At 38.3% G+C, this 72,089-nt stretch overlaps 1 long non-coding RNA gene across 2 annotated transcripts; it reads right to left on the bottom strand.

Moving 5' to 3' along the window:
• Positions 1 to 1,983: 1,983 nt before the first annotated feature.
• On the bottom strand, positions 1,984 to 37,619 carry LOC135295400 (uncharacterized). 2 transcript variants are annotated; one of them, XR_010357475.1, is made up of 4 exons: positions 37,106 to 37,619; positions 36,708 to 36,810; positions 5,432 to 5,604; positions 1,984 to 3,872 (listed from the first exon to the last, which is right to left on the bottom strand). It is a non-coding gene; the product is annotated as an uncharacterized LOC135295400 (long non-coding RNA). The 2 variants fall into 2 exon arrangements; XR_010357474.1 differs by lacking the exon at positions 37,106 to 37,619 and having other exon boundaries at positions 36,708 to 36,865.
• Between the last annotated feature and the right edge of the window lie 34,470 nt (positions 37,620 to 72,089).

The following is a 72,089-nucleotide window of genomic DNA, read 5'->3' on the forward strand; positions in this document are numbered from 1 at the left end:
TTAGGCACCAAGGTAAGCTCCAAAAATCCCACCTCTTGACTTTTCAAGTGTGTCATACAAAATGTTGCCATCTTCTCTCCGCTTGAAGAATGGGACTCATACAAGAGCAAATCTCTGAACAATAGCACTGTGACAGCCAGACACTCTCCTCCACAATGGCATGCCTTGACAAAAATCTCTGCTGACCCCCTTCAGCACAGCCAAACTTGCCTTGTCATGGTAGCCGTGTCAATGAAACACATATTCCAATGAATAAAACATTACGACGTACCTAGTCCATCCAGCTGCACTGGAGAGTACACATAAACTGCTTTTGTTGGAAATGATATTTGTAGCATGTGAAAAAACATTAAAGAAATTATTTTTCAGTGGATTTCTGCAATCTCTTCAGCTATTTACATCAGTTAGTCTTGTAATAGCAAGCTTTTACAATGAGATCAAAAGGCATTTTGCACACTAAATGTCCTATAGAAAAAAAATCCAACTTTAACAATATTTTTCCAGTTATCTTGTCTACAAAAAGCCTTCAATGACTGTGAAGGATGGTTTTCCCCCCTTTTCAGCAGGTTTTAGGCCTTGGGGAATTGGTATCCAAGTAGTTAAAACTACATCAGCACTAATAGCTATGAGCTCATCTTGTATAAGCACATTTTTAGTTAAACACCACAATCTTGGAAAAAAATGTTAGTGTGCTTAAACAGCCTGGCTCAGAATAGCTCACAATATGACGCATACCACAGGAAATAAAGTGGTATGAGGCACCTACAAAATATTTTTCAAACAAGTCATTGAAGCTGTAAGCCCCATGCCTCAGCTTTAGGAAGTCACTTATTAAGAATCAACACCAGCCGTGCCAAGCTAAGCTCTTGCTTTTGGTGATTTTCCAATTGAATATTCAGGGCCCTGTCTCGGTCTTGTTTTCAGGGAAGTACATGCCTGGAATGTTAGTGAGCTATTTGCTGGAAAAAATGCCCACAACAGGCCCAATGTTGATCACATTAATGCATTTGAGTGGGTATAGAGTGCAAATGATTGAAAGTGCTTCCAGATCTTGGTTGCCGGGGACAAAGCAGGCTCTGTTCTCTGATCTGATGGTCATTTTTTTCAACGGAGGATGTGGTGCAGGAAGAGGGAGCAGTGCCAATCTCTGTCTAATGGCTCCAAACAGGGCCTGGGCCTGGCTCTTTGGATGCTGATGAGTGGGAAATGAAACACAGATGGGTCAGATGGGTAAGGAGAGGGGGGATTACAGGTCAGGCCAAAGAGTTGGAATAAATTAAGTGCTTATGAGGTACAGAATGGCACATTGTTAGAGTAAACGGACAGGGAAAAAACATTTCGGCATTGTTAGGCACAGTGTGCAGAAAAAAACATCCCGTCTTCCCAGACCCCTTTCGCATATCACATCCTCTCTGGGATTACCGCCTGCTTGATATATGAATTGTTTTCTTTAACATGGGTACTGCAAGACTGTGGTGCTCTGCAGTACCTAAGAGGAGGTAATTTTCCAGTAAACATTTCAGTTGTCATTTACTGGGATGAATATTTTGGCTCATGCTCCTGATCATAACATAACCAGCTTCCTAACTCCCTAGAGATTTCCAACAAAAGGGGAGTGACCACATACACTTACTCTGGGGAAATTAGGTGACAGAAGGAGTATTTAATGTACTCTCAAAATGTTTAGTCCATGTTTGTGTTTATTGCTTTCAAATCTTTGCATCCGTATGAAAGAAATTGATTTTGGTTAGAGGAACATTTCTAAAGGATTCTGGTTAAGAAATAAAATTGAAGGATTTTCCTGGAAACATGCAACAGCAATTTCGCCTCTTATACAAAAGAAGTAAATCCCTCAGCACACTGATATAAAAAATGTTTTTATTAAATAATATGGACAGAGGTTCACTGCACTTATTTTTGGCATCTCTATTCCATACATAATCACCAAAAATGCAATGCCAAACTCTCAGACTCTCTGTTGACTTGTACAGATGTAGGGTTACAGATTTGAAAACCATCACATTAATAAAACTTGAAAGAGAAAACCATGCCCATTACTTTAAACTAAGTTTTCACCAGCCATTTTTCTTCACTCCTCAAGTCCATGTTCTTTCTTGACCTATGAGTATTTACCCCTCCTACAAAGATGATTAAGTAGGACAGGTAAAATAAATTCTAGTCCTTCCACACAGAATGGCTAGAAATCAGGTGACAGTCACCACAATGTGTTACACGTGTGTATTAAAATTGAGATCAAAGCTATAAAATGTTCATGCTAGTAACAGAATGGCTAAAAGAAGTCCTGAACAACATGCAGGGAACCTCTTAAGTTTTTTTAGGCACAGAAAACCGGTTATCTCTTGAGCAACACAAATGGCTGGGCTATGCATCTTCCCCTCTCCCATCAAATTTCACACCATGATCTACCTGAGGTGTGGCCTGTTGGGAACATCTCAGAATTTCCCAGCATCTCTTTTCTCTTCCTCCTTCCCAGATGATAGCACATACCTTTGTTCTGCCTGTGCTGGTGAGCAAGAGAGAAGACATGGATGGAGAGGGCAGCTGACATGCCAGAGCAGATACTGTGAAGTTCACAGCTTTTTCACAGGTGGAAGCACAGAGGGGAGGAAAAAATATTAGATTGTCTGGGGTCTTTGACTCTTAATCATCCATTGGTCACAAGAAAACTTGAGTGAACTTTGTATTTTTATGGCAATGCTTTACTGAATTTTGTTGAGGTTGATTGCAAGAGGTATTGTGAGTGGAGCATCAGGACATCTAAAGAAACAGATATACTGATGGTCAAGACTTTGCAGGAAATAATGCTTAAAAGAATTGGGGCCACAGAAATGGAAATGGAAATAAAAATACAAATAATGGAGGAAGAAAAAGAAGAAAAACAAGTTCACAAAAGTAAAAACAGAAACAGAGTAATAAGAAATGGTCTTCGTATAGCAAAAAACAGCAACAGTCTTCTGGGGGAAGAGAAAGGGAAGGAGGGGTATGGCAACATTCAGATGAGAAGCTTTCCTGAAAGGTAGCCTGCCAGAGGAACAAGGTAGATAATTTTTAAAAATTGCTTTCTGAATTTCCCTGCTCCTTCCTGATCAAGAGAGGGGGCTTAAATTTGGTAGGAAGAAGAACAGAGTAGGCACCAGACTAGTCTGAAAGGCTGGTATTTACACAGTCAGAAGTGAATCAGGAGAGCTCGGCTGGAATGCAGCATGCCTTGTGCTTCTATACAGTACCACACTGTCTGAGCTCTGCAGTGTTTCTCACAGCCAATGGGAACAATTTCTTTTTCTTTTGCTTACTGTTCTGAGCAAGTGGCAAGGCATATAGCAACACAATACGCAAACCAATGGATGTCTCTGTCTTTCAAATTTCAATCTTGATAACTATTTTTTAAATAACTGCAATTGGCCTTTTCTTCACCCAAACTCCCTAATTTAAAGCAGCATTTCCAGTGGTTTCAGTCCTAGATCAGACTGAAAGGGGATTCAATTTTAGAAAAAAATTGTAGGATGAAGGGACTACATCATATTTGCAAAGAATAAAATTGTGACAGTTAATTCAAAGTCTGAGCTACTGCAAATGCACTTTGCCATATTCCATCACTTCTTGAAATATTTAATAATAAGCTCCTGTACATAAGACCCTTATACAGTTTGCTTGCCTGACCTTGACCATCTGACATCCTCATGTCATCACCTAGTACAGGGTGAATGGCTTTGCTGAGCAACCCTGGTTGTGGTTATGCCCTGTTCCTACAGGACACATCCTTGGGCTTTCGTCCTCTTTCAAGGCAGAACAAGCAGAAGTGTCCATCTAGGTTGTCTCGCAGAAAGCACACTCAGAAATGTAAGTGTGGACTGTAAGCAATTAAAAATTACAGAAGTTAAATTATAATCAGAAGAACCCTAAGCCAGTGTAGACACAGGTACTGTAGTCTCAGAGAAGGTAAAATGTCCCCTTGAGATCCTATAAGAAGAAATTTTGGTAATGAGTACTCCCTCATCATAGCATAGCATTAGGTGCTAACCATCAGAATTACTACGAGGGGAAAGTGAGACCATTTTGTATGGCTGAAAAAACAGTCTGAGCATTGAAAAATAAGCACATTTCACCTTGTTTTGGTATCTCCAACCTGCCTGTTCTTCCAGCACATAAGGATTTTTCTAGGATGAAACATGACTGAATTCTTCCTCGCCTTTGAGGACAAAATTTTCCTTACCGAGCTGGAAAGTTCAGTGTAGAAGGAAACCCACATAAGAGCTAAATTTGTCTACTGTTCAGAAGCACCTCTTGGTTGAACAATAAATGATATTGTTTATTATTAGGCAAAATATTATATCTCATTGGAAAGCTGATGTTAATGTCACTCTCAGGGTTCTTTATAAAACCTTTCCAGCGGTTTCAAATGCTGTTAAGTAACCTAGACCTCAGAAATCAAAAAAGCTTTCCATCTTCCAGAGCAAATGTAGATTTTAGCTCTAATATTTATTCATGGTGAATTCATGACATTAAATAGCCAACCCCTAAATGACTCACTAAGATAATGAGAGGTATTAGGTACTTAGGGTGATGGAGCCACTTAGGTAATGAAGTGGAAGGACCTAGATGGAAAATAGAACTGATTCTCAAAACCAGCGGTTTGTGAGGAGTGTTTTTCTAAATAAGAAGGGTAACTCAGTATGTAAAAACAGCACTGGAAAGGGAATCTGGTCCAACTTACGCAAAAAGCCTCACTCTTCAGTATTTGCTAATTCTCAACCCTGCCTCCCTGGCCTTTACTTTTAGAACAAGGCTTCTTTAACTCCTGCTGATGCAATAACTAAAAGCAGGACTCAGCCTTCAATGTCTGGTGTTAAACTGGTGCTGTGCTGCTAATGTGCTCCATTGTATGGCACTGCAAAGAGTAAAGCCCTCATGCAGTAAGCACCCTTATGGGAAATTATTCCATTATCTGATACATGTCACAGAGGATTTCCTCCTATGTAAAACATTGACACAAATTGCTGAGCTAGAAGATTTATCCATTTGCTATGTCACGTTTTTCACAGGATTTTACCTTCTTTCATGCCGACATTACTGTACAAACCTATTTTTGTACAAAGAAAATTCATTTTTAAATATAAAAAATTCAGCATAGCATATTCTGTCAAGAAGTGTTTTTCCTAGAGTGGGAGTTTCTTGCAGCAGATTTGGCTGAATACAGTACATTATGACCTTTGGAATAAAATGAAAAGCCTGTGGGACAATACCAGAGTTTGGCAGGATACAGTTGTCGCTTTTCAGTTTTCACTTCAGCCACTGGCCAAACGCCACACCACAGCCTTGTTCTAACAGTGTAACTCACACCACAGCCATCACCATCCCATGTCCTGAATGCCTTGTACCAACCACCACCTACTCTGAAATAAAACATTACCTGTCATCTCTTGCTGCATATTCCGCACAGGATAGTAGTAGAGGTATTCTGAATGCACAAGTTGTAGATGCCTCTGAAATATTCATGTAGTTCCACTTTTACCTTCTGTGTCCAGGATTTCCACTCCCAGTTTGCCTTTAAATTTTTCAATATTGTTTTGCTGGATAGATTGCCTGTTACAGAAAACCATGAATAAAGGAATAAAAAAGTAATACTTTTAAGGGTTAATTTGACTTCTTTTACGTGTTCATCTGGGTAACTAGCAATTTATGAAAATATCACCCCAAAGTTCTGAATCTAGCATTCACTACAAAAGCACAAAACCTATCCCTAGAAATTCCTAATAATCTTTGATCTCAAAATTATACAATTATTCCACAGAATATACTCTGTCTCTGTTTGCTACTTTCCCCAAAAACATTTGGCTAATAACTTTCAGGGAATTCTGAGTTACTGTGGACGAAGTTTTGAGGATCTTACTCAGATTTTACTGAGATACAACTAAGATAATTTCCCTTGGAATGACAAGAGCTAGCCACCTTTTGTTAAACCAGAAGGAAAATAATGGGATTTTCCTGGAGTTATTAACTTATTTTACCCTTCCTCACTGTGGTACTTTAGGTACATAGAAGAGGTTAGCAGTTTTCAGATACATGTAGTTTTGATGAAAAGCACCCAGTAAGAAAGTTCAAAAAGTTGTTTTCAGAATCTCAGTCTTTCTGGAAGGGGAGTTTTCTTTACCTTCTGGTAGATGCATGGGTACCAGGAGCCCAGAGGGCTGCAGGCAGCTCATCAAGACCTGCAGCTTGAGAAAAGAGCAGCTGCCAGTTACTGACTTCAAGATTGCTAGGCATACTAGAAGATCCATTGGTTTCCTCACCAGACAAAATCTATCATCCAACTTGAGAAATGGCAGGAAAAAGGGATCAGGTAGGGGTTTGTTCTTCCAATGCCACATTCAGTACACATTCCAATGCCACATTTGGCCTTTTCTCACACTTTAATGAAGATGATATGTATAATCGTTGGCTTGCTGACATTTTCTAGCTTAAATTAATTCCAGAAAATTAATCAGTTGATGAATAACTAAAGGAAGTAGTGGATAGGACTCCAGCATCTGCTGATGTACAGATGTCACATGAGAAAGACACACAAAGAGATAAGGATTAAGATAATGAAGATTTAAAAAAAAGGTTTTTGTCTTAATATTGCAGAATAAAATTATGAACTCAAAACCTTTACATCTGGCAGAAGGGATTGATGGAAATCATTGGACAGATATCAACAGGGAGGAAGGTTGAAGCTCAAGGTACAAAATAAATGCAAATCAAATATACAATCAGATAACAAGGGATTTTTCTCCCTCTGATACATTTTCAGAAATGTTAATTATTAATATTGGAAAATAATAATGGGTTGTTACACCCTGGGTCTTTGACATTGCAGTACAAGAGGGATCAGGAGTCCATGAACGATTCTGTCAAGACTGATCATATTCTAAAATGCTGCAAAATTAATCATTGTTTCTCATATGGCCAAAAGAAGGGTAGCAGCAGTGATCCACATTGTGAGTTGTGTAGTACCAGTTTTCCACCAGCAAAGTTTCAGTAAAGTTCCGTTGCACTGGTATAAAACTTGTGCAAAGTGTTGAAAGCCATGCCTAATATATCTACCTCTCTTGCTTGAAAATCAATATTAGCAAGGTTTTCCAGACGTTGCAGTGCCTGTACAAGCTGCTTTTCTTGGACCACTCTTGAGCTGCACAGGATCACTGCAGAGGAGGAGGGGAGCGACTGTTCAGATCCGCCCCGAGGCCTGAACTCTGTTCCCCAGTCAGCACCATGCTCTGATTTATAACCTGATCCAGGAATCTTACCTACAATGCAGCTATATCAACACCTGCATCCTGGGAAAACAAATGCTTTTTAAGGTGAGATTGTTGGGTACAAATAAGCTGCAAAGCATAAAGCTGGCTCAGAGCCAGGCCCAACAAAGGGCGTTGGGCGCTGTAATGCTCAGTGTTGCTGGTTTCAGAATTAACTATTAAAGGGATCATTAAAATGACATGTAAAATCAGCCTGTTACTGTGAGGTGCTAAGTGCTTCCATTGAAATGCTTCAAGGGAGCTGAGCCTTCTCTGCATCTTATAATACTGGACCCATGTTTTCCAAAAATGTGATGAAATGATGCTTTTTTTTTTTTTTTTTTTTTACATCTTGACAAATCAATTTCCTGAATGAGTGCTGAGTTCACAGAAGGGGCAGCACATGTTGCATTCCATGAAAAAAAATTACTAACCATTTTTCTTCTTCTTTTTCAACTGAAGTGTATGGTGTGCTATGAACACCAAAAATTAATGTTCATTTATTTATCATAAAAAATAAGGAAATGAGGGTAAGCAGCAAAAAGCAAAATCTGGAAAGTGTGAAAGTATGTTCAGTATTCATTTCTTACTATAGAAATATATAGAAAGGTACTGTTTTTGTTTCACTCGATAATCTCAAAGGGACACCAAATAAATTGAGGGTGACTGAACTATTAAAATTGCTTATTTAATGGCTTCTCTCTTACTAGGGGAAAAACTTTTCAGTCTGTTTAGACTGAAACAATCTAGGTGGAAAAAATCTGGTTCTATAGATTTGCTTTGGCGCCAGTTATAAACCTCTCTGCCTCAGCTGCTTCATTTTGATCTTATTTAGCTACATTTCCATCAAGACGAACATGAAAACTTCAGTGGAGACTATGTCTAGATATAGGAGAGATTAAAAGGTAATTGTCTTCATGTGTAAAATTACTTCAGGCTCAATGGTTGTCTATGAGACAGGTATCTAACTATGTTTGGTTTCTACCATAATCCAAGTAGTGATCATACCTCTAAAATAGACATTCGCTTAAATATTTCTCTTCTTAGGGAAATACTTGGGTCTCCTTGTACAAACATGGAGAAAGGATCTGGAGAAGCCCTTTACAGAGATGCTAATGCAGGGTGGAAGGAAGGTTGCTGTGGGATGAGGAAAGACAAGGAGGAGACAAGCTGGATTTTTAGAATAGGGGAAGGTAATGAAAGGGACCCTAGGAAACAAGGGGCTGCTTTTCTAGTACCAAAAGTGGGGTTTTATTTCTGGCTGAATTGGTGCACAATTTTTCCCTGCATTTGGGGAATAGATGGCTCCTAGCTCCGGTTTCCTTATATAAATGTACTGTAATCTCAGCAGTTATTACATCTTGTACTTATTTTATGCTTAAAGAAAATAGATCAGTTGTTTCAGCGGATCCCAAACATGAATGCTAGACTTTCATTAGCCAAATAACATGGATTTTACTAGGTGCTTACTAATAAGATGACTGAGCAATTCCACTGAAAGATCAAACAAGACCAAATATTTAATATGCTTCTATTCATAAGCTGGTTTTCCCAATCTGCAAGAACAGAAAGTGAGTTTTTCATACTCCTACAATTACTATAATCACTGTTAGAGTTTATATTTTCAAGTACAGCCAGATTATCTCTTCATTTATAACTATTAATTTGAATACAATACATAGTGTCAAGTTTCCGAAGTGAATGGAATTGTAAACTTCAGGAACTTTCCCAACCAGGAACATAGGATAGAAATACATCAAGATCTGTGAAAGTTAATAAGGTTTAGCTTAGTAGGAAATATCTTTTTACCAGGAGGAGGTTTAAAATTGCTTCAGAAAAATAGAAGTGCAGGAGCCACTTCTCTTTTTAAAAATATTTCACAGTCAGTAGTCATGAAAAAGTTGATTTATTGCAGGATTCTATGCCTAAGTTTTAGGTGTTTAACTACAAGTGTGTTCTTACGTGCTTTTCCAAATAAACATGTATTTAAGCAAGTGCTTAAATTCAGAATTGAACTGGTGCCTTCAAGGTCTAAGCAGACACCCCTCAAGCCTGGATTTATCTACCTACTTTCAGCCACTTAGTGGAGACATACCTAAAATAGGAACCTTGTCATCCTACTCTCTGCTGGGAGATTTATTGACTATAGATGGAGTTTAGGACAAAGTAGCTTTCACAGTTAAATTCTTAGGTTCAGTGGGATGAATCCAGCTCAATCCTGAACTGAACTAATCTAAATAAATGATCGTTTTGCTTTCAAGCCACCTCATTAGGAAATGTGGGATAAGACTGAGTTTGCAGTACAACATGAAATCACCTAAAAAATATGAAAACAGCAGAAAGATTATGCAGTCACCAACAGTTAAGTATTTGCCTGGAAAATGAGAAAACAGGAATAAAAAATTCTACCTGAGGAGATTCAAAACTTCCTGCTTTTTGTTTTTCAGATTATGGTCTCAGCCACTGCAGTAAGGGCCATGGCAAGCCTGGATAAGACCACAACACATTCTTCCTCATGAAGCTATCTCATTGTTCAAAGAAAATCCAATGTTTCTAGGTCAAGGAGAAAATAAGGAGATCTCGTGTTATTGTGTTGTTCCATGATTACAACAGTCATCTATAAAGGAAGTTGTTTGTTCTCATCCTTGCTGGCCATGCTTATTATGGTTTTTAAAACCTAATGAGACTTTAATGGAATATTAGTTCATCTCTAGTAGAAATGAAAGTGCTGATGTCCTGACTTGTGCATTCATTGCAGTTGTTGCTCACATGTTGTACTTTTTGTTTTAATAGCAACATGTAACAAAAGGGCTTGTACCAAACTTAACTGACTTACAGTTGTACCTGACTTAACTACCTACATATAAAACTAGGAAACTAAAATTCCTGTAAGTAGTAAATGGAAATTTCATGTTTGACTTGTAACTTTAATGTTACATCCCTTATAAATCTGCTCACTGGTTATCATATGGGTATCACATGTTAAAAAAATAAGAATTTATCAGAATGCACCGTGTAAATGTTGGCATAGTGCAGCAGTCAGAACCTGTGTCAAACTTGTAGCTCTCTGGAAAACTGGAATATAGCTGGATCAAGTTGAACCAGACCACTCATTCTGTGTCTCTGCAATATGAGTGACAGTCAGACACTGAAAGACAATGGAATTCAGAAAACAATCTTTTTTTTGCAACAGATGGTTCTGAATGGTTTCCAGTCAGCTAAGGTAATTAGAAACCTAAGATTCACAGAAACATGTATCTCATCTAAGAGATGATGCAGGAGTAGGGAAAAACCAACAGCGCAATCTGTGACTGATCTGAGACTAAAAAGCTTGCAGTATTAGCTGGCAACTCCCTGATAGAAAACAGGTCTCAGGAACATGGAAGAAAGCGAGGAGGAATAAAAGAAGGATGATCTATATGATGAACCTAGAAATTATTATTAGCAAAACAGTTGGCATTTGACAGGCAACAAAAGCTTTAAATTAATAATGAAATTTCCCAAAGACACTTTAGGACATGTCAGGCAGTCTGACACTTTAGTGAAAGGTTTCAAACCATTGTAAGACAAGGAAGTAAGAAAAGGAAAATGCTGAATGAGCCAAAAAATCAACAGCTCATATACAAATGAAAGCTCCTCTTACCCTAAAAGAGACGATGATGTTTATTGCTCTGGGAGTAACAATAAAGAACTACTAGTAGGTATTCATTTGCTAGCCATTTGGATTAAAAAAGAGACAAATCTCTTATGTTTTAAGTTCTGAAGATTATCTATCTATCTATCTATCTATCTATCTATCTATCTATCTATCTATCTATCTATCTACCTATGTATCATATGTGACAACTTTCTCCTGCCTATGAGAGGAGACATATTTGGGAAGATGGATAATGCCAAATAGCTTTCAACAGGGTGCCCTAAGAAAAACAGAAGGTATTTGTTCACACTCAACAGTCCCTTTGAGAAATATTGTTTCTGCAGACTACCATTTGGGTTCTTTCCAGCCCCTGAGGGTTTGACTGCAAAATATAACATTTTTGTTGGTAGGGAGGATACAACAGACTATAAACATGATATTTAACTATAAGAAGAAAAAGCTGTATTGCATAACCAGAAGCTTTGAAAAACATGGATCGGCTGAGATAAACCTGAACAAGCAGAAATGTAGCCTCTATGTGAAGACAATAATATATGTGTGCAACAGTAAGTGGTAGGTCACATCAGAGTTGAGGTTTTCAATAAGCAGGCATGTTTTACTAGATGTGAAATTGATACAAAATTATTTGAAATTATGATTCATGTATACACTCTAACTGCCTAAACTACCTGGGAATGTTACAGTGCAAAATTATTCAGCACACATAAGAAACTGAAGCAAAGAAGCTCTGATCCTGAAATATCATGACATAAAGAGCAACATTAAATTCTTAATAGATGCTGCAAATGGGCTATTGACTTGGTCTTCATGTAACAGTGCAGCTGAAACTGGTAACCAGTGTTTTATAGCCATCATAGATTCTAATAAAGAACAAAGAGCAATTATTCATCTGCTCAAATCTTTGGCCTTGATCAGTGGTGTAAAAAATTTCTTACTTTTGCTCACGTGAATGTTCTAGTAGCTTAAACTGCCTGTAAGTTCTTCTCAAGGCTAGAAAGTGGATCAGAAATACCCCTCCTAAAGAGAATATGCTTTCAGTTAAAAATGGCTGATTTGCACAATAATCTGGCCATCACCAGCACCCTTTCTAGAGGACTCAGCAGAAGAACTGGGATTAACATTCATCAAGAAAATTGTTTATCCATCTCCTTGTTTGCAGGGGTGCAATCTCTACTTGAAATTAGAAGATCACTGGTGACTTGACTGTATATAAAAGGCAATTATGGAAAAAGACACATGTCCTGTATCACAAAATATGGTTTGGTGTCTTGCTGCTCTTTGTGAATATAATGCTGTAACTGGTGGGAAAATAAACAGGAACAGAAGTAGTGAAAAGTACAATATTTAGAAGGTGGCACCTTAAGAGAGCCACACAGAAACAGCGGCATGTTCTCCACCCATCTGAAAGGTGAAAATTAAGATATCTTGCAGGCAATAATCCTAAAAGTTGAGGCATAAGATATGAAAGTAAAAAAACAAGAGCAGTGCTATCTTCTGGAAGCAATGATTTTTTTTTCACTTGGAAAGACTCAGTGAGCCTTAACTGCCTCACAGACCAGCTGAACACCCTCAGCAATTTTAATTATTTGACTGATTACTCATATGTGCAGTGGTGTATTAATTAACGCTGTTTCTCAAGTGATCTTGTTCCACACCTTGATTTCACAGACACCAGGCTTTTAAAATAATGTGAGTCGGGTACCATGAAGTTCTCAATGTTGTTTGGCAAAGGCAGTTAGACTCAAGTACAGAAAAAATGGGTTTTATGAAACCTTCAATCAAAAATTCAGAGCAATGTTCACTGTGTGTGAATGAATAATAAAAAAAATGCATTTGGATCCTTTGGGGATGGCAAAAATGAGTTTATCTCACTTTCAGTCCCTGTAACATTAGCAACATACACTTAGGAAATATTCTATTTCATGATTTCTAGACTTGGGATGCAGTACCTGCCCAAACACCCTCTGGAGGAACCAAACAATCTCTAGAAAGACTTTGTACAATCCTTTCTTTTCCATTAAAACAAATACATAGCCCCAGAATACCCAGCTTGTCCTGTGAATTATGCAGGGTTTTAGTCTGAGGAGTGTGTCTCTCTGATCTGCCTTGTTTTAAAGATTATGCACTATGCTCTGTATTGTTTGGGTCCTCTCTGCCTGAGGGATATGTGGCAATGGGAAGAACACATCCCAGTAAAGGAAGTGTGTGTGCCAACCAAGAAAGAAGGAATATGATCTCTAAGGGGAAACTTTACCAAAAGCACAGGAGCACCACATCCTTAGTCAACTACTTTCTTCTCCCTGTTAAATATCATTGCATCAGAGCTAAGTGGAAGCTGACAAATACAAACAGTTGTTTTGGTATAAACATAATTTCAGCCATTTTCATTTTGGTATCTATCACATTTTCAGTTACCTGGTATCTATCACACTACAGCAATACATGTTCTTTGTGAACCAGGTGTTCACATAGGGAGAGGGAGGCAGAAAGTCTTGCAATTCTTAAGGCTGCAGGCACTTTAAGAACAAAAGGCAGAACTTTTCAGATTTTATGCATTCTAAAACCTTCCACAAACAAACCTAGTTAAATCTATGGCACAAATACTTTTACTTCCTCTCAGCATCATTTTACAGCTCTCAGTTTATGGAAATATTTGTCCAAGTTTGGTTCAAGTAGTCCTTCAGAAACAATTTAAGAGTCTAATGAAATCTTGAGAGGAGGGGGTGGGCAGGTTATTATTCCAATCCCTGCTGTTAAAAAACATCTTTTCTGTGGAATTTGCATGAATCCCTCCCCAGAGGTGCAGAATGCAATAAAGATAAGAAGGACTACACCTTGCAGCACAGATCCGTGGGGCTGTATGAAAGGGGTGCACGGTTACCAGCTGTCTGCTCTGGTTCCTTTCTGGAGAACAGCTGGAAATGCATTCTCCAGAGATTGCATCTGGCTGGATTCCTCTGCACTCAAATCCCATTGATCTGGTTCCGTCCTAGCCCTCTGTACTTGCAGTTCAAAGAACAGTGAGGTCTGTAAAGAAATTATTGCCATATTGTTCAATCGGCCACAGTGAGCAATATATAGGATTATAATTAGGAACACATTAAGGAGAACAGCTCGGTGAAGATAAGCTGTTTGACTGCATACGCTTTTTGATGAGGGCTTAGTGCCAATCCCAGAATAAAAAAGATTAAATGTTTGTTACCAATTCTTTTGAACTGCTGGCAGAACATGTGGTAAAGCATTTTTGATTCAAATTAAAAGCATCCTAGGATAAAAATAACTCTGTTCTGTTAGACCTTTCCAAGTGAAACCATTTGTAAGCTGATTTATTGTCTTTTCCTTCACCTCCTTCCATCAGCATGATTAACATATGCATTTCTGAATCACATGTAAGCCTGGACAGGTATTTGTCTTGTTACACATCTGTGGAACAAATGGCAATACAAATTGTATACAGAACAGATGTAGATTTTCAAAGTCTCGGCAAATTGTATTTGACTTAGGGCATAGATAAAACTTTTATTTATCAAACAAGTTTTATTGTTTCTTTCCGGTGGAGACAGCTCTGTGAGGAGTCAGCAGTCTGCAGGTGACAATATTGATGCAGACCCTATGGTAGATAAAGCAGACAGGTTTATAATCAGGGAAAAACCTGTAGGAAGTGAAACACTACCAAAGAAGAAAGCAGATATCCACTAATATTCTTATGAAATAGTTATCACTGCATTTTGTGGTGTCTTTTTTTTTTTTTTTTAATATCTGGGAGATATTATTTTTAGAACTCTTTTTTCAGTCTCTAGAAGATTTTAAACTGGCACCAAGTATACCAGACAGACTGGAATTTGACAGATTCATGCTATGTTCATGGAGCCTCCCACATAAAGACAGGTTTATTATGTTACTTCATGTAAATCACTAGGGCTGAGGGAAAGAGCTGCGTTCACACTGACATCCTGCTACACATAGAAATACCATATTTTACGCTGTTTTTGAGCTCAGTTTTTAGTGAGCTGTCTAAAGATATATAATTGGATAGGTACTGAGTGTCTGCACCAGAAAAGGTATGTAATAACATTAACAGAAATATCCAGAACAGGCAGTTCAGCTCTGTTGAAGAAACAGAGGTTAGAAAAAAAGTCAGGAAATTTGTAACACGAAGATGGATTTAGGAGGCTAAAAACATAAAATGATCTTACATTCAGAACATATTTCTTCTTTTGAGAAATCCAGTCTAATAATACTAAATGCTTTTAAGCAGAACTATTTTTACATCGTGTGGAACTTCATGGAATTGCTTCAATTCCCATCTATTTGGGATTTAGAGAATTTGTGCAAAGTCTAACACATCAGAGGACCACATTTGTACCAAGTGAGGAACAGTCATTTTACACGTGATGTAGTCAGGAGATGGCAGCTTGTTGTGAGGACAACTTCCAGGAGGTTATTAACAAAACTGCCAACGGCTTTTGGCCACGGGCATTCACAGGTGGCATCTTTGTGGAGAGACAGAAATGCCCTTCTGCTTAAGACAGGCTTCCCATCCTCCATAATGAGCTCTCAGCTGTTTGCCACATCTCAGGCATGTCTGTAGAGCTTCTGCTTCCTAGTTTTGTCCCTGCCACTTTGCACACAGCCCTCACTTCACCTTTCCTCAAAGGTGACTCACTCTCAGTTTTGACTGTAGCAAAATCAGCTCTGACAGAATCCACTCTTACTCTTCACTTTCTCAAGGAAAATCCCATTGAATTGGTTATGAGATTTCACTGAAAAGATGCAGTCAAAGGACTGCAGAAACTGACATGTATTTTCTGAAGTCTGCCAATTTTTTTGAGACCACTGGTTGAAAGTTGCAGTAGATAACATGAAATAATTTTAAGATGTGAAATAAAATATGTAGGACTTAAATTGAGCAGGAGACAGTGACATTCATGAAATATTTACTGTAGTAGATGCTTATGGTAATTATACTCAGGCTTTAGGCCAAAGCTTTTGTTAATTACTGGCAGAGCAGTGTCAAACTTGGTAAGGAACTCAAGAGCAACAAAACAGGGTGTATCAGCCTGGGGTCTGGCCTGGGTCCCAAACACAGAAGGACTGCTTTGGTAGCAGAATTCAGGAATCAAGACCCATCCTACCACAAGCATCTGTAGTTCCTTGGCCAAGAGGCATTCTTTTGCCTGGAGGTGGGATCCTGGTTCTCCATTTCCTGCTTCTGTCTTTTTGAAATAAAGCCTTAGTTACATGCTCCCCAGGTTTACCCACATATTTCTTTGAAGGCACAGTCAACCCATGCTGCAATTCTTATCAAAAACCTGTGTCTGCTGGGAAGTGTTAAGAGAAAAAGTCATCCAGACTTGCTGATTTGATTTACCTGGCAAACTAGCCTTACTCAGGTTTTGGAGGATAGAAAGAGATGTAATTTGATTAGAAAGAAATGTGGTATTAAAATACTCACACACCATATATCCAGTAGGACAGTAAAAGGAATAAGGAAAATCAAATTCAACAGCCTCTGATGCTGTGGCTGCAACATTGCTGCAAGATGATAACACAAAAGTTTCGATGTGACTCTTAAAAATAAAAACCAGAAAAAAAAGAGGATATTGACTTCTTAAAGAAAGAAAATAAGAACAGAGAAGAAAACTAGCATTTACCTAAGTGAAGCTCTTCTGAAAATTACAATTTTAGAATTATAAATTAGAATGGAATTTTTAATTTGAGAATTTTTTCAAAGCAAGTGAGGAGTAGCTTGAGAATGGAGAGTAGAATAAATTTCTTTTTCACTTAAGATTGGCAAAATGCTGTTTAAAAATTAAAATTAATTAATTATCTCCAATGTTAAAGTGCCAAAAATAAGTTTGTAAGTTAATTTTCTTCTGAGATACACAGCAGAAAGCACACATTGAATGTATTGCACAGGGAAAGTTAAATAGTTATTCCTTTATATAACCAAAAAAACCCCAAAAAAAACCAAAAAATCAAACACCAACCAAAAAATAAAACAACTAACTGAAAGGTTAATACATTTTTGTGTCCTGAAATCGTGTCTTTCTGTCCTCATCACCTAGTAAAAATACCCCAGGATAAGATATATTTCTTCATTCTCAGTTTTAGAATATTTGGCACTACGCCTATTTTTCAGAGAAGCAACTAAAAAAGCAAAATAAAACACCTTCAAAGCAACCACATCACACATTTTTTTTTTCTTGGCTTCTAAAGTGGAAGATACATACCTGTTTACCTGAGGAGCCTGATTATCCATTGCCTTACTTCTATACATGCTCACACAAAATTATCCAAAGGAATTGCAAGTTGAGCGCCAGACACCGCTAGTTTGGGTTTCCATTTGGCACCCAATTTGCCCCCGCCTTTCCAAAGGAACAAAGAACTATAGATTTGCAACGATAAAGGCGTAACTTCACAAGTGTTTTCTTCACAAACACTACTGTCTCCCAGACTCTCCCTTATGTCTCCATCTTCCCTTCAGCACAGCACTCCTTTGGCCATGAGTGAGCACATCCCGCTCCCCAAGGGACTCTTCTGCAGACTCACAAACCAGACCACCTATGAGGCCACTGCAGGCACAAAGTGCAGCAGCTGGCTCTGGGGATGGACAGTGAGGCTGTATTAAGACTGGTGCTGGCTATCCTGCCTCTGGGTGCAAGCTGACTTCTATTTACACTAAAAGAGCTTTTGTAATGGGATCTGCTGTCCTTCCAGTGAAAAACTCCAGCCAAAGGACAGATTTTGTGAGTGGCAGTCTCCCCAAAGGCCATTGACAGTGAGAGAGAGCTAAGGAAAATGTCTCCTCTCCTCATTTCTGTTGTCCCACAATGCCAATGGAACTTGCCAGTTGAGAATGAACTGCATTTAAATGGCTGCTATGGAAGTTGTGGACAAGACTGCTGGTTGATAAAGCAGATGATAGGGTTCTTGGACATGACTTTTTTAATATAACACATATTAGACTTCAATGAGTGATCAAACAGTCCTAACCAGATGGGGAATACTAGAAAAAGCTAGACTACTTGGAAAACATGCTTAGAAGGTTCTGTGAACAGTGACACTTGGCCAGTGCTCACCTGGAGAGGTCTCACACTGCATTATCATAGGTTGATTTTTCTCACCAACATTTTCTACCCTTTCCCTTTCCTAGAGAAAATTAGTAATTCTCATCCAAACACCCAGAGAGATGTCACTGTGCATGCCACAGTAACTGCATCTCTTAGTCGAGAAAGTTTCTGCTCTTTTTCATTGCTGCATAAATTAGGTGTTCCCTACAAGAGTCCATTAACCTTATAAGAGTAAACTATAAAATTGTTCAAACCCTAAAATAGATGCAGCCATAAAAAGGTGTTTAATCTAGGAAAATAAGGAGCATTTCTGAGCCAAGTTTTTATTATGCTTAGTGTTCCTTTGTGTGTTTAAGATAGCACAACTGTCAAAGGACATGTTTGCAGCCAAGGCAGAGGATCTCGGGAGTCCAAGCAGGGAGGTTATTTGCATATCCATACACACAAATTTACTAAATCTATGTGAAGGGACACAGTTTCAGAACTCTCCTCACAAAAGAGCCTCCATGAAAACCATAGGCACACATGCATGCCTTTGGCCTGGTCTCCCTGTAGCTCCTGCAAAAGCCAGGATTTAACTTAGTCCCTCTCCAAAGCAAAGAATGGCATCTTCAGTGGCACATACCCCAGAAAAATCTTGGGAGGCACAGCATTTCTGGGATGGTGTGGCATGATTTTCTTCCTGTTTCCTTTTTTGCCCCCAAATGCTACTAATTTACCGCAGGCTTACATCAGCTACTTCCCTGTCATCTACAGCTCAGATGCTCTAGTTAGTGAGCAAGAAAGAAAAGGTCATGGCCCCTCTTCCTTCCCAGTCCACCATATCCCACCTGCCCTCTGTCCACCTGGCCTCAGCAGATCACTGACTGAGAAACATCAGTTCAGCAGCACCTGACTCCCTTGGGAAACCCAAACCATTGTCCAGCATCAAGTTAATGAAGGAGATTATGGCAAACTTGTTCCTCATGTTAAATGCTCATGGAAAATCAGTGGGATACGGTTAATACTGTGCAGTGCAACTGTAGGAATTTACTAAAACATGAAGTCCTGAAATAAAATTCATACTACATGGAACCCAGATCAAATTATCTGAGTTTTTCCAAAAACAACCTCAAGACAATGTTGTTAGGAGCAGACACCCAGCATACGATAAATAAATAAATTCTGAAAATTGTTTGAACAAAAAAGCCCAATGCATCTGCAGGAAGTGGTTCAGATAACTCGGAAAAGCCCCAGCCTTGCTGAGTAGAACTCTTGGCAAGTTTCAGGATCTTTCATATTACTCTTGGCAGGCCACTGCCTACAACCCTGATACCTTCAATTGCTGGGGTACTACACGTGAGAAAGTTTTGTTATGGCTGATTAAGCAACTGACACAGCAAAACCTCTTTATTCTTTATTTTACAGTAATATTAATAGGGAAATAAGCACGTGAATTGAAATTATCAATTGGCTCAGCAGTTTCTCATATCTCAGAAAATTGCAAATAACCTGTTCTCATTTCTCATTGACTTTGTAATTTTTCATTTGAATCAGAGAATATCTATACCATATAAGGAATTTAATATATTTAAGACATTTTTTGCTTGATATAAGTTTCATTGTAAAGTGAAAATGACATATGCTTTACAGATGTCATTTTCATGGAATAATTTATGCAGAATTCAAAACCAGTATTAGACATTCTGTCTTTCAAAAGACATTCAGTATGTTCTTCAAATTGTTGATAATAGCACAAATATAAAAATCTAGAATAGAGAGGGAACCTGTGTGATTACTCTGTACTGGTGACTATGCAAAGTCTACATATGTATTTAGCTTCCAAGCAGATAATTCCATATTACTTATTGAAGTCTTGGTTCTATCAGTACAAAATTTAGTCTTGTCTAAAATACTGTTTTGCTATAATGGGAATGACAAGCTGTCATTAAAATCTACTAAGTCAAACAAGTTTTAATAGTAGAGGATAGATGTTATGGTAGCTGTTTGATTAAAATATATCCCATTGGTTCATTAATTTTCTATATTATTTTTTGAACAAGGAAAAGAGGCAGATAGAGTAGGCAAATAGACTGCACCAAAAAAATGCATTAGTTGTTCTTATAATTTTGCTCATTTCAGGACCTTCATGCACAAGCTGTACTGGAGCAATTGATGCATTCACAAGTACAGCAGGCCATACTATGTTTTTTCAGTGTATCATTATTCAGGAGAGTGTTTCACTGTGATTCTCACTGAGTGCTGTGGAAATCCTCTAAGACTTCTCAGCCTCATATTTTTTATCTACACATTTGCCATTACCAGACAAACTAAGATGCTGCAGTCAAAAAATTGACGAAAAGAGGTGATATATTGCATTATTAAGGCTTACTGTCCCCTACCATTAGTCTCAAATTTAGATGTTCCAGATACATCTATAGTAGAAAATTAAGCATCACTTGTACAGTTTTTTTTTCCATTTATATTTCTAAAATCTTTTACCTTCAAAGGCAGGTTGCCTACATTCACATAATTTGCTAGGAATGGCTATGTCTGCTCCCAAACTATACCAAGAAATTATTTGGTGGAGTCCTAAGTGGAATAAACCAAAACCACACCATTGGCTGTTTAAATAAAAATGTTATGGATGACTGAATGACAGTAGCCAAGTTCATTCCTTAGCATTGCTTAATTTACCATTAGACACAAAACCATCAAAGAAGAATACATCTAACCTAGATGTACAGTTTATCAGTGCAGATACCTTTACTTGAGCTAATGCCACCATGTTGCTTTCATAGCCAAGAAGTACATACTCCTAAAGGATAATTAATTTCACATAATTTAACTCTCTGTATTAGAGTGAGATTAAACATTCTTTTTCCCTCCCTAATGTTAAAGAGGACTCAGGTGACTCGTTCAAATGTAGATGTCCACCACAGATCAGGTGTTTCTCTCCATGGGACCCTCCAGAGAATCCATTTTTACTGCCAGGAGGTAGAGCTGATTCCTTCTCAGTCTCTCCTTTTCTCTCAAAACTTTATGCTTGCATTTTGTTTTGGGGCAGCAGTATGACAAAAAGCACTGCTTGAAGGTATTTTTGTTTGTTTTGCTATGTAATTACTAATAATTAAGTCTATCTGGAAGTTACACAAAGGCCCTCTATCTCTGGATTTCTAGTCAGTCTATGCCGCAAGATGAGAAACCAGATATGTTAACAGAGCAAATCAAACCCTTCCAACACTGTCAACTTTCCTGAAAAATACATCACAGACAATTAGGAAAAAGAATAAAGCTCAAGAGGATACCATTCAATCAATTTCCAACTGATAATACAAAATCACAAAGCATTCAGTGGTATATGACTGCTGGGAATGAACCTGATTCTATTGTTGGGAATATGCTTTGACTGATCAAACTATTAAGTCTGTATTGTCAGCTCACTTTTTGCAAAGCTCCTCAAAAAAACTTGTTCAAACAACACGAGTAAACTTAATTCATTATTTATCTTGCAGTAAAGAGTGCAGTTTTATGTAACCCTACAAAAAGAAAGAGTGATATTTTCTTTCCCCAAAAGCTTCCAAATTGAAGGCAGACAAAAACAAAGTGTCTGGCAAGGAGTAGGAGAATGTAACCATAGAGGTATTTGGATGAACACTGCACTAGATGTATTTACAGTTTTTAATGTGCTGGATTTAACACTGTGCTATTTCAACTTTACATCTCTGTAAATCCAGTAAAATCCATAGAATTCAATGGAGTAAAAACAAAAAAATTACGATAATCAACCTGTACCTTTAAACATAAAAATCTACTTTCATGTGTGATCTGTGAGGAAATTATCTGCTTTTTCAGATATATAATTAGAGGAGTTGCTTATTCTTGATTTTAAAAGGTGTCAAGCATACACCCTTCTAGCCGTAAGATGTCCAGTAAAATACTCAAGCTGTGTTTTTCCATTCATAAGATATGATGAAAGAAGGTCATTAAAGCACAAGACAAAAGTATAAGTGGTAGCATAGTAGCAAAGAGGAAGAAAAAAAAAAAAAAAAAAACAGAAAAAAACCCAAAAAACATTTACTCACTATAAAAACTCCAAACAGCTTTTCACCAAACATATAAATGGGATTAATTTCCCCTTGTATTTTTTTCTCACAAGAATGTCATAATACATTTTACGTTTTTAACTACGGGTCAAAATTGGTAGATTTAAAATTGCCTACTGTTTTGGGCTTTACCTCACAGAACCACTTATGAGTGCTTAATTTTAAGGGATCAAATCCCTAATGTCCTCTAACAACCAGGAATATTACTGACAGTTTCAAAATAATTGAGAAAGGAATAACACAGACTGGACTTCTTGCAATCCTACCTACAGAGAAAGTTCAATTGCTTTCTGAAAAAGAGAAATCATTAGAGAACTAAGGTGCAGTAAAATATGACAAGTTATTTTCATTTGCATCTGTCTAAAAGATGTGCAGAAGGCAAGAAAGGCAGCTTGCTCACAGAGGAAGTGGAGCAACAGGCATATAATGATGGAAAGTTTACTTCGTTTTGGTCTTTATAAAACACTTTCCAGAAGTATATAGACATAGCCAGCTGAGCATAACAGAACCTGGAGTCCAGTGAGAACAACATTTTTAATTTTGAGTTAGGTTCTCACCTGTATTAAACTCTAGAATTGAGAGATGCCTATACCTTTAAAGGAAGCCTCAAGCCAAGTAATAGCACTACTTAGGAATGAAGCATGTTTGAATTTTGTCTTTCTCATACTCATAGAAGGATCTTTTTACAATTGAGATAAAAGCCTACATGCACCTGGGATTTACAGCTTGAAATCTACTGGACTGGGAGGTAAGAATGAGATTCTCCTCATTATGCATCTGGAAAGTTTCTATTCAAGCATGTGGCTAGAGGAACAAGTTTTGCTCAGGCTTCTGCAGAGTTGTTTAACCGTTAGAGAACCAGATGTGTAGGACCTTTTCCCTCATTTTCAGAAAAAAACAGTCCCACAGCTCCCACCTCCTTGGAAAATACCTTCACTACCACAGAGCCTTAAGCTGAAAGTTTTCCACTCTGCAGAGCAAAATGGGGCCATTGGGAAAATAAGCAAGATGAAAGCTGATTCTCATATTTACTGATGAGCACAGTGCTTTCAGGAAAGAAAAAGATTTTAGATTCTCTTTATCTACACCATGTGTGTTCAGTATTCAAAACACAAAGTTAAAGCGAAAGTCAGATCTTCAGACAGTCCAGCTCTCCTCATCAGAAATCTATGGAGTCATTTTCTGCTGTCAATCTTATTGTCTGTCCTAAATCTGGGGAGTTTAAAAAGTGGATTCATCACTCCTTGCGGCACAGTGGCTTAAAACAGTTGAGGAGGACTGCAATAACACTTGGTTGGTGGCTGGACACAAATAATGTTGCCCAGAGCTCAGTATGGGAGCCAATTCTGTTCCAACCCAGTTCTGGGTACTCAGATTCAGGAAGAACATTGAGGGGCAGGTCCAGAGAAGCACATCAAAGCTGGTGAAGGGTCTGGAACATGTCTTATGAGGAGCAGCTGAGGGAGCTGAGGTTGCTTAGCATGGAGAAAAGGATGCTCAGAGGGGAATTTCACTCTATACAGCTACCTGAAAGGAGGCTGTAGCCAGGTGGGGGGCAGTCTCTTCCCCCAGAACAAGTGACAGGATGGGAAGAAGTGGCCTCAAGTTGTGTCAGAGGAGGTTTGAATTGGATATTAGGAAAACATTTATTCACAGAAAGACTTACCAAGCACTGGGAGAGACTGACCTGGAAAATGGTGGAGTCACCTTCTCTGGAGGCATCTGAAAGATGCATAGATGTGGCACTTGGGGACATGGTTTCGTGGTGGACTTTGTAGTGTTGGGTTAATGGTTGGACTTGATCTTAGAAGTCTTTTCCTACACAAACAATTCTATAGTTCTGAGATTCCAATACATGTCTGTGCTTTAATTTATTGAGTTTCTTCACCAGTTGATGAATTAACACATCCAGCTTGTCATTAGTCCTACCTACAAGATCTTGCAAGTGCACTGATTAACTTCAACATGAGATGAAGACTATCTGAACCTCAGCTGAACACATTTGGTTTTGCCTATATTCTGTCTGCATTAATCTTAATTGCTGTATATATTTCTTAATTTACATAATTTACCTTAATTTATTTGCAATAATGCCAATGTCACTGCTTCTGGATCACAAAAAGTGCTATTCTCTTTCTGTCACATTCATTTTTTGTTCTGTCTACATCCTGTTCTCATCATTGAGAACTCACATGTAACTTTGCTAGCACTAAATCTTAGGGAATAATTTTCATAAGGTACTCCACACCTACTTTTTTTGAAGCAGAGACTGTCTAGCCTGTGTTTTCTCTGATACTTAATTTAAAATAAATCATATCTGGATTCAAAGATATCTGTTGCACTTAGACTTTCCATTATCTCTTTACTGTGTGGCAAAAAAAAAACTGATAAAAGCATTACCTCCTGTTTCTAATGCGACACGGAAAGAAAAATTTGAGCCTTCAAATCCTGCTATGTCAGGATGCTATCAATATAAAATACAAATATTTTTCAGACTATTTATGAAAGTAAAGTTTTTCATGACAACAAAATTATGATGATACTTCTACCTCCTAAATCATTAAGAAAACTTATCTCCTGGTAGAAATCCAGTCCAGAGTCACATCAGATTTTTGACATAAACTCTCACCACCAATAATTATTTTTAGGTTTATTTGTTAGGTGGGAAGTTGGGTTTAAATTCGTTTAAATTTGGATTTGCAAAACGTGGTACTAGCTGCAAAACCAGATATTCTTGAGAGATCTAAATAAATTATATATATATATATATATACATATACACACAGACACATGTATGGGGGGTGGGTGTTGATTTTTTTGTTTTGTTTTGGTTTTTGGTTTTTTGTCAAAAAATCCACAAGAAAGGTAGGTCTGTAGCATTTTCTGTTTCTACTTACTGGTCTGGCTTGGGTCAGGAATTTTAAAAGTGACTACAGAACAAAAACCAGACAAGAAACTTTATGTCAGTTTTTTTCAAAACCAAAGTACTGATTCATTGGAAACATACTTTGAGTTTTGCACAGTTGTTTAAGTCAGTTTTTGTTTTCTTTAAACTTGTTTGCCCATTCCAGATTTGACAAAGACTCTGTCAGTAGTGCCATCAGGGAAAGGGCTCTCTGGCAGTTTCAACTTTGGTGGTAAAATTAGTAGTTGGAGTTTGCTAACAAAATCTGGCACTCACAAACCTACATTGACCATATGTGATGATTTTTCAGCAAATACCCTTTAGCATCATGAACACAGACTGACTAGGTTTTTTCCACCATTGTGAAGGCAAGGGGAAAATGCTTAGTGACAGGTGACATAGAAATCTTCGGGACAGATTCACCCACAATTGTGATTAATGAATTTTAAAGCTCCAGAATTTAAGGCACCATAACAAAACCAGTTGTTCTCTTATGTAACTAGACAATAGCATTTTTGAATAAATTAGGCCTTTAAAGCCAACCTTAAGGTTATTTTAAATGTCCCTTCACTTTGCATATAAAATAATTTGCAAGATTGAGGTTGCTATTGCAGCTATTGTTTTTGCATTGCTGCTTTCCAATATCGAGATATTGTACCCATACACACTAAAGATGGAACTCCATGTTTGAATATTTTGAGAGGTCAACTATAAAAACACAAAAATGCATCCAAACAATGTCTAGATTCTCATGGCAATAGAGATATTGATAATTTTTAACTTGGCTCTAATGCCAGCAGAATGAGTCCATTAGAGAAATGAGGCATTCAGCCTCTGTGATGACTATATTTAGACCTACTCTTGCTACTTTACATGAGAAACAAGAGTCCAGCAGAATTTTCCACTGATACCATTGTATGTTCTGATAACTATTTTGTCTCCAGACTGCTCCTTTTGAATGCAGTTAGAAGTTCCTACACACTTGGTCAAATATAAAATTAATATCACAATTTGGTTGTGAAATATCACAGGAAATATTAATTGCTAACTTCTTTGTAATCATGATAGTCTTGAAACAACCGAAGGCATAAATAAATCCTAAAACTCACAAACACCATTTTTTTCCTGCCTCTTTTCCAGATTTTTGCTGTTTCTTAATCGTAAGATTTTTTTTTTTCATGCATTTTTATCCTGGCTTACAGGTAAATGCTTGCAAAACTTAAATTCCTGCAAAATAGCTGGGCCACCTGCACCCAAATAGCAAAACTCCTAGAGGTGATGATTGAGGGGTATGGGAGTACTGCTATCTGTCTCCAACTCCATCCTTAGTTTGGCGTGCCTGCTTAAATTCTGTTGCAAATGGAATTATTCAGAGTTTAAAATCAAACATGTGCTTAAATATTTTGGCAAATCATAGTATCATCCATGGAACTCACTCCATATACTAAAAGCAGACCTGAAAATATCCAGTTGGACAGTTTCTTAAAGTTTTAGTGTGTGAAAAAACATTGAATCTGTCTGCCCTTTTTTTCAATTTGAGTATGCAGGCAAAAATTTTATAGTTTGTCACTTGATGGGAATGCTAAGGATGAGATAAGAATCAACCTCTTTTCCAGTGCTGGAAAGAGTTAGGTGTTTTAGATTAATCAAGTCAAGTGACAGTGTGAAGTGTACAATAAAAATAATCAATATGTTTCTCCAACTGTCTCTTCTTAGCCATCTCTGACACCTGTGCTGCATATTAAGAGTTCATTGAGGTCAGATCACTAGCATATTTTTCTGTGGAGAAATGCCAATATACTTTTTCTTTTTAACCCCTAAATACTAATAGCAAGGACAGAGAAGAATCCAACCACAGCAAGTTTCTAATGGCCTTTAGATTTTTTTCTGCTACAGACAACATCTCTATTTTTGTTCATTCAATGTTATTCAGACTTTTGAAACACTGAGAGAAAATCTGTTGAAACAAGTGTTTTGTATTTATGAAAAAATTCTAATGGAAGTCTATGAACAAATTTGAAAGGGTTTTCATCAACAATTTGGAAGATAAACATCTGATACAACATATTTGTCAGCAGGCTGACTTTTCTTTTATTTTTGCAAAGACTGGAATATAACCTTTTGAGTACTGTACAAAACACAGTCTGGAAACCCAAAGAAAAAGGAAAACCATGTCTGGCTAGCAGATATGCCTTCTTCCATTCACCAATCCTTAACTTTAAAAAGACCACAGAAAACTTCCTTGTGAAGCAAAGAGGAGGGACAGACACTAATCTCTTCTCTCGTTACCAGTGACTGGACTAGAGGGAATGGCCTGAAGTTGCATCACGGAAGTTTTAGTGTTTTAGACTGGGTATTAGAAACAAGGTTCTTTGCCCAGAGGGTTGTTGAGCCCTGGGATGAGCTCCACAAGGAAGTGGCCACAGCATGAAGCCTATCTGAGTTCAAGTTTTTGGACAATACCCTCAGGCACATGGGGATATCCTGTGCAGGACTAGGAGTGGACTCAAAGTTTCTGGTGGGTCCCTTACAATGCAGAAAGTTCTGTGCTTGTGGGATTCTGTGACACTGTGCCTGCAGTTCATGCACTTGTGATTCTGCCTACACATCCAATATTTTTTTTATTTTCCTCCCCTCCTCTTATCTCCCCTCTCTACCACTCTCTTTCCCTTCCAAACTCCAACTTAGTCTTTCAGGCACAAAGATCCATAAAAACTCATATACTGGTGATTGGTAGATTTCTAGATGGAAATTGCAGTTAGAAGAGTTAGGAAGGTTGGAATGCCAGCCTATGGTATAGAATGCAAAGGTGGTGGTGAGTATTTGTGGTTGTTGTCTGCTATGAGTGACTTAATGTTACTTTTCTGACTTCTCTATGTTTCTGTCGGGTATCTGTGAAGAAAATTCACCCAACTGACAGCTAAAGTTACATGCAGCTTTGGTATAACATTTTTTGGTGTCATCACACATGCCAGAAATTATTGAAACTGCATAGAAGTAGATCCCCTTGTCTTTCCACAGTTATTTATATCTAGAGATCAAGCTAGCTCCTCTCAATTTTGTAGACTTAATTTCTGAGCTCGGGTTTTAGACTTTGCATTGAGCACTGTGTGAAACTACATCTTGCAGCCAAATCTTCAAATAAGCTGAAGTCATAAAGAAAATATCAGACATAGCAGTTGTGAGGCACAGGAGCACTACACATAAAATGAATGCGCACTGCCCCGGCCGGGGGGGAGCGGCGGTAGGGTGTTCTCAGCGGAGGGCTCACGCCGCTGAAATCTGCTTCCCTTGGCCCTCTGCCAGGGCCCCGGTTTGGCGGACCTCGGAGCGCGATGTAAGGCCTGTCTGTTCGGCGGGGTGGCTGAAATGCCGTTGGATTATTCTTAGCAATAGGATACGGTTCGGGGAGTTGTGGATTTTTTTTTTTTTTCTTTTTATTTTGTTGTCTATAAGATCCTCAATTATAAAGAGATCTGTGTTTTTCTGATGTTTAGTATTGTCATTCAGGAAGTCCAGGGCAGATGCACGATAATGAGAGGCCAATATTAATTAATTAGATTTGCTTCCTTTTCAATCAGGCACTGCATACTTGAACGAGAGTACAATAAAATCATGCTCTAAATCATAGATTAAGGATGACTATTTCCTTCTTAGCAGAAAGCATAATTTTCAATCAACTGTCCTCGATTTCAAGTACAGACCATCCTCCCAGACACGTCACCTTGCATTTAGCAAATTAATTGCACATTTTCCAATTTGAAGTTATCTGAGTTCTTGCCAATTTGTGCAGGGATTACTTCCTGAGCTATAGACAGTTTAGGAGGTTTTTGTTGTTGTTGTTTTAAAACCTGCTGTGCTGGAGGGAAATGAAGTCTTGACTTTGATGTTCTTAGCGCCTTTACAGCTGTAGAGTTGGACCATCTGTGCCTCCCTAGGTTTCCTCAGGGAAGAGCAGTGGGATACAGCTAGATGCCTCCAGGGATGGGATGTCTCTGGATAAAAAGTGTGGCTGAGGGGTCTCATAGCCATCAGACCCTGGCTGCCAAGGCATTGCCTGTAAGGGGTATTGGAATTATCTCAAATTGTCCTGGGCTAATTTATAGCTTGCTTTGTTGCCTTGATTGCAAGAGCAACTACGTGGTTAAAAGCAGGATTTCCCCAGTTTTGTTCTCAGGGTAAGATACTCAGGCTCTTTTGAACTTAATTAATAGCCATATGAGAAGGTGTCTCCTCTGTTTTGTGAATTGTCTTTGCTGCTGAAAAGAGCGACTAGTGAAGCCTGGTTTCCTACATTTGTGTGTCTTGTGTTCCATTCACTGGAATATCCTTATTTACTTTGCAAATCCTCCATTTTCAGACCTGCTGTAAAGGAAGGGCCATCATTTGTTGTGGCTGAACCACATATGTGTTTGTTGTCTGTTTATTGAAGCAAGTGCTTCTCGGTCAGATAGTAGTGGTATCTTGAATTTTGCACATCCATAAGGGAAAGAAAAGAGATCTGTCTGTACATTTTCCATAAATGGGACCCTAGCAGGCTCACTTTCCCCAACAGTCAGTTACTACTGAGTAAACTCATAGGAATTATACTAAAAAGTGGCCAACAAGATTTTATAGTTTTAGGGGGGCTGGTAATAAACAGAAATGGAAGGCTATTCAGAAAATATAATAATGCACACCTTGCTTTTTTGGGAAACAAGGCAGAAAATAGTTCTAAAGCCAGACATTCACATAGTTACATAGTCTGGCCAAAAACTTTTGAAGAAAAATTTAATGGATAAAAGGCACTTCAGATTAAAAAAAAAAAAAAAGGCAGGTTACTTTACTTATCATTCTAAGAAAATAAAAGTGGAACATTTCAATCAAGTTTTTTTTCCTTTATGCATTTTATATCCATTATTTATATATGTAAATATAAATTCTGAATCACTCTTTTTGCAAGTCTAACACAGAATCACTAAGAGCATTCAAAACTGAGGTTGGGGGTTTTTAATTCAAGGATTCAACAATTATGCTATCCAAAATTATAGATCTTCCTCTTTAGAAGATAGCTTTTTCAAATTGAAAAACAAACTTAATTCATTAAGTGATTTATTTAAAATATACATTTTAAGAAATATGCTATTATATTTAATGTTTAGGGTTTTTTCCTAATAAATTACCTTAGTAACACCCTAGTACTTGATTTGGTGCACACCAAAGGGACACACTGGCCCTTTTAAATTAAAAGAGCAAAATTTTGTAAGGTCAGGAGGGGTCATTAGGCTGATTTATGTTGCACAACTGCATAAGACAGAGTATGGAGTTTTAACAAGTACTTTTGTCATGAAGTCCATGACTATAGTCTGAAAGTGCACCTTTTAGACCTAAACTTGATTTAAGCACTACAACTGCCACAGAATCCAGAACTTCCTAGAAAGGGTGTGGCACAGGTTATATTCTTCAGCATCTATTTTTTGACCATGACAAATGTTTTTCTGGTGAGATATGTGCAGACTCTACTTTCTAAATTACCCACTTCAGCAGATGTTTACAAAGCAGATGGCCAAGAAAAGATGAGGTTTTGCAAGAAGGAGTGGGAAGCGAGCCAGAAAATGTAGAGCATGAGAAAGGGAGAGACTGTAAAACATAGTATAGGTTAAGACACATGAAGATAAGGGAATCTACAGCAAGAAGGAAGAATACACTTCTTTCATTTTCCACTGTTCTGGGGAAGAACAACTTTTGTAAATCAAATTCAGCAAGCCAATCCTTTCCACAAGTTTTGCACAGCTGATAAGTAAATACTTGAAGAAGCCCACAAGATCTGAACAACTACATCACCCAGGCAACACCAGGAGTGTGTGAGGCAAGTAAGAAATGAGCCATTATTAAATAATCGGCCTAGTTTATCTGGAACAACAAACTCTGGAATGCACAGATCATACTTTTTTTTTCATTATATAACTTGTGAGAGGGAATCAACATGATTTAAAAATTATTCAGCTCCAAAGATTAAAATAAGTTTGGAGTTCTTGAAAATTTCATGGTAATTGTAATGATTTCTAGCTTTAATACCCTGGCCACAGTTTTATCAATAGATGGTTCCTCAGGTCAAAAATGGCTTTTTTTAAAAACAAAAATATTCATGAAAAGTATGTTAATTGCCTAAATAAGCAGGTTGGCTCTGTGACAGCTCATCTACTCTCTGTTTCCTGGCCTGTTGCTGTATGTGACCATGTGGGTGCAAATCAACGCCATGCCCCGCCATGATGTTCTGTAGTTCTTCTACAGTGGGTGGCTATCAAACTGGCATATCTTAGGTGTGCAACTGGAATTTTTTGAAATATGCCATTTTGATTTGTTTACATTTTATTTATCATATAATTTCAAATATTGTATTTTAAACTTATCATTCTGAATATTTTAACCATTATAATAATTTTGTGTCCAGTCAATTTCTGGGACTGATACAGTAAATAAAATATTACTAATTTGGGGTGTTTTTTTTGGCCTTAAAATGATGTTCTAAACTATCAGGTTCCATTCCATTTTAAACTTGCTTTTGATAAAGAAATAGAAATCTGGGAAACTAGAGAGATGAGAACCAAAGAAAGTGAGCTATATTATTAACTGAGTGAGAAATATTCTTCTTTTTTAATGCTAAAGATTGATGTTCTAGGATAGACCCACGTTGAAATAATATAGTCCAAGCAGTGAAAATTGCTATTAATTTACCAACCCTATATCCTTTTACAAACAATTCAAATTTTGATTCTCAGTCTGGATCTATTTCTATTATAGCTCTGAAGCACTGAGCTCCCTCTTGTGACTAGCACCTGAACATTATTCTGATTTTGAAGCTACACATCCTGCACATACTCTTGAGAGAAGCAGAACTGTTCAGATACTGGATACCATCAATCCTACTTACATCTTATAGTGTTCTTTAAAAATGGCAACACTGGCTATCTGGAAAGAATACAGACTGAATCTTCCCCATTTTTGGTAGCTCACCCTTTGCATAGCTACTTTTTCAAAGTGAAAACGTGTGTCTCCTCAAAAGTCTTCATTGCTAATGCTGGATCTGTGCCTTCATGAAAATGATTTGATCACTCCTCAGTGACTTACTGTGCAATAAACACAATATAGTGACCAGTAATCAAATGAAGACTAAATATAAATTCACCAACCATAGAGCCAGGAAATACAATCCATCATATCTGACAGCAATTTCCTTTCAGAGTTGTAAGTTGTATTTCTTTATTTACACTCGGTGATGAAGGTATAATGGTTCATTAGCATAGGCACAGCCATTTCTGTATGATCTGTGTATAGCCTTTGTATAGCTTATTCCAAGATGGTATTAAGGAATGACATTCACAGCTGTGTAACTATGAATACAGTATGTTCAATAATTGTGAACTTTCGTTTGATACAGGCATATTGGTAGAAATGTTTTTTTACGGAAATCACCCTCAGTAGAAGACTGAATATGAGAAAAATTCTGAAATGTAGAGAACAAGAGGAATCCAGGTCAATATTCCCTTCTTCAGCTTTCTGACCTGGGATATGAGCTCTTTGAGACTGTTCCTTGGTAGATGAGAAAGAATAAGTAACACACCCTCTTCATATATAAATTTGAAATTATATGGTCATGAGTGGGGAAAAAAACCTGTGAATAATCCAATCTGTATGTTTCCAATAATTTCTACTTCCTTGCATGTAAAAGAGATCTTTAAAGAATTACATTTTTAATATTTTCAAGTAAAAAGAGAAACAAAAGAACAATCAAAAGGTACCTTGCTTAACAGACTTATTCATAAGAACATTCATTTACACCTCTTCTGAGTTCTAATATTAACTAATACCAAAACCTTCAGATGCCATTTTTAACATACTCAGTGATGCAACTCCCATCATCTGACAGAGTAAAAATAGCATTAGTTTTATAGTTACTACCATTGCAAAGGGCCCCAAATTTAACATTGGATATAAACCTCTTATTTTCTCAGACTATTACAAAATAAATTTTATTACATCTAATGTACAGATAGACACATGTCTCTGTGACAAAGCAAATGCCTTTGCTAATCTTGTTATCCACAGATGCAGTAATATATTTTTCCAGGCAATAGAAAAATACATACCTTGAACTCTACAGTCCTTACTCATACCAGTCTACTGCTGAAGTGGACTGCAGCTTTGAACAGTGTAGAGTTACAGCTTAATGAATGCTAGTTCTTCTGTATAGGAGAAATTCATATGCTTTCATACTCTCTCAGCTTCATTTCCTTCCAAGGCTCATTAATTTTTAAAAGAGCCAGCTTTCTTACCCTTGCCTCCTAGTAGGTGGTGTTGCACTACCATAAATATAAGGGTATTTATAATTTTAGCTGGAAGAAGAGTATGATAAAGCTCAATTGCACAGCCAAAGAGGTTTGGCTAAGTATGCACATCAACTCTAAGGAAAAGCTTCAACAGATTTCATGGTGGTCACTGGGTTGCCTAATTTGGCCATATAATGTTTCTTTTATTGAGCAGAAAGCAGCATGATTGTTATTTCTAGGACTCTAGCAATTTGTCTGGACTCAGATGCTGTGTCTGCCACAACCCAATCATACAGTGAAGAGAGAAATGGTCTTTTTCAGAATTCTAGGTTTATCGCACTACAACTTAGGGACTCATTCAGCAAAGTGGAACGTATAATAAATAATGAATTCATTCTAAGGTGTTCAAATTATCGAATGTGGAGAGATTGAATGTTTTTGCTAAAGCAGCCAAAGGAGACAAATGGAAATAGCTCAAACAGTCACAAATAGCCCAAAAGTCCAGGTCCACAAGCAAAATATTCAATATCACCTAATCACCTTTCTCTTCAGTTCCTCATCCTCATAGCAATGTTCTCAGTCTTCAGACTTGGTATTGTTGACACTCCAAGTCAGTAAAAAGTATTTTCTCTTCCATTCAATCACCTTCTATTTCTTGAGTAGTTCTATGACTTGCTGTCTAAATGACATATTACATTATCTTTACAGAGTGAGATTCAACTCCCATTATATGGTGTATTTTCACCCCTTACTTTCTCTGATTTTTCTGTTCATTCTTTACTTTCTTAAAGAGACCAAAGAAAATTTAAAAGTGAAAATGAGAATGTAATAATCTGACTGATGAGTGGAATATACTTTAAAACCCGCCAGAATCCTAAAAAAAACCTTTTTCTTTTCTTTTCTATTCTACTGCCATGTAGGAATATCTGAGAAATATTTCACAGGCTCTTGGATTCTGTGTACTTTTTCAAAAGCCTGAATTCTACAAATGCAACTGGTATTAGCAATCACAAGGTCCTCATTAAATAGACTGGCATACTAAACTGAGTTTTGCTTGAGCAAAATTAGGGAAGGATTGCAGAATTAGCAAGTTTTTCTGTGTTCCTTTGTGAGAATGGTGTTGTAAGTGCTTCAGTGTGACACGATACATGGTCAACAATAATTCTTGGGTTGGTTAGGTGACCAACTCAAATTTTGCTCACTGAAGAGAATCTCAAAAAATTTTCCGGAGTATAGTTAAGCCAAAAATATATTTACCAGAGGTTATTATTCCTTGAAAAATGCCTACTAACCCGTGTGAATTCAAAGCAAGTTTGATTCAAATTTGAATCCTCATAGCATGGATCATTGCAGCTCTAGGCAACACTTATGCTGATAGAAGGAAGAAAGGAGGAAGGAAAGTTCTTTGCTTCCTACTGCATTTATACATGTGTTACATGCACAAGACCAATTCTTGTGCCAAAATAGTGTCCTTGAGCCTTTCAAAATATTAGATACAGAACAATTTATTATTGGGCATTTTGAAAGTGCTGAAAAGCTTCATGAACATGAGTTGTAAAACTTATTCTTAACAAAGAATTGTTTGTTAAGAAAACAATTGATCATTTGATAGGTAATCCTAAAAGCACCTCCAGTGCATAATTGCTGATTTGTCACCTTGAAGGCCCCATTTACTGTCATTTATAATTTTGATTTTATACATAGTATTCAAACTCCTGGCACCACACAGCTGTATGGTGGAGATTTGCTAACAAGGAGATCCAGAAGGTAATTTCTCACTGTGGTTAATCAAAGTAAAAGATAATAAAGAGTAATTGGTTGTATCCCTGATCCATTCAAGTTCATATCACACAGATACAGGAATCTACAGTTTCTATTGTCAGGATGAAACTTACTGAAAGATGCTTGTGTAGGCAACTTTCTCTTCATGCTTTTTTATGCTGCTCCATTCTATAGAAATGATTTAAATGTCAGTTGAGCGAGAGAGATAATTGCACTAATTTAGCATGCATAAGATTCTTGGATACAGTCTTTTCAATAAGAAATAGCCATGGATTTAATGAAAAGAAAAACATTTCTCACTTTGCTTAGAAGACTTTGTCTTAGGCTGTCTCTGATGGCTGTCTCAGAATACCTTATGGTTTAGTGGATAGACCTCCCACCAGGGAGCTGTGGAGGAAGAAGCAACCTCCAGACTGAACAGAAGATCAGAATTTAAATACTTCTATGGGCATGTGAGTGCTCTCTGTTAGCAGAAGGCAACTAACAGCATCAGTCTTTTTCCTCAAAGTGTCAAACTCTACAGCTGTGACATCCAGACACATTGTTCCCTCTTTCACCTAAGCACATCTCCTCAGACAGACCAACCCTTTTGACAGGATTACAGAGTTAGGAGCTCACAGGCATTTTTTTTATTTCTGGGCCTCCATCATCCTGTTTGTTTTTGAGGAGCATCCCAGCTCCAGAAATGTCCTCCTCCCCAGGCTTGACCTGCTTGCCTGGACAGAAGAAGAACAGATTCAATCACCCCAGCACTGAGGAAGGCATGGTGCCCAGGTCTCTTGCTCCCAAGCACTTCCACTGCTGGGTTATTACACAGAGAGTGAGCAGCATCATTTGAAGTGCCTCCTCTGCCTGTGTTGTAGAGGGACACACTAAGCTCTGCTTTTTTTTTTTAACACTTGAGATAGACAGCTGCCCTCAAGAAAGGACCTAGATTTTGACTGGATACAGGCAGATGTTGAATACCATGGCAAAGACATCTTAGCTATAGAAAGGACTACGATAACTTGAAGTCAGTGAGCTTAGATATTTCTTCCTGCAAATGCTATTTTGAGGCATCTATCCCTTACTCCAGATTGTTTAGGAAGCTTAATTCAATGAGTGAATATTTTATTTTCATTCAGAAACCAGACAATATTCAGAGAGGTTTAAAGCTCATTCTCTAATGACACTGAGACTCAGATAATTCCTGAAATGCCTGTCTTTATTGAATGTACCCCTTAACCCCAAGGGATGTAGGAACACAAATTCCTCTGGGCCTTTTTTTAGATTCCCTTCCCTTTCCTGTCTGAATGGGATCCGTTCTCCTAAAGGGGGACTGGTTTTGAAAATCTCATCCATAAAATGCTCATTATTGTGGAAAACTTTGCACAGCCGTCGGAGAGAGTTTTCAGTCGTGTAAGCCAAGCCAAACTGACTGTGGCAGGGTTCACTCGGAGCACTACCCCTGAGTATATTTTTCAGTAAGTAGGTAAATTAGCCGCGCACGCATGCACGGCACAGCTTCCTTCCGAACATTCAGCTGTCATTAAAACCTCTGCTGCTATTTAAAAACGTCTAAGCTCGTACGATGGGCAGCTTTCAAGGACTCATAACTCACCCAAATCAAAACCAGTTTTCACAAAACTGCTCCAAGCCTTCTTGATGGAAAAGGTTTCCTTACTGAGTGCCATTGTTTCCAGTTGTTTCATCCTGCTAGGTGTCTAAAAGAGAAAGTCACAAGAATTTGTATTTGTATAAGAACTTTCCCTCTCTCATTCAAAAATATAGCACTGAGGATAAGCTTAGCAGGAATAAGAAGGATTAGGCATTTATGTGGATAATGAGAACATCCATGATTACATCAGTGGGGTGAATAGGATGAAAACACTGTGGCGACCAGCCCTCTTCTGGAATCTTTTAACATTTGTTTAAAAATTTTATAGGAGAAAAACTTCTATAATGGTGTAAACAAAGGGAGTGGGTTAATCAGACATGGATTAAATTAAAGTCACCCACCTAAACACATTGGTTGTGGAGATTAAAAGCACCATCACCTTTCATCTATCTTGTTTACCTCCCAAGCACCCTCTGGCTTTTGTGTGGCATTTTGGTTTCCATGGCCACTGAAGGTTCCTTCCTATAATCAAAAACGACCTCCTGTTATAAAAGACTCAGAGTCTTTGCTCAGCAGGCCATTTCCCCCTTTTATTATTCTTTTCTCTTGCCTTCAGGGAAAGCTTTGTGTGAGCAGGACAGAGCACTTGGTTGGTTGGCAGTTGACCTCAGTTGCACACAATGAGCTCTGAGTGCTACCTGAAATGTGTGACAAAGAGAGAAGGGTCACTGGCTTAGAGCATTACAAGGGCATGGGCAAGCAACTGTGATGACACTTGCCAAATGTTAGCATTCACCTAATTCAGGAGGGTCCCTGCTGATTGACAGTTCCTCACTCTTCAGTAGCTAAAGACAGAAAATACACAAGTTCATTAATTAATAACCCTGCTAGACTCCAAAGATATAAAGGCTAAAAGAAAAAAAAAAACAAAAAAAACAACAAAAGAAGCCAAAAACAAACAAACAAAAAACCAATCAAACAAAAAAACCCAACCAAACCCTAACAAAACAAAACAAAAACAAAAACAAAAACAAAAACAAAAACCAAAAAAAAAACCACCAAACAAAAAAAACCCAAACACAAAAAAATCCAAACCGACAAAGAAAGCAGCTTGGTAGGAGGGAGCCAGCACAGGATGAAATGTGTACAAAGTATACATATATATTTTTAAGAGCACGCCTCACTAGTTTAAAGCCATTTTAAGCGCCTACAGGCAAAATTTGTCATGGTATGTAGCTGAGTGCTGTGCTTGCTTAAAATGCTTTTGACAATGTGAGGAAAGCCTTTAAAGATTTGATGAAGGTAAGTTAGTTAGCAGGGCTTGGAAGCCAGTTTGCAGGTTCCAAGATAATTCCTTGGGATCCAATTAAACTGTTGAATTTTACATTCATTCAATTTTTCTAATGCTTTTAGTTAAGGGGATTTCTCCCATACACAACCTGCTCACACACACCCCATATTCCCAAACGAATGATTTTAAATACAGTTCTATGTGACTTTTTAGCTGGTTTCACCCTTTGATTGTTGAAGTGTGTTACTCTTTAAAAAAAAAAAAAAAAAGCTTTGAGCACATTTTTCTTTCCTGGCTACAGCAACAGGGAGATGTAATGCTGTATATCATAGCTGATTTCAGAGGTTATACGAGAGTAGCGCATGTGAATAGCTGTTAAAGACAGCAAAATGTTGACAATTTCTTATATCAGCTACTTACTGTGCTGCTGAGATGTCAGCTGTAGGATATCTCATACAGGATATGAGAGCAGCAAAATTTCTCTTGCATATGGGTACTCACACTGAGGGAAATCCATTATTATCAGAGCTAGCAAATTTTCAAAAATATTATTCAAAGATTAGTTTAGCTGGTATTCTAGCGTAAGAATTCTTATTATTAAAAAAAAGAAGCAAATGTGGAAGTTCAAGGCATTTCTATAAATACTGTTTTTACATTTGAGAACAGCAGATCCTGTAGTGTAACCTTTATACTTCCCAGTACAAGAACGGAAATCTTTTCTGACATTTTCCATCACATTTGTATCTTTCTTTGACATGAGCATTAGTGCTCTTGTCATAACAAAGAATATATTCAGCAGTCGGACTTAAAAGAAATTGAAATCTGTCTTGCAAAGTGATCTTGAAATCATGCAATATGTCAAAAACCTTGATATAACATTGTAGTATAAAACATATTTTATACTACTTTCCACTCAGTCTGATTTAATAGCTTTTAGCAGAGTGAATTCTATCAAAAATCATGACAGAATTAAGACATTTATATGCCCTAATCCATCAAAGAACATTTGAAACTCAACACTGTAACTTGTCTTTGCACTTGAAACTTTTATAGAGTAAATATACAACACCAACATGACCAGTGAATCTTTCTGCAGTGAATGCTGCAGTTCATCTAGGAGCAGGGACTTTCACTCCTCACTTATGATGAGCATAAATTGGTCTTGTAGCTGAAAACATTTCTCCTGACAGGCTATCGAGGACAGAGATTTCTGCCAGGAACTCCACGCTGCTATTCATGCAGCTTTCATCTTTGGAATGCTATGTTCAGATCTGCTTTAGATCATAAAAGAGCTGTGAATTTCTCCACACTAGGAGAAATGATGTCGCAGTATAGCATAAGTAGAATGTTGCTTATGCCATACTGTTGTTGAAAAAGATTCCTATTGTTGAAAAATATTTTATTACCAAAAGAGAGTTGTTTTTTGCTTGATTTTTTTTCATGATGGAATGACAGTATACAGAAATATGTGAGAAGAATAAGTGAATGGATTAAGTTAAAGCATTCTGCAACGTGTACTTTCTTTTCCCTACAGAGAAAAGACGGAAGGAAGTAAGGCCAAAGAGGCATCTTGTTCTAACATGGATAGAATAGCCCAGTCTTAATTGCTACATACTTAAACTGTCATGAAGTTCATCAAAGAAAATCAGAATATGTCATTATATAGTGGGCATAAATGAGAGTTGTCATAAACAGTGTAATTACTTAGGAGTCCACTGCCTTAAATAGCATCCAATGATATGGTCTAAATGGTCCCCACACAGTGGGGATGATGTTAACCAAAGACCCAGCTAAATTTCTCCTGAAATGCTACCACTGACATCAGTGGACTTGGAATGCCATTTAAATAATAATCAGTTACCTATCACCAGCAAACATTAGCTAAGTTCTGCTTCTTGCACCTTGTTTCTGGATTCTCTTGTAGTTACATATTCAAATATCCAGCAGGTATTTTTCATGCAAAATAAGCAAAATAAGCATTCTTGTGAATCCTTTGTTCTAAATTATCTTCCCACTGACATTCACTCTGCTTCCAGTGCCTTCAAAAACAGTGAAGCTAAAGCACCTGAATGCAAATTCAGCTTTAAAAGAATAACGTTATACACATCTGGAGGAAAGGTCATTTAGCAGATAGATTTGGGCACTGAACATTTTCCCTGCTGCCATTTTAAGACTTATACCTCTAATTGATTGCACTCCCTGCTCCATGACCCCTGGCAATATGGTTCTTCATCCCGACGGCAACAGTTCCCAGTCGGCTTCTCAGGCTGTGTGTTGTATGCATTGAGAGCAAAGCTCCTGGCAAGGAGCAATATTCTTCTATCTCATCTCTATCATCTTCAAGTCATCTTTTTAAAGGAAATAAACTGCAGGTGTGTATGCTTCCTTCTCCTCTCTTTCCCTTCACTTCTCAGAAAGGTCAATAAAAGGGATTAAAATTCCATCACTGCGCATCAGACTCTCAAAGAGAGCAAAGTGCATATGTGAAAGGCCAAGTGTGCACACACACTCACTCCATGTGCATAGGAATAGCCCTGCACTTGTGGAATGTACCTCTTTACATTTCTGCTTATAATAGATGTTGGGAGGGGCCATGAAATCTACTCTCTGCTCCACTGAAAGCAGGATTTAGCAAACAGCACAGTCGGATTGCCATCTTGATCCAGGCTTTCAGGTCCCATAAATTAAATATATCAAACAATAAATAACACAAAGCAGATAAGAATATAACTTTAACTGAATTCAAAACAATAAGGCAAACATTTTGACAAGCAAACATTTATCTTTCTACAAAAATTTCAATTAAAGAAAAAAAAACCCAACACATTTAAACAATCATTTATTTTAAATAAAGAAGAAAGAGAAGAAACATAAAAATATACTGACACTTCATTTTTGTAATGAGATACTCTTTCTCCTCTGTTGGGTGGAATATATGTAGACAAGCATATAAAGTCTTAGAGAAAAAAATTAGTCCAGAATCATAGATACATCTTTCAAATTCAATCAACAGTTCCCTATATCAAGATTTCCATCAACTTTGAATTTAAAGGTTTACCTCAGGGAAAATTATCTTATTTTACTAAGTTGTGTAATTCTATTAAAATCAATGGGACCATATGTATTAATAAAATAGAGCTTGATTAACAATTTCATTCCAATTTTGGCTATTCTAGCTTAAGACCATCATAAGAAATATCTCTTAAATAAATAGTTGTTTTATGAATCATGATAATGTAGTTTTCATGAAAATATTTATGAGTAGATTATGTGCTACGGAACAGAAGATTAAGATTAAGATTAAGATTAAGATTAACAGAAGATATTTTTACACAACCAAGACTGGAAAAATGTAGTCTACTTATATGCTTGACAAACTTCATGGCTTATTGACAGGGCAGCCATTTGAAAATGTCCAGGTCATGCAACTGAGGTTCTTGGAATGGTTTGAATAATAAACGAAGGGGAATGTTATGGAGGAGATTGACATCAGTCTACTACCAAAGAAATACACCTTCCAGAAGAGCCCAGGGTAGCACCAAAGCTTTTCATGGGTGTCAGAACACTATACTGAGTTGTCCCTCAAGCAGGAAGCTATTGAGCTGCACTCTGAATACAAAAGATTGTGATAGAGAAGCTGGCACCATGGACTTGGAAAGGTTTTCAGGACTGAAAGAGGTGATCTAAATCCATCCTTGAGTGTATACACAGAGGTTTTTGTCATAGAGCCACAAGGTTCTAGAACTACAGTTCAGTTCATGTGGAAACCTTGCTCAACATTCCCAGTACCTAAAAAGTGGAAACTAATGTAAGGAACTATCATGCATTACATTTTCCTTTCCTCAGGAAGGGGATAAATATACAACCATCTCTCAAGAAGTTATCACCTTCATCTCATTTCTCATCAGCAGATGGGAAATGAAAGCCCAGTCTGTCAGCATGTGGGTAATTTTTCCCCCTTTGGAACTCTCCTTCCAAGTCTGACATTTCTTGAAGGTATTGATAGGCAGCAGATTTATCTTTCAAGTATTCATTGTCTCTGTAGCAGTGGGATTTGTATATTGCATCACTCAGCACCCCTTTGAGATGCAAAGCACTGGAAGTGGAAACACCTTCATTTTCTTCCAGCCAAAAAGTGCAACAGAAAGACTACTGAAGAGGCTGATTATTACTCAGATAAGAGGTTTATGTTTTCCATAATATTTGTCCAGCTTAAAAGACATAATTTACTTTTTTTTCAGAGCATGGGTCCTCTCTTGCAAGCTGAAGTTCCTGTCTGCCAGAGAAGGCTTTTAGCCATGGTGAGGACAAGGTCTTCTTCCCCATTGTTTTCTTACTGTAGTCTGATTCCCATGCCCACTCCTGAAGAACTAGTCCATAGAAGGAACACCAGGGAGCTGTGTGGCCTTTTTATACATCCGAAAGGCTTATTGAAGTTTCAAATCATCCAGCTCAGGGCTCTTAAAGTTGATCTTACAAGGTATGAAACATTGAGAGTTATCTGTTTTGGGGAGGAAAATGACATAGACTTTGGGGAGGTAGCCAGGATTCCTTTGTCACTAAACAGGTTTTATGCTGGAATTAAATACATCTGAAGGCTGAATTTGTCAGCAAGGAATACAATTTAGTGTTTCCAAAAATGTCCTACACATGCATAGACTTGAATATCATATGCAAATTTGATTCTGCATAGAGCAGTACCAACAACTTACTTGAGACTGGCTTCCTAGACAGGAAATAAATCTGTTATAGACAACTCAGCCCACTGATTGCTTATACCAAACAATTCAAACAAAAGCTGTCCTATCATCCAAACAGAATATTCACTGCCACACAATTACTAGTATGAATCTACTGGCTCCTTTTGGGACATCCACTATGGTGATAAACCTATCATCTTCACCAGTGAGTCAGCAATCTGCCCTTGTTAGAAAAAAAATAAATAAAAGAAATAGAAGGCAAGCAGTCTACTGGGCTACGTTAGAGCATTCCCAGCAACTCAAGGGAGGTGATCCTTCCCCACTTTTTTGGACTGCAGAGACACTTATGAAGTGTCTCAAAACAGCCTCAAACTTTCTTTATTTCTAGGTGATTCCCTTTCCTACTTGCCTGAGTAGAGCGGGCTTCTTCTCAACATCATCTCCAGTACATATGAATAAAAGGCATTCGTTAGTCTCCCTAATCTAAAGTTTAAGTTCTTTTTCTGGTATGTTTTTTTCTCACTACAAATGAAATTTGAAAATGGGCAGGGGAAGTGTATACTACCAGGCACTCACCCCCATTTCCATTCTTAATTTACCATATGACATGCTTAGTTTCATGAAGCTCAGTTTGTCTAGAGGGCCTGGGCTCTATCTGTGCTTAATTTGCTACTCAAAGTAGCTAGTCACTAATATGGGCAGTCCTGCTACAAAATGAACCTCACTGCCAACTGCACATGTGAGAAAGCAAACAGTTGCAAAAAGTTATCTGGGCAGGGAGCAAGTCATCCCGAAGGAGACTATAGCTTCACTTTGAGGCAGCTGGTTTCCCTTCTCTCAGTATTCTAGATGCTGTTTTGAAGGACTGCTACCAGGGGCTGAATTCCCATCATGTACAACCGTCCTCTGCACAGGATTTATTTGTGGTATTTTTAAACCAGGCAGGAAGATGGAAATCAACATCACAGGACATAGTTGAAAGATCTGGTTCCCTTCCAAACTCATTGGATGATTCTTTATTTACTACAAAATTTTGCTGCTCCCACACTCTTCATGCTTTTGACTCCCTGATTTTTTTGGGGAAGACATACAGGTAATTTGATATTAAACTTTGTATAAAGAATATTAAAAAGATTAAATACATTAAATTCCAATATGTTAAGAAATTTGAATTCTTGTGCTATATTTTTGAATTAAATTTTCTGTTAAATTCCTTGTAGTAAAATTAGCATCATAACTTACAGACAAGAATCTCTGATGACTCTATGAACTAATTAAGACCCTTTGAACTATTTAAATATTGTTACAGCAATTTTTCTGGAAGATAATCTGACTTTAATTATGCCAAAGCCAAAGAAAACTCAAACCTCTGAGATACAGTCATTTTTAAATACCACTTGTAATTAGTACTTTACAGATGAATTTGAAATATCAGACTTGCAACACATTTTAAAGCAGAAGTTCACATTTTCAGGAGCTCTGGGAAAAAAACCTCACAGTATCAGGGATTGGTGATTCAGATTTCATTGGGATCATCCAGATAACTTGTTTTATCAGCCACATACTTTCTTGTTTGTGTTAGGTAGACTATGCAACAGAGCTTTTTACTCTTGAACAGCACCTTTGATTATTCTGCTATAAGTCTGAAATAAAGAATCCATCCTAATGAAATGTGTCTTTCTCCAGTTTCACTGTACTGTATAGAAAAGGATGTCTATATTCCTTTAAATAAAGGACATTTTATTATTAAGCAACTGCATTTAAAGGAAAGCAGCAATAGCAGTAATCCAGTCATTTGAATCCAAAGGCAACTTCTGGCTCTAGATCTTCATTGCAGTGGCCCCTGTCTACAGGGTGTAGTAATTTTGGTTTTTCTTTTTGTTTTTTTTCCCCCTCTGTTACAGACACCATCTCCCATATATCTTTCTCACAGCTTTTACTTTTGTGTTGTTTAACTGTACCTCTGTCCAGTGTGCTATGTTCTGCAAATCTTAGTCTTTGGCATTACTGCTTCCTCTTCATGGACCACAAAACATAGGTTCCTAACTTCTGGTTGTGTGCAACCCTCTTATTTAACCAATGACACTATTGCTCTAAGTGACACCATTTTTGAGTTTCTCCTGACTCCATGTTCCTAAACCCTTTTGATATAATGATTCAAGCCACTTTTGAAAATGTCAGCTAGTCTCCAGAAATACTTAGGTGATCCTGCATAGTTCATCTTTAGATCATGGATTCTTTGGAAGTGAAATCAAATGTTCTGAAAAGCAAAAACAAGGCCAGAAACACCTAACAATTTGGAAAGAAAAAGAAAAAGAAAAAGAAAAAGAAAAAGAAAAAGAAAAAGAAAAAGAAAAAGAAAAAGAAAAAGAAAAAGAAAAAGAAAAAGAAAAAGAAAAGGAGAAAAAGAAAACTAAAAAAGCATTCAAGCTGCTAATTTTAAAACTTTGTTTATAATCAGAATAATAACAAACGTATGAGTTTGTATTGCAATAGAAAATAAAATATCATATAAAAATATAAATAAAATATCATCATATCATTTTCAATTTAGGCATCTGTTAAAAAAAGAACCAACCACTTATGAATCTACAGGAAAATCAATCACTTGATAATGGTGAAGACATTCCTGTGTGTCAGCATAAAAGTATGATATGTTTCCAGATGCATTTTCCTTGGGTAAAAGAGAAAAATACAACCATTTCACAGCACTTTGCCTTGCTGGACCAAATTTATCTCTGTTGTAGCCTGGTGATGTCAACAGAGTTACAGTGTGGATGAATACAGGTCATTGTTTGTGAAGTTGGCAGTGAGTGCATGTGTGGGAGGAGAAAAATGAGATCTTCTAACCCATATTTGCAGAAAAAACATGAGTATGAGTTTAGACACATACTCCTATTAAAACTGTACCATAATTTTGCCACTGGAAGTTTCAGAACAAATGGGCTCCAAGTGAAACAGAATGAGGGTGTTTCTCCAAGATATTTCCTGCACTGCTTTCAGTGCTACTGCCTGACAGTGTGACCACGTGATGTTGGGCTTGGGATTTAGAACACGGTAACAAGGCTTTTCTTAGTGGCTTCCAGACCATAAATTCCAGAATTTACCTGGCACTAATTAAAGTTAAGTAAAAAAAAAAAAAAAAAAAAAAAATTCCATGTGGATCTCTTGGCTCTGTTTGATACTTGGCACCCTGGGGAGAAGCTTAAGTGCCACACTGGTTATCAGGTTTTCTTCAGTATAAAGTTTCCTCTAAGTCCTAAACACTCTTTGAAAAAGTATCCAAGCGCAATGCAGAAAGCTACAGCACAAATAATGTCTTCGTGTTCCAATACTGTGTAACTTGGGCATTTGCTGTGCACCTCAGTAGGTCAAGCTTTCAGGGACTGACCCCAGGTGTGCTAAAGAGCTGTGCCTCCTATGGGAGATCCCCCTATTGGGGTACAGAGATGTTCCTTATAACCTGTTTGACTTGTAGACACACTGGGGATATGCAGTGGTTTTTGTTTTGGGTCTTCATTGCCAAGCCAGAAACCAATGTATTTAACTTCCCAGCAGGAGCTTTGGGAAGCAGCATAGATTTCTGGATGGATACCTGCAATGCAAGGCAGACTACAACAGAACAGGTGTCTGACTGACACACAGTCAGACCAAAACTGGTTCCATCAGGACAACTGAAAGGCTGCTGTGTTATCTCCTCCACCCTAGGTTTGTTCCCCACTTTGCCAACTACCATAGTGCTTTGCAGAACTTCTCACCATGAGCAGCAAACCAGAGCAGAGGGTCCTGGAAAAGGCAAGAGTTTCTACAGTTTAGAAGTGAGACCATTGTCTGAACCCTTGTCTGTACACAGAACTGAAGAAAACCACTGGGCCTGGCAATTTGGAAGAAATATAGCTTTCTCTGTCAATCATTCCTTCAAAATTGAGTCACTTGTATAAAACTGATGTGAGTTTTGGACCATATGTAATGCTTCATAATAGCCTTTGGAATCAAAAATAAGTATACTGTCCTTACTGCTGGAAAAAGTCAATGAAAATGAAAAATATCCAGATTGAAGGTGGACCTTGATGTGCATTGGAGTATGCTGATACATGTCAGGACAGTTTAAAACTACTCCTTCATTCCTGAATTTATATAAAGAACAAACAAAACAAAACAAAAAATCTCCAGAAATCCAAACATATCTGTTTTATGTATGCTACTCAAACTTCTGCCAAGGCAATTTGGATTTCAGGTGGTATGAAATTCCTGTCCACAGCCCAGTAGTAGGAAGTGTAAAGGAAAACATTTCCAGCAGGCACACTTACTTTTCACAGCACATACATACCTTACCTGAACTCTTACCCTGTGTAGCATACCCACCTCCTTCCGTCCCAGGGAAGCATGCCCTGCTTCCTGCTTGCACTTAAGAAACAGTAAACAGTAAATTTGTTTATGGCCTCCATTTTATTAATAGTGGCAATCAGAGGAACTTTTATGGATATGCTTTGTTCGTTTGAGCTCTTGCATTGTCTTCCAAGTTGGTAACCCCCACAGGACACTCATAAATGGACAAATTTACAATCTAGCCTGTGTAAAGTGCCCACAGCAGCATCTACATCGAAGTTGTCTTTGTGCTCATGCACCAGCTGTGATGCCAGAGGGCATGGGGTCAGAGCAGACGGCTTCCTCTGGCTTTCTACAAACTGGGATCAGCCAACCTTCATTTATCTGTGGTTAAGGACTTGTTTTGGTTTCTCAGATCATGACTCCACAGAGCTGTTTGGATATTTTTAATTGAAAGACAAAGCACTTCCTCTTCCAAACTTGGTGCCTGCAAGGAGCATAACAAACTAATCATTCAGAATAATTAATCCTGTCAGAAAAATCTCTACAATTCTTGCTAACTCTGAGTGTTTTGTAATCCTAATGAAAGGAAAAACCTGTCACTGTGATAATTTTCGATTGACCCATTTTCTTCAGTAGTTGGGGAGAGGGGAATGTTTGTTTTTGTCTCTAAGGACCATAAGCATGAAATGGTATCTGTAAATCTTACATTTCAGCCTTGCATTTCCAACTCAGCCTTCAAAGGAAACATTAGCTATTCCAAAGAGCCAAAGATTGCCAGATTGGTCATTTGTATATTCATAGCAGAGTGTCTTTCAGTTACATTTGTATATGCATTGAAGAGTGTCTTTCAGTTACCTGTGACTTTAGTTTCAAAATATTCCCAGGATAGGGAAACATTCATTTTCTCCATTTCTAAATGGAAATCTGAGATGGAGAAAATACAAGCATCTTGCCAAGGCCATGGAGGTAGTCCTTGCAAAGCCAAGGACTGGAATCCAAATTGTGAGTGCTATAGCCTAGCCCTTAAAAGCACACCCTCCCTGTGGGTTTTAATGTAATACAAGAAGCTTAGGATTAAAAAACCATTTCTAAAGCCAGGTTTTATGAGAAAGTGTGGAAAACAAAATATTAGTTTCCTACATTTGCCTAATACTGTAAACAGCTAACTGCCAGCTTCAGTGAGGAAGCTGCCAAACAAACACAAACAAAAAAAAAAGGAATTAAAAAGGAAAATGCCTGAAATTTTAGAGTTCTTTTGCATATTGTCATGTTTTGAGGTCATCTATTTCTTCTGTATTTGACAGCTGAATGTTAAATGTGGCAGAAAGTTGCATTTCCCATTACTGAAGACAGAACAGTGTAGGGAATTTGTTCTTTAATATGCAGCCTTTTTTTTCTAGGTCACTAATTTGAATCGATCCCTGATCAATGGTGACTGAAAGGCATTCATATCTGACAGCTGTTCTGTGGTCTGTGTTAAATGAGGGAACATCTTAGTTATTTCCCAGCAGTAGCCCCTCTCTCTCAGTACCAGAACAAGCTGGCAGTTTTCACAGAGATGCTATGGCCTGATTGCACATGGCACTTGCAAACATCCAAAAAGTGATTAACCTATTTTTGCTCTGTTTTGTAAAGCATGTATTTGTTTTTTTTTTTTTTTTCAAGTAAGCCATATTTTTTTATGGTAAGCTTTTTAAATATTAAATGGGATCATCTTGCTGCTTTTGTATAAATGCATTCTGCCTTCAACACAGTGACTGCTGTTGCGATGCTATTGGCAGTGGTCAGAGGATGATTCTTTACATGCACAACAAGGAGTGCCAAAACAAGTGTAGGTAGTTTCTGTCAGTGGGATTCATAGCCTTCAACTTCACTTATCTACATGTCATCTCTTTGGCCCAAATGAATCATCTAGACTGCCACTGTACTCCAAATCTCTCCTTTAAAAAATACATCCACAGAGGCTTTGTCCATTCCAATCAGAGGTGTTAGTTTCTTTCAGAATTCCACCTTAAATCTTAAACATTTTTTACACTCTCTTCTGTAATAGCTGCAGAAGTCCTCTACTACAGTACAGAATAAAATCAGCTTTGTTTTTAAGGATCCATGCATATTGTCTAACAGATATTATGGTTGAGAAAGATAAGTTTAATAGTTACATCCATACTTTCCAGGTACCAGATTCCTGGTGAGTTGTTGAAGATAATGAAATGTGGGAGAGCTTGTTGCTGGTTTTTTTCCCCAAAACTTCTCCGACCACTCTGACACGACCTCCCAAAAGATTGACATAACATATACAATGCACAATACTTTTTCTCCCAAAATATCTCTGCTTTAAACAATACCTTCCACAAATTACATTCTGTCTCTGGCAGTGTGTGGAAGAATAATCATTCACCCACCCACAAAAAAAAAATTCTAGCCTTTATTACCATCCTTTTTTCCCTTTCTTCAAACATGTTAATACCTGCTGAACAGAAACAACACTAAAAATCATAATAACTGTCTACTGACACTAGTTCCCCAGTATAATGAGTTGTTGAGTTTTTCTTTTAGCATTTTGATAACAATACCGTGTAGCCAAATTGTCTGGTAGCATTAAAACTTGTCAGAGAAAGTGCATAACTTGGCTGTAAAAATTCACTGAAACTTGGCATAAAGGATTTTAGACCAGAACCAAGTTTTCTTCACAAAATATTAAATTCTTCTTTTAGATTCTTTCCATAATCTAAAAAGGAACTTCAAATGTTTTCAAAGAGAAAAGCTGCAAGCCAGTAAACTATGACATGTCTAACTCTGCTTGTGAGAAGAAAAAAGAGGGAATGAAAGTAGAAACTTACAGTGCCTTCAAGATTTCATGTACAAACAAGTCAATGTTTAAGTAGCATTTTAAGGAATTTCATAGGCATTTAGTTCACAGCCTCAAAGTTCATTAAAGATACTGCACATGAAATTTCAACTTCATTATATGTTTTGGGTTTTCTATTTTTCTTAAAGCCACATTTCTTACAATATTGGGGGGTGTAAGGGGAGGTCTGTGGTGATTGTTAGTCTCTGTAGGTGAACAGAAAAACTAAAATAGAGAGAAATATTTTTTGTTATCCATTATACCCATATAAACATGGGTTCTCTATGCTTAGAGTCAGTGGAGTTACTCTTTATATAGTTTTATTTGACCAAGAAGGTTATTACAAATAATTATTTGTATTACTGAAGCAAACTGGAACACTTAGTCAGGAATGAGGACCACATTGCTTTAGGCAGTGTCCAAAATGAGAACAAAAAAAGGGAAGATTTCAGGAGTCTGAGTGCTTACACTAGACGGAATTAGATAGCCTGATGGGAGAGCTGAAGGAAACTGCAACAGCACTTTTTGGGATTAGGAAACAAAGTAGGTTTGCATGAGTTTGTGGGGATTTCCTCTCACTCCTGGAGGTGGAAAGAAAGATGACAAATTGAAATTGCATAGCTGAAAATTGGAAGGGAGAGGATGGAAATTGAAAACACAATCCTAACGAAGGTAGCAGTCAGCCTTTTAGTACTGATTACAGTGTCATTTAAGTGGGAATAGGGAAAGGTGGTGCATTTGTTATAACAAAGAAGGAGAACAAAGTAATAAGAGACAAACAGAATTATGACAGACTCAGGGCAACAGATGGGGATAAGGATCTTGACAGCAGCAGTCCAAATCTGATGAAAGCTTTCATCTGATATGATGAAAGCATGGTTGCAGTGGTCAGGAACAAAAGCAGAGGATACTGCAGTAAGTGAGACACGCGACTGCAACACCAAAATTAGTCTGGATATGAGTTTTATGGATGAGACAAAAAGGCCTGTGCTTGTGACACAATGCAAAAAAGAATTAGCAGGACATAAATATATTCTGGAAATGAGGACCCTTGGAGACACACCCTTCAGAGGATGTCGCTCCTTAGAGCTAAGTGTCAGGCCAGGAGGTTTGGTTGTTCCCTGGGATCCAAAAGAGGCTGTGTAGCACACTGGTTGTGGACTGACTGATGAAAAGGAGAGGAAGAGAAGAGACAATGCAAAGGAAGGGAGAAGAGTAACAGAGAGGTGAGAGTCCCAGCTGGAAAGCAGCTTTTGACACTGTGCTCATACCAAGCAGCATTTCAGCCTCATGCCCCTCAAGGAGTATACTGCACTACTGGGTGCAGTATCCCTCATTTCATCCACAGCAGTTACATGTGCACACAGGTGACAAGACAAGATCTTCTCCTCCATGCTCTGAAACACAGATCAGGAAATGTTTTATTCACTTTAAGACTTTTTTTTTTTTTAAATTTAAGTGCTTCTGAGAGTATCTCTATATCCTGAGTATTTCTTCCTGCATAGCATTGGACTTCATTCAATTTCTTGTGCTCTAGCTCCACTGATTTCTATCTCATTGTTGAGGCAGCTCAGAATTAGCATATTAACCCTTCAAATTCTTTGTGTCTCATTCAGAATATGTCACTTAATTAAAAATACAGCATTTTAAAACATCTGATTTTAACCAGCTCTGTCTTTATTGATCGACTATATTCCATCGAGAAATGAAAAACCCAATGCATTTTAAGCATGCCAAGCATGCCGAAATTTCAGGTTACATTTAGCTAAGTTCATTTGGAATCTTCAATTTTAGGCAGAGTTCTACCAATCCTACTGCTTTTTTCTCTACTTATCCAGAGACGTTTCCTTTCCTCAAGTGGATTTTAAATATCTAGGTTTTGCATTTGCATATAAATGCAGGTGGATTATGCATAGAGAGCTATGAGTTTGGCACTCAATCATGTCAAAACAAAATATTTTTAAGCCAGATGCTCATATACATGCACATTTTTCCTGACTCATACAGGAAGAATATTCTTTTAACATCCCTGGCTGGTATCCTTCATGTACACTGATATATATATATATATATTGGTGTTCTTAATATATGCTTGTTCTTAAAGAATGAAAAACCTTCCTCACATCTATTAAAGGACTTTTATTGATTAAAGTCATATTTATTCTAATGTTTTAGGGATTTGTGAGTTTTAGTCTTTCACTGCTTTTTTAGTTATTCCCTTAGTAAAATCCCTCCTCTTTTTTTTCTTTGCATGTGATAAATCAAGTTACTTTTTCACTCTGGACTCCATTATGGGATCACAGTGGCTATACAAACCACACAGAGTTAAGCAAACAAAGGAATTTTTTCATTTTCTCTTTCATTCAATAAAGTTCCATTTTCTGTCACCCTGCAACCTTTTGACCTGTGTCCTAATGGCACTGATCACTCAAGGGCAAAAGTTCAGCTGTGGGTTAAGTCTGTGTGTGTTTGCACCAGGCAGGGAGACAGTGGGTTCTTGCTTCTTGTTGTGTCCCCCCAGCCCCACCATCACTCCCCAAACGCCAGCCTCACCCCTGCTGAGCTCTCCCTGCTCCAGACCTCCCTTTGTGAAGAAGGTAAGGAGGGCTAGGAGTGAGCTTTCCCCCAGCCTTTTGTTTTTCTTGCAGCTGTCAACAAAAAACACTGTCTCATTTTTTTGCTCTGGGGGTGAGAAGGCAAGAGAGAACTATCCAGCAGGGACACTGCAGTCAGTGCTAACTGCCTACAGCCACTCATGTCAATCACTCTCTCATTCTTCTTTGCCTCTAGAAGTTGCCTCTATTTCTGAGACTGAATATGGACCCCTTTTCTTGTTCTCAGCACTTCTGGCACAAATTGTCTCAGGATATTGGCTCCTGATGTGAATGGGGAGTTCCCTATTTTGCACTTTACAGTGTGATTTTTCAAGACACTCTGAAAGTAAACGATACCTCAGGTGCACCCACCTCTCCCAATACCCTCCAGTGGGCTTTTCCAGGTGGCCTGGTGGCTTACTGACACATTTCTATAGGTCACTAGAATCATGCAGACTCACACAGTATTCCCCTCCAAATCACTGACTCTGGTGTGACACGTTGCCTCTCTTTCATAGGAATAAGGCACTGCCCAGTTTCATAGCTCCTCCAAGGCATTTCCTCTCAGCCAGACCCTTGGTTGCCAGACCCTGAGCTCTTCAGGCAGGTCCTGCTTTGTCACCAGACTCCAGGACATCAGCCAGCCAGTGAAATCACACATGCCCAATACACCCTTTTGAGAGGTGATTTGCCTGAGAAATGCAGAGCTGAAGAAGCTTGCACCACTTTTGGAGGAGTTTCCTCCCTCCCTGGCAAAGGGGACTGGTGAGCAGGACATCACCAAAACCATTTCTGGCTCTGTGGATGAGCAGGAGCAGGGAAAACTGTGTGCTAAATGGCTAAGACAGCTGATGATCTGCAAGGGGGACAGAACATCTTGGGTGTACTTGGAATTGACTAAAACCTTGTCCTTTCCTTAAGGAAGTCTTTGGCTTAGAGGTCTGACAGGCTGCTGTAGTAACAGCCTGTGAATTTGAAATGGCACAATCTCAGAATGGCTCAGAATGAGGGCTGGTAGCAGTGCAGATGGTGCAGTTTCTCCCCATTCCTCCTGTGAATGACCACACTTCACCACTTCCAGAGCATCCCACAGCCTCTAAGAGTGGCAGAGAGAGCATAGGTTATGGAGCAGCTTTTTGGGAAGACGGGTAGTTGAGCAGCTCATGCCCAAAAGACAGTCCAGATGGTCCTGTAAATAGTGGAGCTTGGCTGTTTCTGCTTCTGCTGTGCCTAACCTGGGTGGGCCCCAGAGAACATGGTGGCACCTATCAAAACACTTCTGAGCTGCAATTTCTACATGCTGCAAACCAGACTTGGAGATAAAATTGGCAATAGGAAAATGTTTCCTTTTCAAGTGTCCCAGCAAGAATGACTAAGGGCCCTGCCCTGAGGAAACTGAGGTTTGACTCAGACAGTCCAGTTATATAGCCTGAGTTTTAAGCATGGATGCACCAATTCCAGTACAATCCTTCATGTGCTGAAGCTAAGCTCAGACATAAATGCTTGCTGCATAGGATAAACTAAGCAGGGTTCTCTCTCAGTGCCCAGAGAAATTTTATATAAGCATTAAAACTTCAGTGGGATTCAGATTGCTCTGTTTTACTCTAGTTTAAAGTGATTTGTAAAGGCCTGTATACAAAATTATTCAAGTACACTGAAAAGTTCAGACTGTTATCTTGGTACAAAATGAATAGGAACAAGCTTGAACTGTCAGGGGTAGCTGAAGAAACATACAAAACATTTTTATTGGGTGGATTTTCAGTGCTGCCCAATAATATTAAAACAACCCAGTATTATAATCCCTAGGAATTTGGAAAAAACAGTTAAAATCATCTTAAATTTGATTATCAGACAATTCATTAATGACCTGGTAAATGGCAAACAGGCTTCACTGATGACGAAAATTGGCATAATGAATAATTATGTACTAATTAGGCTTGCATACAAACACAGAAGCTTCATTTGCCAAAATGCACCATACTGTTTAGAGACTGGCACTGATCCCGAGATTGCCTGGATTTGGGATCCAAGGGCCATCTAAAACAAGATAACCATGCCCACCCTATATAGCAGTTTGTCCAGAGTCGTCCTCATGCTATGAGTCCCCGAGATGTTCTTTTTACTCATTTAATGTTTTGTCCCAGTTAAAAGTGCCCAAAACAGCAAAGGGAGTGTGTCACAGATGTCAGGGAGGACTGAAGTTATTTATTGCCCTCCTTAGTGAGTGCTGTGAGGCCTATATGGGTGCTTGAAGCTTGGGATGCTGTCAGAGGATTGTTTAGGATAGACTGAGGTCAGATTGGTAGAGTCATGTTATCTGAAATGAGCCTTATTTAGCCACTCCTGAGCTTTGTCACAGTGGCAGCTAACTGGGGCAGTCCAAAACAGAGTCAGGGAATGAAACAGTAATTAAGAACTAAGGAAAATCAGGGATCCAGGGCTTGAGAAGAGGATCACGGCGTCTCTATTGTTTATTGTGGTAGTTGTACAATCAGAGAATGCCTCAGCAATGAGGGGAGACATTCAGTCACCCAAATATTCAGAAGATGCTGTTTCAGTTTCTGCAAATATGCCTCTCAGGGTCCAGGTGACTAAAAAAGGTCAAACAGATTTAGTCAATACATTTGTACAAGCTGTCAGACAGGAGACAATGTTAAGATTTTAAAGAAAGCCAAGGTTCCCTCTTCATCCCCTTACTCTGAAAATTAAAGCTTTTGGGAAATAAAAACCAAAAAGATGTGCACCAAAAAACTTAGAAACATTAATGATGTAAGGCAACTTATATGAAAATTTTATCTGGCAGACATTAATATAGGCATCTCTGGGAAAAGGAGTGGTGTTTATGCGTCTTGTATAGCTCTATTTTCTTTTTTCAATATACATGAATATAGATATCTATAGCTAGATTAGATATAGATATAGATTATATATAGATATAGATATAGATTATATTGATATAAAGATAAATATAGAGATAAAGATAGATAGATAGATAGATAGATAGATAGATAGATAGATAGATAGATAGATTAGATAGATAGATAGATAGATAGATAGATAGATAGATAGATAGATAGATAGATAGATAAAGATACATATCTAGTCCTGCTAAACTCAGGTTAAATTGCATCTTATTGCAATCCATTTTTTCTTGATCTATTTAGTAGATGCTCCAAAGAACATTAAAACATTTTCCAACAATGATAGACTTTTATAGATTTTGATAGTGTTTAAAAATATTACTTATAATTAATATTTCACATTATTGAAACAACAACAGTAAAAAAAATTAGGCAAGACCACAAAGTCATAGATGTTTCAAAAACCATTTTGTTGTTTGTGAGCTCTTTCACAGAAAAGTATTCTGTAGCAAAATCCTATTTTCCATTTTATAAAGGATTTACAATCTGATGATAAAATGGGATTAAATACAGAAAGCTGTTATTTATAAATCATTAAATTATTTATAAATTCTTTGAAACATATATAATTGACTCTGAATATTCACCTAGCTGCAACTTCTTTCATGTTCATATATCCTTGCATTCCAATATCTTTAGAAGTTGGGTTTATGCAACAGCAGACAGAGAAGGAAAGCTGCTCATGGAATCATTTGGCAGAATTTGAAGTATATTGGATGCAGTGGTTAACAGTAATTAATTGCATTAATGTCATTCTGAAGACAAAAGACCATAGCTTACATGCTGCAAATTCCACACGGATGATCTTTTTGTCTTACAGAGGAAAAACAAGGTAAAGCATCAGTGTACTCTTCATCACCAAGGAAGCTGCCGTCATTTGTCTTTCTATGCAGAGGTGATGCTGAAATGACCACAGAGGACAGCAAAGTGTGTGCTCTGCTTCTACCTCATTAGCCTGACTGGACCTCGATAGCAGTGCACAATTCAGTTTGAGTGGGCTTCTCTGGTTTTGCTGCAGCTACAGCCCTGAATCTTCCCCAGACTCCAACGTGAAAAACTGACTTGCACTTATGCCTACCCAAACTGCAGAGCCCATTCTAATCACAACATAAACCTACCCTGGAACTGACCTAGCAGACCAGACACTGACTCAAGGTCTAAGGAGACCTGGTTTTCATCACTAAAGAAAATTCATCTTTAAATGATGGGAAGATTTTACTAATAAGCTCTTAGCTCTCAACTAATGCGCTTTTTTGGAGAGCTGTCTGACTGTACTATTGTCTCGTCCCTTTTCATTGTTAATCTGCCAAACTAAGCTGAAGGGGGATGTCTCCAAAGCAGGTTGATTTATGCCAGGGAGACTTTCTGGACTGCTGAAACCAGGGAAGCAATTTGGCACTCGCTTTATACTATTTACAAAGAAAAATGTAAGGCAGGGGGAGGGAAGGGAGTAGGATGTATTTGAAGAAAGCTAAGAATTGCTAGTGATGGCTTGGCAGGACTGTTAATAGCTTTTTTTCTTCTTCTGATATTCCATGTTGATAGCAGAGTGGCTTGTTAACTGATTTTTTTTTTTAAAGAAATGCACACAATATTTTTTTCATCATTTGCCATGGTTTTGGCTATTTTCATTACCCTATCACCATTAGCTTCTGAGTACTTGCTGTCAGTGACACACATGTGGTTAACACATGAGTATCTATGAATAGGTCTCCTTAAGAGTACCCACGGGATGATTCTTAAAACTGTCTGTCTAAAGTTGTCTCATTTTTACTAGGAAAGGAGGGGTAGTTTGAAGAAGGACACTTGTAAATTGAATATACTGAAGCATGTGATCCAGATTGGTTGTAATCAAGCATGTTTCCTTCAAACCAGAGTTTAAGGTGACCCTGTGGTGGGAAGCTATAATGTACACCAAACGGTGTTCCTATGACTGTGAAAAGAGAGGATTCTCCAACCATCATCTTCAAAAATAAACCTTTCAAAATTGTATTTTTACACTCCTTCCCTGTCTCTTCTACATCACAAGGGATGTGTCTAAACTGAAGGCAGATGCAGGTCTCCATCCTGTTATCCCTGGACTCTAGTTTGATGGATGCACTGGAAGATTTAAAGGTTCATTTCTCATCTCTGCAAATGTCTTTTTTTTCCCTCAAAATGTGAGAGTAGAACATGGCCACTTCTGACCCTAATGTGCATCCCAGAGGAACTGGGGTACATGCATATGGGGGCACACTGCCCACCTTGCTGGCCTTCGGTGGGAGTATCACCCAGGTGACCCAGAGAGACAGGACACCACTCTAAGGGACTGACTCAGCCATGGAAAGACTCCAACAATGGGAGACAGGAACAGGGACTGTGCCATGTTCTGTGGCTGGCAATTTCAGACAACAGCCATCATTGCAAACAACAGTCCAAAGGGCTCCCTGCCAACAGCCATGTCTTGTCACCATTTTCCAGACCTCTGAAAGCAGGACAAGGGCAGTTTGGTCTCATGCAGCCTCTCATTTAGGCATTCTGAGAAAGGAAGGCCAAGAGTCAAAACCAATCAGTTTCAAAGTGTAGGAGTGGACTGGAAAGAGTTATGGCATCTTTAGGTCATGTAAGATTCACTGTAAACCAACAGGTTTTTAGAGAAGACTTCCTCCAGTAATGCCTTTATTTCTTATCTGTTCTGATTGTTAAAATCCATTTACCTCTTAACATTAACACCTAAATATAGTGTATTTTCAACAGTGGCAGAGGGACAAACATAGAGCAACGAGTACCAATATCAGAATTTCTCATTCAATTCAAACAATATTGAATTTCTGGAAAGGTCAGGTCTTGACTCACCTAATGTTACAGTTGATGCTTCAGGCTTTTTACTGTTTCTTTTAACAATGTCTTCATGATCCTACTTATTTTAAATAAAGATAGGACTTGGACCTGCACTCTCCCTCTCTTTCTCTTTGCGACTGAGGCCAAATAACTCCCAGATATCCTTTAGCTGTGGATGCAACCCTTGTTATTTACACCAGCTAAACAAAACTAGTTCAAAACTCTGCCCAAGAGAAAGCAGGTAATTATTGAAACTTCCCTGCACAGTTTTCCTGTACCTGCAGCAAATAGATAAGCCTTTCACAAGGCTGGACTCTGTTTTCCAGTCAATTCAATTGCACAGTTAACAAATTGTCAGTACCCAGCCAACAGATCTCTCAACATGCCTAATTTGCTGAGGACAGAAATGAGACTCCATTTGCCTAATGCATTCTGGAGTTTGATGGAGATAATTCGGCATCCAAACTGTCAGAGGAAAGTTGGAGCAACAGACCATCTTCTTCCCATGCAGATATCTATAATGAAGACATGTCCTTATCCACTATTTCTTGAATGAGATCTAAGAGATAGTAATCCTGTTGTAACAACACAAAACCAAAACTAAATTAATCCATTTTATTGAGCACCATAGATTGAGTACAACAATAAAGTGGTAATACCTGTCCTCCAATGATTTTTATCTTTATTGTTCACAGCTTAATTGTCCCTCTGGAACTAGGATATACAAATGTATTATTAAAATGAGACATCTGGCAGTGGCACTAAATGCCTCTATGTCAGGAATTTACTATCTATTACTTGTAACAGTAAATCTGTTGTGCACATCTGCAGCAGCAGAGAAAATCACATCTGACAGCAATGATACAAAACATTCACAGGAGGTTTGGGAAGGCACAAGACTGAATGAATCCAGGCTTTTACAGTCCTTTACGATCTTCACTGAACCTGATCAAGCTGAAGAAACCCATTTTATGGCACTTTTCTCAATTTCAAATCAGCCATCATTCCTTGAAGCAGAGCACCAAGAAATCTTTCAAATAAATACGCCTATAATGAGCTTTTTTCATGGCACATTTTATGAACTGGAAAATGTGTAAATGTTTGTGGGCTTTGTAGATCGTAGCTTAGCTGCTTTGTCTACCAGAAATAAGCTTAGACTCATGTGGAAAAACAAACCCAAAAAACTCTTAAACAATCTATATTGCCAAGATGTTACCTCAAAACTAAGTTCCTTTAAAAGATATTTGAGAGATGAGGGTTTCCTTAAAAAATGTCCAGTAGAACTCTTGGAATTAAGGAAATGTTAACATTTTGTTACACATATTGTTTCATCTTACCCTAGGTTTATGAAAAAGAAAAAAAAGTGCCTTGGAGCAAAACTTCATACTTAAAATCTTATTCCAGAAATAAATTAATATCACTTCTATTTGAAATTAATATTAGTTTTATTTGATGGGTACAGTTTTGTTTAGTATAGTTCATGTTCCTGAACACCTGATAAAATTAGATAGAATTTAAAATTAGAAATTCTAATCCTCTCCTAACCTTCTTATATATAAAAATAATTCTGTATAAGGGTCAAAGTTATAGTATGGAAAACTAATTTACATTTTCATTTTAAACATGCAAGGTCAGGGAACGTTTTTTCAGACTCAGTGAGGGGGTAAAAGAGATACACTAGTATGAATACTTGCAGGACATCACAATTAATCAATTTAGTCTGAACAGCACACATAATGGTTCATGTTATTTGAGGTATGTAGGACTTCATAAAGGAAGGAACTTTTTATTCATAAAGTTAAAGAAAAAAATTGACTTCCTGAAAAGAGCATAGGTTTGCTCTGTATTTTGCAGTGGGTTTTTTGTTTATTTTTCCTGACATAGCCACAGTTTATCACAGCTATACACTAAGTAGCTATCTGGAAATCTTCTCACCTGGTAATTGCTTTTCATGTGTCTGTCTTTGTGTGTCTTCATATATTTAAAATGGTGCTGTTTGATGAGCAAGCCAGAGCACTGGTTTTGTCTATCAGGACTGATACACCTTTTTCCTACACTTCCACAGTAAGGATATGTTCTGTCATATATTCTGCTGCTTCTCAAAATCAGCAACAAGTACTTCTTAATATAAACTCAGAAAATACTTTTTTATTTCTATAAGCCTGCTTTGGCTGGGAGTTGTTTTTATTTTTCATGACATTGAAGAACCAACTCCAATATCAATAAATGTTTTATTGTCTTAACATAGCACCCAGGGGAAATAACACTGTATCTCCAAATTCTTTATTTTTTGTTTCAGCAGACCACTAATTCTCTATTTGGATGACACATATGATAAGTAAATCATTAAACACCCCTATATATTCTAGATATGGTTTTGCAAGTCACAGGGGGAATACTGCAATTCTTTCTCAAGAAGAGAGCAGAGGCTGTATCTATGCAACAAGAGATAAGCCACACCAAACATGAAAATATCTGATCAGGAGCGGGGAGGAAAAACCCTGTGAAGCTGCACAAATGAGCAAAAGAGAGAGAGCTACAGAATGAGGCAAGCACATGCACATCCTCCTGGCATGAAAGCATGCTAGCTGACTGCTCTGTTCCAGCAATGTGCCAGCCACAGAACAAGCATTGCACATTTCAATTGCCAGGAGCCACTTCTCAACTGGCAAACATCTGAAATATGGAGGTTTTTAGGAATATCAGTTTCAACATGTAATGTTTTACCAGAAATGTAAAATAATAATGATAATAATAATAATAGTAATAATAATAACAACAATAACAACAACAACAACAACAACAACAATAACAATAATACATTTGGTTAGATAAAATGGAAAGAGTATGAACTTATGTACTGTTACAGCATACAACTCTTGTTAGAAAAATGCCTTTCTTAGAATTAACTGCTATTTCCCAGTGGACTGTACAGTGGCAATAAGCAACATGGTAAGCTGACTTGTGCACTTGCTCTCTGACGTTCATGTTCTTTCACCAACAGATACCATGTGAGAATTCAGGATTAATCCTAAATATCTCTACATTCTTGTACTTTTGAACAAAGGGTGTGTGAACTCTTTTAATAATGAGGATTAACATTATTCCTACTACAATTTATTTCTGCTTTACTCACAATAAGAGCACCATCCTGTCCTTTGGATAGAAAAATCATCTCCCATAATAAAGAACGCAGCCTCCTGTTGAAAGGAGCCATCAGGAAGGACAGGATTACAAACCAGCATAAGGATGGGAAAGGAAAATTTAAGCAGGATATATTCCATCAAACTGAAATCTGGCATGTGCTCAAGAAGTAACATTTCCATTTGTGTCGTGGGATCTTGGCGAACAGTCATTGGTCACTGCATTTCTTTTGTATCCCAGCAGAAGATTGGTCCTTTAAACAGTACTGTGTGCCTGGATAGTGGGACATGAGCTCAATATTGACAGAGGGCAGCTTGCCACCTACTGAATCACCACCTGAGTCACCCTGCAGCTAAACCACAGATTACAGAACTGGAAGTGTGTGCTGCTGTGCTGGAATCCATTGGTGACGATGCTACACCAAGGTCTAAGCAGGGAAACTTCACAGGTTTCAGGTTTTCTGTCTTGTGGTTCCTTGGCACAGGAAACATGAAGTGTACACAACAGGCTATAAAATCCACTTTTAGTATAAACCACAGAGCTTGACGTGCATGAGGCTTGAGAAAATAGTTTCCATTTTCTGTAATAGTGATAGTGTATACAACTTCTACCTGTAAATGTAAAATACAAGCTTGAATTATCTAAACATCCGCCCTTAAGCCTCTCACAGCTGCAAAACCCCTGAAGCAGCCGAAGGAAGAAACATGGCAATGGTTAGTGCTACATTTGAACTGCTGGAAAAATAAAGACTGGTCCTTATTAAAACCTTAAAACTATTTGAGAGGTTTTTTCCAGGCCATTGAAAATGTTAAGGTGGTGGTGGTGGTGAGTCTTGAGCTCATGTCAGTTTGCTTTCTGCTGCTGCTTTCAATACTGTTGTATGAATTTGACCATTGCTACTTAAAGATGTGCTGCAAATGTTTGCAGAATGAGCTGTAGTTAACATGGTATGCCAGTGGAAGCACAGAGTAAGAGGCAGGATAAACTATATCCAGGGTTTACTTTTCCTTTACATATGTAAAATAGAAGCACAGCATGGTTAAGAAAGGATCCTAATTTCAATGCTCCACACACATTTCAGTGTTCCTTTACCTATTCATCCCTTCCCCATCAGTTGACACCAAGCTTCCTCTGTCCCAATGCACAGTGATAAAGGCACTCACCGGGCTGCCTCCTGTAGGATCCCGCCCCTCAAGCCTCCCCTGTAAGCTCTGCAGCTCTCTGTGTGACACAAAGCTGGTGAAAAGCACATTCTGCCTGGGGCAGGGCAGCAGCAGAGCAGGTGCCCCGCTTTGGCTAACAGGCTTGGCCCTCAGCACTCCAATGGCTCTTGGGAAACACGGCTTGTTCGGGATGAAGGCTGCAGCCACAGTTGTTCAGGGTATAATGATATAAGTGGTGGGAGTAAGTGTCCAGCACATCTGCAGAGAGAATGTGCTGAAAGCAAGGGACAAGTACAGCATGTCCCTTAGGGAAGGATAGCAGGTTCCAGCCACCCCAGCCCAGAGATGGTTCAGGGAACCGGCCCCAGGCCTGGCTTTTGTGAACTCCTTAGACAGACAGGCTTCTATTTGCATGAAAATAGACTTCAGGAAGCCATTAAAATGTAACAGAAAAGTATTTAATGCCCCAGCGCCTACTGAGCTTATATCAACCTCCTTATAAGACCTTTCTTTTCTTTTTCTTCTCCTCCCCTCCCTTGGCATTGCTCTGCTGCACAAATAGCCCATATGGAAAACAGCACAGCCTGGAAACACCTAGCTCTCCCTGTCCTCTTTTGCTTTTGGCTTTTGCAGCTGCTGTTTTCTCAGTGTTGTCTTGGGGCAGTTTCCTGTTGCCATAGCTGATAGCCTGCCAGCGCCTGCCTGGGCCTTTCAAGTGTCAACACTGCGAAGTTCGCTGCGATGGCCAAACGCTTGTTAATGAGATATAGCAGCTGGGTAGGGGTGAACCACTGAGATGTATAAAGGCACGCCGCTGGTGCAGGAAGCGATGCCTTTTGAATCTTTTCAGGGCTCTGAAAGCATTCAAAGCAAAGAGGGTATGTTGTATTCATTAATAAACCAAAGTTCCCATGCAACTGTGTTAAAGCCAGGAGTTTAACTTTGCTATGGACAGGTGATTTTTTCAACAGTGTTTTACACCGGAAGACAAAGGGCAAGACAACAAGAGTTTATGTGCTGCCAAAGGCATTACTTCCCTATCTTACAGCCAGACAGAATTGTTAAACTGAGATAGGTATTTGCCATTTCCTGACAATAAAAGCTTCTTTTTTTTTCCTTTATTTTTCATGCTTCAAAACTCAGAGCAGCCTGCTGGATCTCCACATCTCACACTTTTTTGGACCTGTTTTTTAATTTTTTGAAAACCATGATTAAAAGCTAGAATTTAAAAAAAAAAGAAAAGACAACTTATTGAAAAAAAACCCAAAGAGCCTATAGACAGGATTAATGACCAAAGCTGCTTTCATTCAACTGAAGCAGTCCATGTGATCTGTAGTCTGCATCTGTTTTGCTGTAGCAGAACATAGGAGTGCCCAACAGCTGGGCAAAACAGGCAGAAAGCAAAAAACCAAAAGAAACTAGCATACAGTGCAAAGTTTTAAAGTCAACTTGAGCCAAAGAACACCTTAAAGACCTTTTTAGTATTTATTTTTAATTGGGTTGAGACTTTTTTTATTTCCTTTTTTTTTCTTTCTCTGTCTCTCTCTTTTTTTTTCCTTTTTTTTTTTTTTTTTTTTAAGGCAGGGGCAGCTGGGGAAAAGATTGAATGCTAGGAAAACATGTTTAAAACTGAAACAACCACAGTAGTAATACTGACAAAATTGCTTTGGAAAAGTTAAACAAAAGAAGTGTTAGGAACAGGAAAGGGCCATATGGCTCGACAGGCCTGCCATTTTCTGGTTTATCTTAATTGTTTCCCTCACTTCTCCTCAAATGAATACAAGTGTCTCAGACTCATTTATATGCTTTCATTTCCCTTTCACAGTAACTTGTTCCAAGGTAATTTAAGCCAAGCTGCTTAAGTGATATTTAGCTATGTGACTGTTTAGAGAACAGGAGTTTAGCTATATTCATCAGCCCACCACAGTTACTCTACTTGGTTTTGGAATTTAGTTACACCAATCAGCTACCCACTAAATGGCTCTCTTTGGGATAAACTAAGTCAGGCAGACCCTGACCCAGAAGCTTCTGCTGGGGTCAAGAAGAGTCATGCTATTCATCGTCATAGAACTTAACTTTGGTTCAGGCATATTCTTTCACTATAAAATTTAATTCCAGTGAAATAGAAAGGGTTTGTGTGGGTTTGGTTTTCTTCATAGAAATGTAGGCACTTAATTTATATTTTTGTGTAAAAAGTTCAATTTTAAGGCAGTCATCTATCACATTCTTCTAACTCAAATGACAGAGGAAACATGAATTTCCCTGTAAAACTCCCCAAAAAAGATTTCCTACCAGACACTGTCTCTGCTGGGAGAGAAAGAGTACTGAGGCTTAAAGGATATTTTTATATGTGAAAAATTGTTCCAGATAGAAGATTTCAAATCAGGCCAGCCCGACACAGACACCGTGACCATTTTGGCCTAGATTTTACCCGTTGTTGTTCCTGTGCTGCCTCCCTTGTCATGCAGACTTCTGTGACTGCAGAAGGTGTGGAAAGGCATCGAAGGAAGGTGCATTTAGGTGTCTGGGGATGGACATGATGTAAAAAAGGACCCCAAGTCAGGCAGGAAAGAGAGTCAAAACAAAACACTTCCTATTAATAATAACATCAAGTGTAACCATGGCAAGCTGTTAAGCCTTTAAATAAACATACCATGGCAAGCTGAAGCATAAGTTTCAACCAGCTTGTTAGAACACAGTCCTCTGCTATGACAGAAGTTAAGATGTTCTGCATGCACGAAGCCTGTGCCAGGGCATAATCCACATTTTGGCTACTCTGGCTACTCGGGGTAATCAGCAGATTAGTGGAGAAGCACTGTTAATGGAGGAAGACAGCGCTATTCTCATCTTCAGGATCTTTTCAACCTCAGAAAATGCTGACTTGTAGGATCTGCTCAGAAAACTCTTGTTCAGACACAAGCCAGTAAATTTGCTCATTCTTACACAAGATAATGAATGATTAATAAATGAGTCAATTCAGTGAATGTCTGGCTTGTGCTTCTCCCTATGCAGCTTCAATATAATTGCAGCAGTGGGGACACAGAGAGGAGGGACTGAATGATAGAGGAGATGGTGTTTTAAAAACAATTTCTGTAGGTTCACCCACTTAACAGAGAAAAAGTGGGGGAAGGATTTTCATATCAGCAGCTCTACTGAGTGCTTAAAACAAGCCAGGAATATAAATATATGCTTTCTTCTTCCACCACAGTAACCCCACAGGTGTGATTTCTAGGTTGCCCAGTTCAGAACTCCTGCCTTCAGCAGAATATTTAAGAGAAAGGAGGTGAAATAGAAACCAAAATATTCCTAGACCTGTTGACTGTTTTTTACCTTTTTCCTTTTTTTTACCTTTTTTAATTTTTTTACCTTTTTCTGTCTGTGTTTTAAGTGTTCACAACACTATCAAACCTGCAACTCAGTATCCCTGAAAAAGAGGGGCAAGCTGAACAGAGATAATTACTGATGCTGTCACAGACAATGAGTTTGTCTACTGCAAAGGTAGGGAGAGTGTAAACTCTTTTCAGAGACAACTACCTTAAATAGGACAAAATGTTTTTAAAGTCCTCTGAAAAGATCATCATGAAGCATGGCTACTGTCCTTTGGAATCACTTGCATTTGCTACACAATTTAATTGATTATATATATATATATATATATATATATATATATATATATATATATAAATCTCACAGGAAGGGGTGGAATGTGAGGGCAAGCAGTTTTTATACATCCTCAAAATACCGTCTAATTTTATCATGGCACACCACTGTGCTTTCTGATAAAACTCAGGATACATCTGTTCCTAAACCTAGGCTTAGTTCCTAAGCTTAGCTTTGTCATAAAATCTCCAAATCATGGCTTTTTCTATATTAAATATAATCTGCATTTGCACTTCTGAATATCCATGGCTTATACCACAGTACCAGCATGAGATTTGTGCTCCAAATGCATTGTCATTTCCTTTGAATGCGTGAGATTTTCTAAATTGCAGACAGACAGACTGTGACTGGTTCCTTCCTGGCTTATGTTAGCTTGAATCCTGTTCTCATCTTACCCTTTCTAAACTTAAGTGTTGTTTCTGCAATCTTTTCCTCATCTCTTTGGTTTATTGGATATTTCCCCTGACTTTAGATACATAACCAGACCACTGTTTAATGCCAACTCCTGAGCATGAGGAAGCACATCTCTTACCCAAATTTGTCCTTGGCAACTTAATGAAAAAGCCACACCTTAATGAAAAAGCTGCACACACACATTCACTGTCTTTCTCCTTTCACTCCAAGGAATGAAAGGACTGTAGCTGTATACGTGCATGTTTGTAATGTCCCTGTTTCAGAGGAAGACAGACTGAGCCCATAAGGATCTCATGCTCTCCTGTATTCCTAAAATAAACTCCTCTGTATCCCTGCAGTTTCCTTCAGCTTGCTCTCCTGCAAGCCTTCAGCCCTAATCATTCCCTCAAGGAACTGAAGGCTCTGAATGCCTTTGTCTAAAACAGGCATTTGGGGCATTTCCTCAGGAGAGCAGTACTTGTTTTACACCCCCTTCTCAGAGAGAGCCTGCAATAAGCTGTGTGGAACATGGGAAGGAATTCTGGAGGGGATCCCAATGTTATGTTAGATCTGCCAGCCTGACAGGTTCAACAGAAACCTCTGAAATTTCCTATCCCTACTCAGTGACCCGTGGCAAATCTGCATGACAATGTATTGTGTAATTGCAGGAAGCCAGTGCAATATCACTCAGGAACAGGAAGCTTGGGAACTGTTTACAACCACCACCATCAGCAGTGACAAAACCTGTCATTACCTTGTGCACTGTTTCTTCGGAAACATGGATGCAATTGCAAATTCTTATCACTCAGCTTTATGGGGAAGATCTGCTGAAGTAAAAGAATAACGTGAGAAGAGCAAAAAAAAGAGACTGGGCTTGGTTGATTGCTGTCATGATTACGTTACACAGGTTGAAAGATAGTTTCAGCAATTGCTTATTGTGCATGAGAAGACAGAATTGTTTGCCATCAGTTAGGCTTCAGTTAAGTTTACTATTCCTTATCTCTTGTTTAAGGTAGTACTTCAAAGGAGTACTTGCTTCTTGCCCTTTGACTCAAGTGGGCACAGCAGTGGGATGCCATGTGGGGGATGCAGATTTGAGAGCCTTCATGTGCTCCCAACTCTTAGGCTAACAAGAGGTAGGTAATTCTGCCAATGTTTTCTCTTCTAATTTAGATTAACTCGTGAATTCACGTGCAGAACTTTCAAAGAGCAAAATTGTACCCACATAACTATGGCTAACAAGCAAAGAAACACATCACCACCCCCGTTAGCTGAGTTTTGGACATATTTTTAGCCAAACGGGGCTTTTAGGATCCATGCTCATATTCCAGAAATATGAAAACAAAGAAAAACCTGTTTGGGAAACCTATGAGCTCCCTGGGCTTAAAATCAAACACAGCTTGATAGGCAAGCTGATTCACTAAGGAGAAAAAGCTGACTGTATCTTAAATATATGGAAGCTATTATGTTCTCAGAAATTTCCAAAATCAGGCTGGTTCTTGCCAGGAACTAACCTTTCAACTCTACTTTTAAAAATTCTGAACTTTTTGTTGAATGAATATCTCAAGCAGGAAAAATCGGGTCACCAAATGCTATAAACACAAAGTGGATGATGTATTGACCAAAGACATCTAGACAGTAACACCTTCAGATATAGAAATGTAGAAAGCATTGTCACCTCAGAGGCAAGGCAGTGGTGGTTGTACTAATGTCATCTTCTCTTGGGGGAGTAATAGGTTTGCTGGGCCTAAAGAGGCTGAGGAGTTTTCAGAAAATAAAAAGATACTCATAACTATTGCCAGAGCTGACAGAGCCACAGATCCTTCGGTTTAGTAACCAAGTTCTTCCCTATCATTCCAAACCCCCTGGAAATAGATTTGACAAATTTGGTATGAATGCACAAAGTGCTTCTACATGTCAAGTGAGTATGTGGTAGAAGGGGGGAGGTATTATTTCAAATTTTTACTAAGCTGTATTGTTCTTCTGACATTAGGTTTTGACTTCAGGATAATTTAGCCACAGAGAAAGATTTATTTAATGTCATGCTGAAATTATTATTTGCATTACAGTAGTAATACCCAGATTGTGGAGTACTGTGTTGTGTTCTGATCTACAGAGACAGATAGTAAAAGGCCATTTGTGTCACAATGAAGAATATAAAAAAACCCAAAATATTCAGAGCAGAACATAGGTAACAAAGAATCTGACCAACCAATCTCTCCTGGTCAGAGACAGGAAGAAATATTATAGCAAGGTCTCATCTGTCCAAATTTCAAAAGATACTACATGGTGTAAGCTTTTTTGATGGACTATTTCTAGACTCATTTTTGTAACCTTTTTTTTAAAAAAAAAAAAAAGCTTAAAAGCAGCTTCCAAGAAAAGAAGAAGTAGCTCCAGTGAGGCTCTTTTTTTACTCATACCACTCCAGCACACATTTCTCCATAGTCTGGTTACTCACATCCATGTTCAGGATCCTGGAAATCTTGCTCAGCTTGCGTTACCTCCTTTTCATTTCAGAGACACTGCTTTGGGTGTTCAGACTGCCCTTGATAATTGTACACTTGCAATACATAATGGAAACATCTTGTACAGGTGACCCTTTTGCATTACCAGGATACAGTCAGTTTGAAGGAACATTGTACACTGCCATTAGTTCCTGCTGCAATCTTAAGGACTCTTGTGGAGGAGGGTACTACTTGTTCTAAGAAAAGGTATCTGATCTGACCCTAAACAGGTACCTGCTCAAAAAGCAAGAGAGCTCTTCTATTTGATCAAACACTTTTCTAGAGAAAAGGAGAAACTGAAGGAGCAGGAGAGAAGAAGGGGAGAGAGAATATGCCTAAGAACCTGTTCTAGTAGTTTCAGGCCCTGGTTTAAGTCAATGTCTCCCATCTCCTTGAAAATACCATAGGTATCCAGCCACTGAATTTTAAGTACAGATGTCAGAGATGCCTGTACAATTCACTCATGTTGTGGAGCTTTTTCTGGTTACAAAGGGTATAAAGAAAGAGAAGGAGAAACTATGTTTCAAAAGATTACATGTTTTAATCACTAACACTTTCTGTTGTTCAAGATTGTACTTTTATTAAGTGAGTGTTTCACTTTCAAGTACATTGAAACAGTATTTGAAATATTTCAAGGGCACTTCTTTTAGCTTCTAACAACTAGACGTTGCTGCCACCACTGGACTATTATTTAGAAGGAACATGAACCAGAGATATTCTGACCTCAGCAGTTTGCTTTACTGACAGCACGTAGTTAAGTGTATATTAAATAATGGAATGCTTATTTTTCATCATTGCCATGATTAATTGAGGAAATTAAGGGAAACTCAAGAAATGCTAGCCAAAATTTTCCTTTTAGCTGCAGTATAGTAGCAGAAGTACATTACAGTGAAGTCACTGAGAAGTATTTTCACTTTTTCTTTGAGACAATTCTTATTAAAGGATTGTCATTGTTTTCTATTTTGTTTGCAAGTAAGAACATAAAAATAAATTCCCTGCCTGACATGTTTTGGCATTTAAAAGACATTAAAAACAAGTTAGAATCATAGAATCATTTAGGTCATAAAAGACCTCCAAGATCATCTTGTCCAATCATTAACCTAGAACTGCCATGTTCACCAGTAAGCCATGTCCCTAAGTGCCACATCCACACACCTTTTAAATGCCTACAGGGATGTTGAGTACTGTTCCAGTGCTTGACAACCCTTTCAGTGAATAAATTATTCCTACTACATGATCTAAAACTCCCCTGGTCCAGCTTGAGGCCATTTCCTCTCAGTCTGTCGTTTGTTCCCTAGGAGAAGACACCAACCCCCACCTTGCTACAACCTCCTTTCAGGGAGTTGTAGAGAGTGATAAGGTCTCCCCTGAGCCTCCTTTCCTCCAGGCTAAACAACCCCAGCTCCTTCAGCTGATCCTAACACTTGTGTTCCAGACCTTTCCCTTCTCTGGACCTGCTCAAGCACTTCAGTGCCTTATTTTAGTGAGAGGTCCCAAACTAAACACAGGATTCAAAGCATGGATGCATCAGTGGGGGGGGACTCACTGCCCTGGCCCTGCTGGCCACATTCTTGCTGATACAGACCAGGCCATTGGCCTTCTTGGCCACCTTGCCACACTCTGGCTTATGTTCAGCTGCTGTCAACCAGCCCCCGCAGGTCATTTCTCACCAAGCCACTTTCCAGTCATCCCTCAGCCTGTAGTGATGCAGGGAGTTGTTTTGGCCAAAGCACAGAACCTGCCACTTTCCCTTGTTGAACCTCATGCAATTGGCCTCAGCACATTGATCCAGTCTTTCCAGATTCCTCTGCAGAATCTTCCTACCCTCCACAGATCAACACTCTTACACAATTTGGTGTCATTTATGAATTGAGTTATCCCCTCATCCAGATCACTGATAATTATTAAACAGAACTGGCCCTAGTCCTGATTCTTAGGGAGCCCCACCAGTGACCAGCAGCTAGCTGGATGTAACCCCATTCACCATCACTCTCTGAGTCCAGACATCCAGCCAATTTAACCCAGGAAGTAGCTGGTGAAGTGAAGGAAGTACCCATTCAAGCCATGAGCAGCCAGTTTTTTGGGAAAATTCTGTGGAAAAAGGAATCAAGAGTTTTAATAAAGGCCAGGTAGACAACATTCACAGCCTTTCCACTAAGTGGGACACCTGGTCATAGAAGGAGATCAGGTTGATCTTAACTTTTCATAAACCCATGCTGGCAGCCCTGGTGACCTGGTTGCTGGTACTCACCACATGGCACATACAGGACATGTATGATCTGCTCCATGACCTTCCCCAGCTGAGGTCAGGCTCACAGGGGTTTAGTTCCCTGAAGTCTCCTTCCAGCCTTTCTTGTGATTGAGTGGCACATTCTGTGACTTTCAGCCAAGCAGAACATCCCTGGTAAGGCAGAGCTACTGGTAAGTGATGGTGGAAAGTGGTTCAGTGAGCATTTCTGGCAGCTCCTGCAGAGCTCTTTGGTGGATCCCACCCAGCCCCATAGACCTGTGTGTGTCTAATGGTGTAGCAAGTCACTGATCATTTCCTCTTGGATTTATGGGAGCTTCATTCTGTTTCCTGTGCCTGTGCTCCAGTACAGGGAGTCAACCACAGTGTGTGGTGGGTTTACAGGACTGCTTAAATTGAATCAGTCCAGACAGCTCTGCTAGTTAATAAAATTCAACTCACTTCTACACTCCTGTTCACCTGAATTTTTGAGTCAGCTGGCACCACAGATAGCCATACTATCTCAAACATAATGGCTCCAAAGCACCACAGGAAAATGACACTTTTTAATAGATGGTACAACAACAGTAGATCATCACTATATTTCACAAATATTTCTAAATATTTTCTGACTTATTTAATAAGGAAATGTCATATCTTTATTATTTCTGTAACAGCTACTCAAAAATATTGGGGGGAAAAAACCAACTACCTCACTTCTATGTCAAGCAATTCAAATAAATTTGTGGCTAGGCTCTCACTTTGGGGTCAAATTCTGTGTGCAGGTG

Source organism: Passer domesticus, chromosome 2 (assembly GCF_036417665.1).
Source record: "Passer domesticus isolate bPasDom1 chromosome 2, bPasDom1.hap1, whole genome shotgun sequence".
Classification (NCBI taxonomy): domain Eukaryota; kingdom Metazoa; phylum Chordata; class Aves; order Passeriformes; family Passeridae; genus Passer; species Passer domesticus.